Below are 72,089 nucleotides of genomic sequence, written 5' to 3'. Positions count from 1 at the left end.
AACTAATACCTGTGCTCAAGGATATAAAGGAAAATATCTTTGGTTATAAAAGAAAAACAAAAATTAAAGAACTAAAAAATACAATATAGGAAATTACAAAAGAAATCACTAGGTGAGCCTAACATAAGATTGGAGATGACAGAAAATTAAGAGTAGAAAATAGATCATCAAAAATAGTTATCCAATCTGAAGTTTAAAAAGAAATAAGACTGGGAAAAATAATGAACATAATACCAACGACTTATGAGGCAATATAAAAATAGTTGGCAAAGTTGTAATTGGAGACCAAGAAGAGAAGGAGGAATCAAACACTCAGGAAAACTATTTTAAGAGATAATGGCCAAGCATTTACCCTAGATTATTGAAAGATGCAAATTTACATAGCAAAGAGGATCAGAGAAGTACAATCAATAAGAGAGAAAATTACACCAACCACATTATAGGCAAATTTCTGAACTCCAAAAATAAAGACAGTATCTTACAAGAAGGTAGAAAAAAATAACCCAATGAATAAAGGACAAAGCAATGTGTATAACTGGCTGATTTCTGAACTCCATTATAGGCAAATTTCTGAACTCCAAAAATAAAGGCAGTATCTTACAAGAAGGTAGAAAAAAATAACCCAATGAATAAAGGACAAAGCAATGTGTATAACTGGCTGGTTTTTATTAAAAAGAAAGGAGATACCAGAAGACATTGGAATGATATATACAAACTCCTAGAAAGAAAAAAAACAAACAAATCCAAATCAAAACAAAACAATAAAACAATTTTATATTCAGCGAACATACACTTTAATATGTAGGTTAAATGAAAGACTTTCCCAATATAAAAGCATTTGCATAATATTCTAATAAAAAATATTAAAAGATGTACCTCGGGTCACCTGGGTGGCTCAGTGGTTTAGCATCTGCCTTTGGCTCAGGTCGTGGTACTGGGGTCCTGGAATCGAGTCCTGAATCAGGCTCCCCACAGGGAGCCTGCTTCTCCCTCTGCCTATGTCTCTGTGTCTCTCTCTCTGTCTCTCATGAATAAGTAAATAGAATCTTTAAAAATAAAAAAATTGAAAAAATAAAAGATATATACTTCAAATCAAAGAAAAATTATGTAAAATGATAGTTGGATTTTAAGGAAAGAATAAAGGAGAGAGGAAATATAAAATGAGTAAAAACAAAAGACTATGCTTTCATGTGTTTCTTAAAAATAAATATGACCAATTAAAGTGAAAATTATATGATTATCTTACGAGGTTTGTGAGGAACAGAGTTATAAAACATATGGTAACAGTGGCATGGAGAGTAGCAGAGGTAATAAACTATTACCATTATGTATTTTCCACATTTTACATGCAGTTGTACAGTATTAACTCTAAGTAAGCTGTAAGAAGTAACTAGTATAGATTATAATCCTAGAGCAACAAATAAAATAATGCAAATAGATAAATGATAAAATGCCAAGAGAGAAAAGGTAATTCTAAGTGTCTGAAAGTTCAAATAAAGAAAAGAAGAAAAAAGAAGCCAAAAAGAAATAGGACCAAAAAAAAAAAAAAAGAAAATTCTAGACATAATATAGCCAAAAGCATTGTAACTTTAAATGATAATGGACTAACTACTCTTATGAAAAGAAAAGAATGAAAAAAAAATAAAACTGTAAAATCTAAGTGCATGCTGTCTGCAAGGACATGTTTTAAACATAAAACACAGATAATGTGAAAATAAAAAGAGAATTACATCATGCAGTGGATAAATATAAAAACAATGAAATGGCTACATTACTATGGAATACAGAAGACTTCTGAAGAAAAAAATGTTATAAGAAATAAAGAGGGAAATTTATAAAAGGGTCAAAACATCATGAAGATATAGCAATCATAAACATGTGCCTAATAGCAGAGCTTCATAATAAAATAAGCAAAATTTACCAAATATAAAATAACAGACAAAGCCATTATCCTAGTTGAAGATTTTAATACACTTTTCTAAGCATTTGATAAAATTTGACCAAAAAGAAAAGAAAAAAGGAAAAAAACTCTGAAAACCCACAAATGATTTGTAGTACACTATTACTTGCTTTGACCAAACTGACATTTACAGAATACGCAACTGAGAACATTTTTTTCCCAAAAGCACAGGTAATACTCACCCAAACTTGACTATTATCTTAGTCCTAGAACAAATCAATAAATCCAAAAGTTTGAAACAATGTAGAGTATATATTCTGACCAAAATTAAAATAAAAATAAGTAACATAAGCTATCTAAGACAACCTCAAATAATTAGAAATTAAAATCATCCATGGATTGAGGATAAATCAAAAAGAAAATTAAAAAAAAAAAACACTTAAATGTTAAAGATGATAAAATTTGCATTATTACAAATATTCAGTGTTATTTCAAATAATCACTCACAGGCTTTCTTTAGACTTAAAATACTTGGAGTAGAAACAATGTGCACATTACTCTTAATAAAACCTAACATGTTTGAATCTTAGCTCATTTATCATTAATTGTTTTAATTATACCTGAGATATCACATGTGATAATTATATTGCACATATACACTATGTTGGTATGTATTGCAAGGATTGTAAGGTACAATCTTTGTGATCTGAACTCATCATTTCTCATAAATCTCAAATCTTTCTTTGCCTTCTTATTCAAAGAATAAAAAATTATGAGAATTTTTTAAGTAACACATTTTTTTGTATATTTCGTCAGATTTACATGTTTTAATTGTTTGAAGTACTTCATTTTATTTTACTGCAAATAGAAAGTCAGTTATATATTATTTTTATTTCATTGTTGTATGTACATTAAAATGGTTAAGGATGAAAATTTTTTGAAAAAAGTTATCATTATAAAAATCACTGGAGCAAATGAAGAGGTATACAATAAATACAGCATTTTATAAAGTTAGAAGACAAAGTTATATTTAGATTAAACCCTGGGTATTTTATTGACTTATCAGTTCAAATATTCTCCCATATGAAAGACTGCTTTATCTCTTCCATTTCACAGTTTCAACATAATCAGTTGTAGAGTGTGAGAAAGACCATAGCTTTGCCATGAAGTTCCTAAAATCTATTCTCACTGAGTATGTCTTGTAATCTATTATTTTCTTGTGCACTCAATTCATATGCTGAGAGTAATTACAGTGGTAAATGATAATGTTTCTATTACATGTAATTTCATTTGATACTTTGTTCCCTCTTATTGAGAAAAGTAAGACATAGTTTAGACAAAAAAGCTTCTCCATTCCATTTCATGTCTTATTAACAGGAATTTTAAGGAAAATTAAAAAATAATTCCTATTAATTGCACTGCTGTTGAAATATAAGTTATAAAAGACATCTCAATCTTATTTATATATATGACATATGTATGTATATATATGTGTATATATATTTTCAATCGGCGTAGCAGACAAATATGTTTACATAGCAATTATAAACATGTTTTGACATTATCAATACAGGTTGTGAGAAATGATCAGAAAGTGTCTTTAGAAGAAGTAATAAATAATGTACACATGGAAATATGAAAAATCAAGGCATTTTAGCAGATTGTATAAAGAAAATTGGATGAACCTGAAGGTGTAAAAATTATCAAAATAAAATAAACAGAATTTGCAAAGGACTAGAAGTAAATGGGAGCACAAACTTTTAGGGAAGAAAAAGTGATCTAGGATGAATATCATCTTTCCCAGATGTCACATTATGGAATGTCCATAATAAACAGAAAGGCTATATAGCTTATAGCCTTTAATTCAAACTTCTTTCACTGAGCATAATGCATTTGATATTCATCTATGTTGTTGCATGTATCATTAGTCCATTTATTTTAATGCCTAAGTAGTGGCCCATGGTGTGGATATAGCATAGATTTTATATATTTAATTTATGGAAATTTCACCTGTTTTCAGTTTTAAGCATTTATAGATTACCAAATGAACATGGCCACTATAAATACTGGCTTCTAAGCTTTTGTGTGAAGATGCTTTTCTTTCTCCTGGGTAAACACCTAGGTATGGGACTTTGGATCATTTAATAAGTATATATTTAAATTTATTAAGAAACATTTTCCAAGACGGCTATAATTTTTCCATTTCCACCAGCAATATATGAGTTACCACATCCTTATCAGCACTTTACAAGGTAAGGCTTTTTGGTTTTTGGGTTTGTTGTTGTTGGTTTTGTTTTTTTGGTTTTCTTTTGCTATTCTACTAGGTGTACTATGGTATCTCTCTAGGGCTGAATTCCTCTGATGGTAAGTGTAACAATCTTAGGCAAGTACAGGTAGAAGCATGGACTAGTTTGCTTGTTCTGCCTTTGTAGGAATGCAGAGAAAAAGAAGGATTTTATAATCATGAAGGAAAGAATATATGATTTATGAACAAAAGCATGAACTTAAACCTACATACTTGAGGAAAAAGAGACCTGCTTGGCAATACTGGCCTGTCCTTCATTCTTTTTTTTTTTTTTTTCATTCTTTTTTTTTCTTTTCTTTTTAAAAGATTTTATTTATTTGAGAGGGAGGTAGAGAGAGAGAGAGAGAGAGAGAGGGAGAATGAGTGGATGGGGGAAGGGCAAATGAAGAGAGCGAAGCTGGCTCCCCAATGAGCAAGGAGACCAGAACCTCTGAGCTCAATCCCAGGAGCCTAGGATCATGACCTGAGGTGAAGGCAGACACTTAACTAACTGACCACCCAGGCAGCTCCCTGGCCTATCCTCTATTCTGCTGATTGGTCAGGCTCAGCGTAGTAATCGATTTCCTTAGCCTTATCCAGCTGATTCCACGCTTTTACCAATCAGCACCTCTGGATTTTAAGACTGTACAGGTTTCAGAGAAATTGATTTAGTTTACTGTTTGACTTGCTCCTTTTGAAGGTCCTCATTGGGTATAGGGAAAATGTGAGTTGATAAAGGCAAAGGATTCAGTAAAAGACACCAAGTTTTGAGATAAATTCCTTGGCAATAGGAATTTCTTTAATTAACAATTTGGAATAAATTCTCATTAGTCTCCTGTTGGTTTGTATCAACATAGCTAAATAAGGAGACTGCTATTCAAGAGTCCATTCATTCAAATAAAAGACACTTTAGGGAGGACTTTCAGTGTGCTCTATGGTAGTAATTAGACTAAATAACATTTAAAAACACTCAAGGGGCTTAAAGTCTAGTGATATGTAGAAATATAACAGGTAATTGTAATGACATGTAGAAAATCTTAACACTAAGGTACTCACAAAGTGCTTTGAAAGTGTAATGAGGGCCAATTGATTCATCTTGAGATTCAAGAAAGAATTTTCTCAAGGACATTGCCTCTGAAATTGGGCTACAAGATGACTGAGAAAGTGTTAGCAAGACAATGAATCCTAAGAAATGTGAGAAAATAAAAAAAATACAAGAAGAATAACAGAGCTGTGTAATAGCATAGTGTGTGGAGAAAATATGGTAATTCTGAGTGTCAAGATTGTGTAGGGAAAGAGTTCTGGAATAAGATAAAGACATTTGGGAACATGAGCTCTTAGAGGTCCTTTTGTGAAAATTGAAGACTCATACTTTGATCTTAAAGATCAGTGATTTTCATATTTTTGTTCCTTTTCTCTGAAAATCTCATTAAATTTTTGGTCTTCCTTCCTAGAAAAATCAATATTTTTACTTACACACACATATGTATATGTATTTAACTAACTAACTATATATAGATGTAGATGTAGATATAGATATAGATATAGATATATAATATCTGGAACAACATCAGTTCAAACTATGTGGATTCATTTATATGCATATCTTTTATACCACTCTATTGTGAACATCTGTTCTTCCGTATGATTTGCTTAGTAACATTTTCTCCAGCTTACTTTATTGTAAGACTGTAGTACATAATACATGTAACATATAAAATATGTGTTCATTGTTAGCAATAAGGCCTCTAGTCAACAATAGGCTATTAATAAAGTTTTTGGGGAGTCAAAAGTTATATGCAGATTTTTTACTGTGAAAGGAGTTGTCACCCCCACCTGCTGTGTTGTTCAAGGGTCAACTGTGTATATAAACACATTTATGTTCACTTGAGGCCAGAGGTGGTGCAATTAAACTCACTCATAACCACCATCTCCAGCTCCCTATGTGGAGACAAGGGATTATCAGTGTTTTAAGCAGAAGACTGTTTCTGTCTACTGAATTGAGAAAGATTTAATGACTACAAAACTGTGGATGTGGAAAACATTATGAAGACAATAACAATAATTTAAATGACAAAAAAGAGCTGCCAATGCAAATTTTGCAGTAACCTTGAACTCAGCTTATTAGTTGAACATAAAAACATTATGTATGACATAAAAAAGTTATGGAAATTAACATTTAACTGAAAAATGAGAAACTAGGAAGTTCATATATATATATGTGTATATATATATATATATATATATACACACACATATTTTAGTTCAACTTGACAAACCAATCACATGATATATAATTCCAGCAAATGGTAGCAAGTAGATTTAAGGGTTTATATAATTTCTATAATTAAATTAAATATTTAAAAAAGCATTTATCGGGATCCCTGGGTGGCGCAGCGGTTTGGCGCGCCTGCCTTTGGCCCAGGGCGCGATCCTGGAGGCCCGGGATCGAATCCCATGTCGGGCTCCTGGTGCGTGGAGCCTGCTTCTCCCTCTGCCTGTGTCTTTGCCTCTCTCTATCTGTGTGTGACTATCATAAATAAACAAAAATTTAAAAAAAAAAAAAAATAAATAAAAAAAAATAAAAAAGCATTTATAAGTGTAATATATTAGATTTTTAAGCACCAATAAACAAAGCTTTCCCACATATAAATTTAATAAATTAAGCAAGTAAATATGGTTAATCTTATGCTTTCTAGACATGTCAGTGGTATTTAAAAATTTACAGTTCTCTTTTATTTTTAAACTCAAAATCTGAAACTCAATATTTTAATTTTTATCTGTAAGAGTAATTTATTTGATACTCTATTACACTTGAATTTCTTAGAGATGCTAAGTGATTAAAATATATAAATCCTGAAATATTTTCATGTTTTAATTATTATTATTTATATTTATCTTTAAATAATCCAGTGTTAAAGAAAATAATCCACTGAGGAAATTATTTTACAATCTTAAACAAAGTCTTACAGGGTAACTTTCTTGGTGGGCTGAGATTGTTTATAGTCCTGAGAATTTGATCAGGATACAAAATTTGGATCTATAGAATTTCAAGAAAATATTTCTAATGATTATAAAAGTCAAGCTGAGGCCTCTTTTATAGACACAACAGGAGCAGGGAGCCTGGGTAGCTCAGGCAGTTAAGAGTCTTCCTCTGGGGCAGCCCAGGTGGCCCAGCGGTTTTGGCCCAGGGTGTGATCCTGAAGACACTGGATCGAGTCCCACTTCAGGCTCCCTGCATGGAGCCTGCTTCTCTCTCTGCCTGTGTCTCTGACTCTCTCTCTCCCTCTCTCTCTCCTTTTCTCTCTCTGTCTCTCATGAATGAATAAATAAAATCTTAAAAAAAAAAAGTCTTCCTCTGGCTCAAGGTCCTGGGGTCCAGCCCTGCATCTGGCTTCCTGCTCAGCAAGGAGTCTGCTTCTCCCTCTCCTTCTACTCCACTTACTTGTGCTCTCTGTCAAATAAATTATTTTTTTAAAAAAAGAATGAACAGGAGGTACCAGCCCATGCTCTATCAGTATAGGATCCCCCAAACTCAAGTTCCTGGTGATCAAGTGCAAAAATTTCTAATGTTCATTTTTGTCCTGAGATTACCGCCCCTTATCCAGGTTGCTTTATCATTGTTTTGGATCCAATTATTGATTGCTTCTTTTGATTCTGAATTATATTTTTCCTACACAAGAGAATGTGACATATTATTAGATTCTATTTCTCATTTTGGCCCAAAAGGCACATTCTTAGATCATTCCTATAACAAAAATCTGATCTAGTAGCAGAATTGATAAAGCGAGTAAATATCTTCTTTTTTTAAAAAATAAAATCCACAGTCCCAATAGTTCTTGTTTGAAAAATAATGCAACATCGTTTACTGTGGAGTGGATAAAGGAGGATAAACAAGTTTTGATGATTTTCACTTTGGGTATTATGAGTTTGTAGTTCTCTGATATAAGATGTATTCATATTTTCATATGAGTATCTGAGGTACTTTGACATTGGAAATTTTGAGTTTGAGGAACTTGATGCAAATATATTTTGTAGTGTTTTGAGTTTGCAGTTCTATGTTTGAGACTTTTTGGAAAGATAAAGTTTGAACATGTACAAATCTAACCACAGGTGAGCTCAACATGATGTGCTAGGAAGGGTTAAAGAGATTGACATGTTCTAAGAATGTACTATTTGACAACACTATGGTTTAAAGGGAAATATCTAGGGGTGTCTGGGTGGCTCCTGGGTGGCTCAGTGGTTGAGTGTCTGCCTTAGGTTCAGGGTGTGATCCCAGAGTCCTGGGATTAAGTCCCACACTGGGATCCCTGCAGGGAGCCTACTTCTCTCTCTGCCTATGTCTCTGCCTCTCTTTCTGTGTCTTTCATGAATAGATAAATAAAATATTCTATAAATACATAAATACATAAATGGAAATATCTAAAGGCACCTGGGTAGCTCAGTTGGTTAAACGTTTGCCTTTGGCTCAGGTCATGATCCCAGTGTCCTGGGATCCAGGCCCCACGTTGGGCTCCCTGCTCAGCAGAGAATTTGCTTCTCCCTCTCCCTCTGTCTCTCCCACTCCCCCTGCTTGTGCTCTCTCTCACAAATAAAATCTTTTAAAAAAACAAAGGGAAATATCCAGAAAGCTATGAAATAGACATGGAAGCATCAAACAGACAAGTATATTCCATGGGATTACTATTGAGATAGTTAAATACCTCTGTGACTAAGAGAAAGTCTAAAAGATAAGCACAAGTCCTTACTACAGCCATGGTGTGTATACAAGTGAATACTTGTGTACACATGGATGCCCATGTTAAAATGGGCTATTTTCTTGCAGTCAGAGTGGAATCTAGAATTAATAGGAGGTAACACATACATGTCAGCAAATCCAAAATTTGTCTTCTATTAAATGCAATCATAGTAAAACCCTAAACCAGAGAGTTCTGAATCCTTACTGAATTGCATTGGAAATTATGACTTCATATCATATTTTTATCTTTGGGTGATGAAAATTTAGAAGCGGTTTTAAGAGTACTGACTCTGGGCTTGATGCAAATACCATTAAGGTTATAATTCTTCATATTGTTTAATATCATGTGTAGAATTTTATTTCAGGAAATAATTACATTATCTGGTTTTTAAGCATCCTTCCAATAAACAATAATAACAATGTAGCTCATTATATTCACTTTTTGCATTGGCTACTAGAGACCTTGGGGTTAAGTTTATTTTCTGCTTCTGTAGTTTTCCACAGACAGTATTTCCTGCTATAATTTTGCTCTTCTTTTTATTAAATCATGTCCCTTTATAATGATCCCTAGTTTATTAGACATGTGCTTTAATATGACCCTTTTATATGTTTAAATGGGCTTCTATAAACATTCTTATATAAATCTTCTATTGACTTTTAAAAAAACTTCTCTTGAAAAAATACCTTAAAGTGAAATTGCCAGGTCATAGGTAGGTAAACACCTAACTTTAAAAAACAAAAGGAAAAAAGTAAATTGTTTGCACTAATTTACCCTAGCTCCTAGCAGTATATGAATGAGAGTACTGGTTCTTACACACCCTCACCAAAATTTGATGTTGCTAAGTGTATTTAAATTTTAGCTCTTCTAGTGAATGTGGAGTTGAATCTATTACATTCCCTGCTGACTAATGATGAATAATGATGCTGAACACAGTTTCATACACTTTTGAGGCCTTTATATATTTTTCCTTGTGAGATATCTATTCATGTCTTTTGTTAACCTTTTATTACCTTAAATGTCTTGTTGTTGATTTGAAGGATTTCTTTACATATGTTGAATATATACCCTATCCAGGGTTATGAATATATTCTATATTTTCTCCTAGTAGCTTTATAGCTTTTGCCCATATTTAGATTACTTAGATAAATGAAGACTATATATTTGGACTATAAATCCTTATGCATTAATTTATGTATGGTATGAGATACTGTTTACAGCTTTTGTCTGGAATCCATTCTGGTTTGATCCCTCCAACTTTGTACTTTTTCATAATTGTTTTGCTTATTCTTTTCATTTCATTTTCTCTGTAAGATTAAGAATCAACTTTTTAATTGGTATGAAATAGTGTGTTGGGATTTTTATTGGAATTACATTATGCCCATAAATCAATTTGAAGACAACCATCTTAAATTCAATTATTAACGATGGTATTTCGTTTATTTATTTTTAATTTTTCATTTCCAATGTTTTTATAATTTTCAGTGGAAAATTTGTAAATATCATTCATCCTTATTGTTATATATTTCCTCTTTTCACAAATTGAATTTTTATTTTCCACGTTGGAGCTGCAACTATTTAGAAATAAAACAGATTTTTCTATGTTGAACTGGTATCTTATGACATTTTTAACCTATCTGTAATTCTACTGATTTAAAATTCCTTGAAATATTTCCAATGACCCAGGATATTAGCTATTTTGTTGAATGTTTTCTGCAGCTCTTGGGTATAGTGTTTAATAAATGTTGAATAGTAAGTCTGATAGACAATTTTTGTTCAAATCTTTTATATTCTTAGTGATTATTAAGTTAACTTATTTTAGGGAAGCCCAGGTGGCTCAGCAGTTTAGTGCCAACTTCAGCCCAGGGCCTGATCCTGGAGACCCAGGATCAAGTCCCACGTCAGGCTCCCTGCATGGAGCCTGCTTGTGTCTCTGCCTCTCTCTCTCTCTCTCTGTCTCTCATGAATGAATAAATAAAAATATTTTTTTAAAAGTTTACTTATTCTATTAATCACTGGAGCAGTGATGGCAAATCTCTGTGATTGCCGGTTTTTTTTTTTCTTCCTTTAATATTATATGATTTTGTTTTGTTTTTTTCAGAGACAGAGAGAGAGATAGAGGGAAGGAGTGTATACAAGCAAGCGGGGGAAAGAGAGAGAGAGAGAATCTTAAGCAGGCTCCATGCCCTCGCAAAGCCTGATTTGGAGCTCCATCTCATGACCCTGAAATCATGACTTGGGCTGAAATCAAGGAAATCAAGAGTCAGACAATCAACTAAGCTACCCAGGAGCCTTGTTTCATATACATTAAAACTCTCTCACTAGAAGAATTCATGTTAGGATTCTTACATTTTTCTTTATAAATTTTTCATTTTATCTTGATGAAATTCCACTTTTTAAATCTTAATTAGTTCTCCTTATCTTGATATCGATATTGTTCAATATTAATAGTCACTCACATTTTAAAATTTTTAATGTCTGCATGATTTATCTTTTCCCACTTTTTTACTTTCAATACTTAGAGTGTCCCTCTTATTTCTCTTATATAGGCAACATATAAGTAGTGTTTATATTTTAAAATAATTATTGAGCTATTTGGGTTTTGCGCTTTATTTCCTATTTGCCTCATCTTCTTTCCTTTCCTATCCTCCCTTTGACTTTTTAGAAATTCTTTTCTGATATTTAAATAAGTAGACTGATAGATATTTATAGCTGTACTATTCTATTTATTTCAAGGCTTTTTACCTATTTTTTTGGGTTTTATTGATGCTTTAATGATTACAATATGTATTTTCAAAAAAATCTCAATTTACAGAAAAAGAATGATATACTACTTTATTTGGCACACACAATAATGCATGAAAAAAGTTATAAAAAGTAGACAGAGGGAGAGATAAAGCTGTCTTATTTTCAAATTATGTCATTATGTATATGGAAAATCATTAGAACATAAATAAAAATTATGAAATTTAGTGATCCACATCTGTTTTTTTGCATATCTTGTTTGTATAATTAACATGGTGATTTATACATTGTATACATCTGTCTTCTTTTAAAGGGTGTTGAGATTTGTTCTGCCAGAGTTAAATTACTGCAGAACTTTTGTATCCCACAAGGCTTCATTTTATTTTTAGAGCAGGTATTCTTTCCTTTGTAACTTCATTCCTACAGTGTAACATTTATTTATTGTCCTTTCTCCTAAAGAGGCTCAATTGAATTTCTTGGATGAATTGTGAGGAGGGTTTCTCCATTCTGAATGGTCTAGAATTCCAGCATTTTTCTGAAATACCTGAGCATTTCATTTCTAAATCTCACAGCAACTGCTATCTTGTTATGTTGTGAATCTTGCTTTAAAAGTGTACAAGGGGCAGCCGCTGTGACTCAGTGGTTTAGCACCGACTTCAGCCCAGGGCATGATCCTGGAGATCCAGGATCGAGTCCCACGTCGGGCTCCCTGCATGGATCCTGCTTCTCCCTCTGCCTGTGTCTCTGCCTCTCTCTCTCATGAATGAATGAATGAATGAATGAATGAATGAATAAATAAATAAATAAATAAATAAATAAATAAATAAAAAATGTGCAAGGACCAGGACCAGCAGGGAAACCAATACAGAATGTCATCCCCCAATCTGACTCAGCTCTTTCCTCTCCAACATCTTGACCTAAGAATTTCTGCAAATTAAGCAGTCTCAAACTATAATTTTTGCCTTCTCAACTCAGACCACTGTAATATGCTTAGACCCCATTTTATCCTGACAAAGAGCCAGGTAAGCCTCTTTCTTGCTTTAGCATTTTCTGTTCTCTTGATGAGCACAGGTTGAAGGTAGATTTTTCGCATCTTGCAAATGAATTTTTAACTTAAAAAATTTGTTTCTGTCTTACCTAGTCCATGGGGGCAGGATCTGTGTTTATGTCCCTCAATAATTGTTCTCTATAACTTATAAAAATATATCATATGTAATACATACTGAGTATTTCTTAAGCATGTGCTTAAATAAAAAGATCATTCAAAATATTCCTGGCAATGAATATATACAAATATATGTATATTAAATATATATTTAAATTAATATAATACTGATAAGGTTTCCAGTAATTACAATATTTTTCTCTATTTTAATACAAAATGTATATAAAGCACAAAGAAACAAGGACTATTTAGCTAAAGTAAGTGAAATTAATCTTGATAAGTTGCTATTCAAGTGACTTATTCAAGATTCTAAATTTTTAAGATTAGAAGCTGAGGAACTCAGCAGATCAAAGTATAAGATATTATTTTAAAATATAAGATATTATAAAGGAAAATACTGAGAATCTGATCCTACAACTTCATGTGATAATATTTTTAATTGAATGTGTAACATTAATTTTTCTGGATAAGTCAAAATCTAGAGATTCCTCCCAATGAATGGAACATTATGTGTAATACAGAAGCGTGGAACACTGGAATAAAAACAAAGACTAGGGATCCCTGGGTGGTGCAGCGGTTTGGCACCTGCCTTTGGCCCAGGGCGTGATCCTGGAGACCCAGGATCGAATCCCACACTGGGCTCCCGGTGCATGGAGCCTGCTTCTCCCTCTGCCTGTGTCTCTGCCTCTCTCTCTCTCTCTGTGACTATCATAAATAAAAATTTAAAAAAAGAATAAAAAAAACAAAGGCTAACCAGGAAAACTTTGAGAATATCAATATATTTATATTAGTTAGGTTTCTTCAGAGAAACAGAATGAACAGAAAAAAAAACAAAAACAAAAAACAAGGAATTGGCTCATACAATTATGGAAGCAGAGAAATTCCACTCTCTGGTTTCTATAAACCTAAGACCCAAGGAAGCTGGTAGTATGCTAAGAAATCCTGAGAGCCACAGAGCCTACCATATAGATTCCAGTATGAGTGTGAAAGCCTGAAGAGAATCAGGAGTATTGAGGGCTGGAGAGCAACTATGTGGCAGCTCACTCAGATGGATAGAATTCAACTGGTCTCTGCATTTTTGCCTTTCTATTGGACACATACATGCACAAATAATGTTTTAACCAAATATCTGGGTATCTTATAGCCTGGTCAGGTCAAGTTGGCACATAAAATTAACAGTCACAGTATTTCTGTTTCTTGATATTTTGCCCCAAGATTATTTTATTAATCTTGTTTATTACCTTCTATAGTCATTCAAATGAATTGTCTATTATTACATTTTAGTTAGTATCCAAGATACTAGAGATATTGACACTGAGATAATGATTCTGACGTAGGAAGTCACCTCGTTATATATTAATTTATGATTGAATTCCTCAGTATGTTGTTTGAACTTTTTCATATATCCATGTCTAGGGTGAACTCTGGGAATCCACTATCCACCTGTGACACTGCCACCTGGTAAGAGATACTTAAATTAGGGATCCCTGGGTGGCTCAGCGGTTTGGCCCCTGCCTTCAGCCCAGGGCGTGATCCTGGAGACCTCGGACTGAGTCCCACATCAGGCTTCCTGCATGGAGCCTGCTTCTCCCTCTCTCTACCTGTGTCTCTGCCTCTTTCTCTGTATCTCTCATGAATAAATAAATAAAATCTTAAAAAAAAAAAAAGAGATACTCAAATAAATTGCATTATAACATCCTTAGGATAAAAGGAGTATGTCTCTCAGGATTGCTCTCCCTAGGGCTATCACTTCAGGATGGCCAAGCAATTTGAACCAGTTCCTTAACCAGGGACTAACAGGAATTTGATTTAAGGGGCATTCTGTGCTCTAGAAAAAGGTTCTAAGATGATGTCAGGACCCTGACTGAGATAGATTTCTGGGACTATTTCCAGTCCTGTTGGAGAACTGGAATATTTACTAATAAATCTTAGGATAATATGCTTTTTGTTTGTACTGGATCTACAGAGATATATTAAGCTAAAGTCATAAGGTTAGTGCACAAAAATTAGCCCTGTACATAGCCAAATGTTATAGTTGATTGTGAACAATAGAACTGATTCTAGGATCCATGTGCTAATGGAAACAAAATTCTTAATATCCTGCCAAATTTTAGTCAAAGAAACACAATGTTTTGGTATTTGATGTGATAAACTTATACTGAAGATGTAAGAAAAGAATTGGCTGAATCATTTAAAAAGATATTTATATCTTTTAAAGTACCAGATTAGAAAATATATATTACATGACATTACAACACATATATTTAGATTTATATATTCAAAATATATTTTTAAATCTAAATAATGGATGTAATATTTAAATATACTTCTCAAGTTTTAGATGCTAAATATTTAAGATTAGCAGAAAAATAATCCCTATGACTTATTAATATTATTTCATAGTTTTGGACAAAATTATCAGTAGATGCTATCTTTCCAGGGTTGAAATGATTTTGCATATAAATCATTTCTCAGTCCTAATAATATTTTATTTCTACACATATGATTGTCAGAAATATGTTTTAATATATATTGATGTCATTATTACCCCATGAGGAAAAAGACTATATGGGTACAAAACTTGGTACAAAAAAAGAGTTATTTTTTTTCAAATGTGTGACTAACAGCTACATCTAATTTATAAATATACATTTGCCACAAGATTTGTTACTTTGGGGAGTTTTTAATGTTCATTTCAAAAGACATCATAACTTGGAGTCAATTTAAAATATACTGTTTTTTTTTCATATTTTGATTCCTTACAAAATGTTCTCTCAATTTAAGGAACATATGGCTCATTTTTTCCCCTATCAACCTGCTGACTAAATAATGAAACATCCCAAAACATTTTAAAATGTATAGTTCCAATGGTATAAAAGAACAACAGCTTCAATAGAAAGCTGCATTTATAGACAGACACAGAACAGGTTAACTATCCCAGGTGTTATGAATAGCACATGGACAGAGCAAAGCATGGTACAAACAACTAAGGAGGAGGAAAATTGAAATAAAGGATGTGTCAATATGGTACAGAACAGAAGAGAACTTACTGTCTTACAGTTATAGGTTTAATTTCAAAGAATGCCTTCAGATTTACAAATTATATATTTCTTTTACCACTTCCTATCATGCTTTAATATGCTGTTCCTCAATAAACCATAATGAAATAGAGTCAAGTTAACAAAAAAAAAAAGCAGCAGTGTGGTTTATTCTTCGGATATTCCTTTTAAATAAAATATTGACTAGAAAAACTTTAATAATATTACTTAAACACTATGCATAAACTCTATCTTACACTTTTTTATTCATTAATTGTTATTTCTCCATTTGATATTAAAAAGTTCAGTTGTTTATTCACTTGTACTCCTGGCTTTACAAGGAAGTTGTAAGGATATGGTCTTCGCCTTCTAATGTAAAACTTATGATGATTCATTACACCCCAAATTAATTTTTTCTATAGTCATTTATCGTCATCAAGTTTCTATCCTGTGTCAGGTTAGTCGTGTCACGGCAATTGCTGCATCCTCCGTGGATTGACTTCTCAATGACAAGACATGCATTTTCTCAAGGTCACATTACTCTCCAGATATTTAAAACAGTGCCACTCTACCCAGCATGTATTTATATGCATAGAAATGATTTGGCTTGTTTTAAAATACACAGAGATGAGTGGGGAGAAAATAGGATATTTATATTTAAAAGTGTTTTGCCTAGCATAGAATTCTGAGTCCCATTTATAAGGGAACCATAAGATGCCCGAAAATGACAAGCTCATGTTTGCGGGGCAGGATTGTGGTGGGAAGCTTCCAGGCCTGGCGTGGCCTGGCAGCCATTCCTTATACTTCAGTGATGTCAGTGATGGAGGCTGCCAAGCCTTAGCCCCAAAGTACAGACCTAATAGTAATCCCTTTGGGCTCCCTTTTTCCCTCTGACACATACCTTCTCTACCTGTATAAAAAAGCAAACTATTTTCTATTTCATGAGCTAGCTTGGTCAAAAGAAAGAGCAATGCCTTTCTCGTACCAATAGCTTGGTCAAAGAAAGAGCAATGGTTATGAATGTAAACTACAAAATAAATATGGAACACGAGAGTATCACTTAAGCTGGAGTGAAGGGAACTAATGATGATATAACTAGTTAAAGTTATTACCAATAGCTTGGTCAAAAGAAAGAGCAATGGTTATGAACGTAAACTACAAAATAAATATGGAACACAAGAGTATCACTTAAGCTGGAGTGAAGGGAACTAATGATGATATAACTAGTTAAAGTTATTGAATAGAGCTCAACTAAAATGAAGAGATGAAACAATAACTAAAAGTCACCATAACTCGAAAATGATAAAGAGCCACTGTTCTTCAAGAGATGCTTTTTAAAGTGTGAGACTCACTTTTTTGCTTGTTTGTTTAAAGTGGTCTAGTTGGCTCAATTAGTTAAACATACATGAAAACAAAGAGTGTGTATAGAGTTTATTGGCTTGGTGGACTAGTTTGGCTCAAATTGTAATGCTTGTCAGTGGTTGCCTAAGGGAGACACTCCTGTAACAAGAAAAAGCACAGAAATAAGTAATCAAGATTTAATCTGGAGTTACAGTTTGCAAAGCACTGTTGCTGGGGACTGAATTGTGCCTCCCCCCTGCCAAATTCATATGTCAAATCCCTCACTCCAAATGTGAATATATTGGGAAATAGTGACTATAAGAATGTAATAAAAGGTACATGAGGTCATAAGGATGGGGTCTTAATCTGATAGGACTGTTGTCCTGATAAAAAGAGGAAGAGAACCAGAGATCTCTCTCCACATACACACAGATGAGAATATAGCAAAAAGATGGTTGTTTGCAAGCTAGAAAGAGAGGCCTCACCAGACACTGAAGCCTGATGGTGACCTTAATCTTTGACTTCCAGAACTCTGAGGAAATAAATTTCTGTTGTCGAAGCCATTCATTCTGAAAACCTGTCATAGCACCCTCTGGTAATATAACTGTCATATTTACTTTTTTTTGGCATAATAATGAACCAAAATGGTTAACTATTATGGTTATATCTATACTGGAGGTAAGGAAATTAACTGTCAGAAAGTTTGAAAGATTTGCCTCAAATCACCTAGGTAGTAAGTGATGGATTTATGATTCAAGATCAATTCTTTTTCATATAGAAAAGCTTTATATTTTACCAATAGGTCTAGTAAAACACCAAGAGTGGAAAGTAGCCATATTTAGGTGGCTCAATAATAAATTTTCATTTGTGAGAGAAAATATTTTGAAAGAAACTTTTCCTTGAAATTAGAGCAAAATAAAAATATCAAAATGCAGAGCTGTAATATAGTTAGTCTGTCAGTAGCTTAAAAATTTGGGTGGTAATGGAATGATATGAAAGTTATCACCGTGAGGATGATATATTTGAGCCTTATTTACTTCAATATGTTGAAACACTTTAAAAGGAAAATCCCTGCTTTATATCTTTTTGAAGCAATTTGCTAAACATGCTGCACCTACTTTGACCTGCAAAAATCTAACATATAAACTTCTGTAACATCTTCACACTTTCTGAAAGATATTTCCATATTGATTCATAAATCTGAAAGATGTCTGTATCAGTTCCAGTGTCATCTGAGTTCTCTCTTTTGGATACCTCTGCATTTTACATTTCCTCACACTTGGCTACTTACTGGGGGAACACTGTGGTTTTAAAATTCATGTTGGCAACATTTATATCTAATTAACCTCCATATGCTGGAGTTACTCCCAACAAATTATGTGGATATGTATCCTTATAGAGAATACAATTTCTCATAACTACGCTCCCACGAGTCCTATTTTTGAAGAAATCACTCAGTATAAGTAGCAGGGTAGTTAGGATAGAAACTGTTTAAAGAGCACACTTCTGTTACCATGGCAACTATAACTTCACTAGGCTCAACCCAGAGTTTATATGGAAGCAATATAATTCTGACATTGATTTTTTCCGGTTTGATTTTCTTTAAAAATTAAAGAAAACTGCTAAAGAACAAATTAATGAGAAAATATAACTTCTCTTTCTAATAGCCCCCAAATTAGAAGTTATCTTACATGCCACACCAACAAAACTAGTAGTATTTAATATTAATGGCTAGCTCATTTTTCTCTAATGGTACATATCCTTTAGTGCTTATATTTTGAAATTGTAAATTTAATATAAGTTAATTTTAATATAATAGAAACATGGGAAAAATATTAATCACAATTATGAGGAAATTACCCATTTGTCCCACACACAATCTCTTATGTCTTAAATGAGACTTAAAACAATACAGAGAGCAAATAAATTCATTTTAAAACACTATATTCATTGTTATGTTTCAAAATCTCTTATGCTTAGTAAGCTCCTGATTGATTTGGAAATATGTATTGGATGATTTCCAACAAACCAATAATACAAATTAATGATGTAATGGGTAATTCCTGGGACTAAGGACCTCATTTGTGAAGGAGATGGACAACTAAAAGCAAGAGAGGAGAAATATAAATATTTTGAGCCATTCTGAGGAAATGTTTAATAGTAAGGTAAATCTGTAACATAAGGTAAAATAATTCTACCAGAATTTTTCAGCATCAATTACACTAAAGTAGGGCAAAAGAAAAAAAAAAAAAGATGATGTTTCAGTTTTTTGCATACAATATTTTTTTAGGGTTTTAAATAAACCCTAGTTCACATCTGAATTACAATTAGATAATCCCATATAGCTTTTGATCAGAATTGTGAAAAATGCATCCACCTATCTTACACTCAGAAAGCCTGGTAATCGCATGCAAGTTCATGCAGTTAATCTGTGATAAATACTTTGGCATATGTTAGAAATGCTAAAAGAATAATTTATATCAGGCACAACATCTGTTTAAAAAAGAAGACTTGCTAATCAAATTCCATTTACTCTTTCTGTGCTCATTTTTCAGGATGGCAATGAGATGAACACCAGGCTACTGCACAGGTGTGCCATCTGCATTATAAAATCACATCTTGGCCAAAATTCATACACACAACTTTGATTTTATTCCCAGAAATGTTCTGGCACAAAACCATGAAAGGCAGGTGGATTTAACTTATGCGGGCACTTGAAGGGAAAAGGTCTTTCCTTAGTACTATTAGAGTGTTAGGTATGGATGTCCATTAGGCTTTTCATGCTAAGCAGGCTAAAGCTCTAGCCACTATACTCCTATAGCAACCAATACATGTTTTTGTACAAAACATATAAACCTGAAATAATCTCTGTCCTACCAGTTGCAAGCTTCCTGAGGACAACAACTCTTAAAATATTTAAATCCTGTCACAGTCTTTAGCATAGAGTGGGCACTGTATTTGTATGTGTGGCTGCAATGCATGTGACTGGGACAGCAATATCCTCTGAAGGAGAGACATAGCTATTCATTTTTGCATCTCATGTATTTACTCTGCAGGCACATACTATGCTTGAACTAAGCATCTCTGATTCCTGATGGACAAAAGATTTCTATGTGTCACCCCGATAGAGATTTTCATGGTAGAAAGAAATAATTCCAAGGTGTCATACATTTTCTCTTAACTATTATTTCCTGTAGTTCTTTAAAAACAAACATCAGGGGGACACCTATATGGCTCAGTGGTTAAGCATCTGCTTTTGACTCAGAGCATGATCGGGGGTCAAGGAGTAAGTCCCACATCTGGCTCCCCAAAGGGAGTCTGCTTCTCCCTCTTCCTATGTCCCTGCCTCTCTTTATGTGTCTCTCATGAATAAAAAAATAAATAAAATTTCAAAAAAAAAAAAAAAATCAGCAATGCTAAACTATCCCTTATAGGAAAATGGTGTGAAGGAAAAGCAAGTAGAATTTAGATCTCAGAGGTTCTGTTTCAAAAAATTTGTCTGATTTAGGATAAAGAAATTTTAAAAAATATTTGCAAATCTTGAAAGAAAAGATACTCAATGAGCCAACATACTTCTCAGTTCATAAAAAAAAAAAAAATTGGAACTGGAATGTACACCCAATAAATAAAGAGCTCATTGGGCATAGATTTTTAGGTTGTTTTAAATTTTCGAAGGACATGTAAAGAAGGCATAAACTACATCACTCTATAGTACCATACAATTGTTAAGATATTTTTGTATTATTTTCCCTCTGAAGCTGTTGACATGTAAATGAACTGAATTTTTAATAAAGACATTCAATATCATCAGATTCTAAAAATCAGGAAGAGAAATTTTTTTCACAATGAGTTATTCTTTGGAGCGTTTACTTACTAAAATAACATTTAAAATATTAATGAGGTAAACACCAAAATCACAAAAAAAAAAAAAAATCAAGGAAAGAGAAACTAGCAGTGTCAAGAATAGCTTAAGGAAACAAGACAAGTTAAAGTAACATGGTATCCTTGATGGGACTTGGAATGGAAAAGGGACAGTAGATAAAAAAAATAAGGAGATCTAAATGAACTGTGGACTTCAGTAAATTAAAAGGTATTATGTTTGGTTTATTAATTATAATAAATATGCCATATTTATTAATAGTAGAAACTGGATGTGCAGTAAGTGGAAACTTTGTGTGCTATCTTCTCAATATTTTTGTAAATATAAAGCTGTTTTTAAAAGTTATGTTTAATAAATATTAATGATAATATGATATCAGGACACATATTTTCCCTTTCTTCTTGAGCTTCAATGTAACTCCATCTGTCATTGGCCATGTCCTTAACTCATTTCACTGGAAAGTCCTAATATTTTGTATATTTGTTTCTGGATTGTACGGTAAGTTTTCCCTTTTCTGTGAATTTGTCATGAGAGTCCTTCTCAGACACAATCCCTAATCTGTAAAAATACTACATCATGCTATGATTATAAGTCATCAATCCCCTCCAAATATGATACTTCTGCAAAAAATAATAATTGGATAAAGAAGTCTTAAAACCACTTATGGAAATGAATTATAAAAAAAATTCCACAATAATAAAGAACAGCATTCCTAGTTACCAAACACACACACATCAAATAAATCAATGCATAAAATTTTTTTATTAACAGAAAGGATTCCATCTTAATTCAACTTGTATAATTAAAGCCAACAAGGTGTCATACCATGCCATGATTTCTTGGCATGTTAAAAAAGCCTCAAAGAAAAATATGAGCATATATAATATCTGTGATTCTAAGGTAATATTTGAGTATTCATCAGAAAGCAAGTTATAAGTTCCATATGGGAGAATAAGTTTATAGGAAAACAAATTTTAGAAGTAGCAGCAGCACTTAAGGGAGATGTTCTGAAATTAAGAGGGAACCATTTAGTGTGATTTTGTATTTGACTGAATGACAGTTTGTTTATTTTTCTTCCAAATGAGCAAACCAATGCAAGTAGGTGACAAGGGAGGCTCAGGGTGAAAGTAAGGGAAAAACTGTAATCCTCATCCATAAAATTTATTCTCAGTAAGGACGAAAGTGCGGGTGTTGGTAAGTGGGGGATAAGAAATTATACAACGTTGATAAAATCAGTATATGAACAATTTCAGAAGGGATTAAATGATTCCTGGTGAAAATACACTATACAGAAAGATGGTAATTAGAAATGGATTACTAAGAATCTGTATTTGAATTTGAAAATGATTGCCTAGATTTCTGACTTAGAAGAATAAATAGCAATACCATTAATTAGTATGGTCAATAGAGTAGGATGAGTAGATCTTGGGGAAATTGTCCTTAGTTAATGATGACTTTAAGTTATTTGTGTAATAGAGTTTCCCTATAGGTTGTTGAATATAAAATTGTATAGGTGACTACTTAAGTTTGGGATAGAGACATATTTTTATTGGTTATAATTCTTGGCAGTGTTATTTTAGGTAAGATTGAGAATTCCCAGGTAGACCAGGTTCTGTGAAAACTAAGAACAAAATACCTGTGAGTATCAATACTTAATATGTATGTGAGGAGCAGTAGTCAACAATCTTGTAGGAGTGGTCTGAAAACTGGGAGAAAAACTGGCATTAAGCAATATCATTAAAATTTATCAAGTGATGAGTGACAAAAAAAAAAAAAAAAGGAAGGATACAAGAGTATCTTGGGCAAATATAAAAAATAAAAAACAGACAGAACCAGAGGAAAACTAAGATGTGGCCATGACTTTTGCCCAATTGCAGGAAACTTGTTTCAGTAGCATGTCTAAGTACCAGCTACAATTTGTCCAGGTTCTGCTCTCTGCACTGTTGTGCAAAGATGAAAAGTAGAGTGTGAAAACATAAAGATAAATGGATATTTGGACTGCACACAGCTGAATGGAGCCTAGAGGCAGGAGATCCTAAAATATCCTGAGTCAGAGAAACCTCAACTAGAAGGTAATGTTTGCCATAAATCTTGGAAGGAGAACATATATTTACCTGGCAACAAGAACTGAAAGACAGTATTCCAGATGGAAGTAACATGTGTAAATTACACGTTTTTGTCAGTAAAAGCAGAAGGTGCTCTGTATGGCACTTGTGTAGGAGATACTTTATGTACTTGTCAAAATCCATAATACTGTACATCATAAAAAGTGAACTTCAACACGAGCAAACAAAACAAAACGAAACAAAACAACCAATCAGGATGTTGGAAATCTTGGGCTGGAATGGAATGCAGACTGTGCTAAATGAATCTGGGTTATAAATATATGATATAACTTCACAAAAGGTTTGGGGGAAAAAAAAGGGGATGACCTAAGTAACTGTGGATAACAACGTTTTGACTAGAAACCATAAGACAATTACAACTGTAAATAAACACTGCACTATAATCTGTACATTTGAGTCTCACAAGGGAATGGATTAAAAATTCTGAAAGAACATTACCTCTGTACCAGCGTTGAAAAGAAAAGGTAAAAACATATTAGGAAATTGAAACCAGATTTCTTGCTGTCAAAGAAAAAAAGTTACAAATAAGCAAAGACAGGCTAGAATAAATCACTGAACTAGAGTTGGCAACATTGAATGTTTAATCGGTAGAAGGGTAGATGAAAGGACAGAAAGACAGATGGGTAGATAGATAATTATAAATATGTAGATGTACATCCACTAGGCTACAAACACACATTTCCTATGATTGGGATTGCTGATTGGGCCTAGAAGCAGTAACATCCCAAGAGATCTTCATTTCTATATACTCTTCTCCAACAAATGGAACTATGCCTCCTTGGGGAAACTACTGATTATAGTGTAGGGGCAGGAATATGCAAGATGATCCTGGGTTATCTCATTGTGTCAGAGAATAAGGAAGTATCAAAAACCAAAAGAAAGTACATGTGTCAAAGGGACACAGGAACAAAGCTGAAAAAGCTCCTGAGAGGTAGATTTAGAAAAATCGGTGGTGGGGGTGATGAGGGGGGCCCGGGTGGTTCAGTCAGTTAGGCATCTGCCTTCAGCTAAGATCATGATATTGGGATCCTGGGATCAGCCCTGAGGGAGACTCCCCCATTCTCTCTTCCTCTGTGTTTGCTCTCTCTCTCCTCCAAATAAATAAAATCTTTAAAAGAAAAGAAAAATTTGAACAAAATGAATGATGTAGTATTGGATTTAACCAAAAATATATGTAAACAAGAACACACCAATATAAATGACTAAAAACAAGCAAACAAATAAGAAGAGACAAAGTTTCCTTTAAAAATTGCATGTAACATGTAGATACTGCCCTCTTCAGGAGGTGGATTTTAATCCTCCTACCCATTCCTGAGTATGGAATATTTCTAGTGATTATAGAAAGGGAAAAAATTGAAACTTCAGAATGAGCAGGCCGGGCAAACAATTTCTTAATCATGTGGTCAAGTTAAACACCACCAGTGATGGGTCATGTTGAAATCGCGTGCTCCATTCTATCACTGATACATCCCTTCACAGACAGGATGAGAAAGACATTTCACTTCTATAGTATTCTTCCTAAAATTCAATCGTCCCGGAATAGACATGAGGAAGACACAAGACACATCCCAATTGAGGAGCACTTATCAAAATACCTTACTGGTTCCCTTCCAAACTATCAAGGTCATGAAAGACAAGGGGAAACTGATAAACTGTCATAGTCCAGGGAAACTAAGGAGACACAGCTGATAAAATGCAAAGTGGGAATCTTAACTGAATCCTAGAACAGGAAATGCATATAGTGAAAAACTTGATGTCAAAATAAAACCTAAGTGTAGTCAAAAGGAAGGTGCCCGTGTTAGTCTCTCAGTTCAACACGAGTCCCATAGTTATGTTAGTGTTACTATTATGAGAAACTAGGTCCAGTGTATATGAAAACTCTGTTGTATCTTGGCAAATTTTCCATAAATATGAAAGTACTGCAAAATAAAAATTTTAAACATAGAAGAATAACCACAACTCTTCAAAACTCATTTTTGGTGCATCCATATCCTGTATATTATAAAAGATATAGGTATATGTAAAGGAACAAACGATTTTTAAAAAGAAATTATCTTTGATATAAAGAATTTTGGCACTAAGGTAATATCTCAAATTTGATTTTAGGTTCCATGCGGTTTTGCTGTCTTGGGTATTGTAGTTGCGGTTCTTACCCTTTGTAAGTATACACTCAACTATATGAGGATAAGCTTTTTTCAGGTGTTCTTGTTTGGCTTGTGTTCATGGCACATCTAAAAAGAGATAGATATCTATCTATCTGCATGATCTAGATTTTCTTGAACCCCATCATATCACTTTTGAGTAGTTTAAAGTGGTTCAGAACCTCCTTTCTGTTTCTTAGCCATAGGATTCTTGACAATTTTTTTTAAAGAATGGAAAGATTCCCCTTAATTCTTCAGCTAAAACATACCCACCCAAAGCATGCCCTTTGTGTGCATCTTATTGACCTCAGATAAAGGACACTAGTGCACTAAACCATAGAGCACAGAGTCTTTAGCCAGAAAGAAGGCAGAAATTGTGTACAATGTTCCACTGCAATAAAAGGCGGTCTAAAAAGAAAAATGAGTGTTTGCAGATGCAGAGCACACAGAAGTGCAGATTAACAGTAGCCCCAGGAGATTTCTTCACAGAGATAGGGAATATCCAGTGACAGCGCTGCCAGCCTCGTTTTCTAACCTGTTCAATCAGAGTTTGAGTTACTTAGACAGCGTATAAAAGTCTGGCTAGCAACTAGCAGGAAGGTACAACTTTTCTGAAAATTTTGTCGGTTTTTTAAATGCACTTTAAAGATTTTAACAACTTACTTGAATTCACTTTAATATTCATAATCAAACAAATCAACATTCATATGTTCTCTGAAGTCCATAGAATTGCAAATGGAATTTCTATGATGATTTAAAACTTCATTTTGTTTAGTTTTATCAAGCATGGTCTATCTTTTGAAAAAGAAATCACCATCACCATTTATCTTTTCTGTTGGTAAAGTGTTTCTAGATGGATGACTGTTATACTTTCCATCATAGCTGTGTACTTAAAAACAGCTCTCATCAATAAGTAAGAGTCACATTTGCCAACTGGCTACGTATCCATAGCAAAGCTAACGTTTCCTTAGATTCCTAATGAAGAATGGATTTTTCTAAATTTTATTTCTTAAAAATTGTTATCCACGTGCACATCTTTTCTCTTAAGCATAATAGAACATTTATAAAAGAAATGTGAATAAAATCATAAACTTTCATTTTCTTGTATCTTTCTCTAAGGTATAAATTTAGAGATGTGATTTAAAGACAGATTTTAATAATTTAGAATGCTGTTTCCTAATAAAATAATCAAGAAAAATCAATCTGATAGATTGCCATTTATTTTAAGTATAGTTCTGAGTTCCATCAAGGCATTAAATAGTTAGTGCTTATAAATTATTATGTTAATTGAGAAAAAATCATAGCAATTAATGACTCTTCTTATGGATTTCTAAATAGGCAAGCAAGATATTCCTGCTATTTAGGTCTGGATGAATCTTTGAATCAGATATTTTAGCTTTCTATAGCAGAATTTTTATACTTCCTAAGATGTTATTCAGTATTTTTAAATATCTTAACATGTTATAAATGTTTTGTATTTTGGAAACCTCAGATAGTAGTACAAATATCCAAACCAATAATTTTACTATAAAAATATTCCAAAGATAAAAAAAATCCTTTCATAGCTATATAACCTAGAAACTCTTCTATGTGTCCACTATGAGATTAATACATTTAAGAAAATGAACTATGGTTGCATGATCTTACAAATATATTCTAACTACAGTTTCATGATTTAGAAATATTTGTAAATATATAAATATATTCTTGATCTTACGAATATATTCTAGCCAGTCCTAGAACTTTCCATAGAGTATGAAGCCATATTTCTTTCTTTCTTTTCTTTCTTTCTTTCTTTCTTTCTTTCTTTCTTTCTTTCTTTCTTTCTTTCTTTCTTTCTTTCTTTCTTTTTCTTCGTTCTTTCTTTCTTTCTTTCTTTCTTTCTTTCTTTCTTTCTTTCTTTAAAGAGAGAGAGAGGGAGAGAGAGAGAGAGAGGTGGAGGGAGGAGCAGAGAGAGAGAGGGAGGGAGAGAATCTTAAGCAAGCTCCACACCCAGCACATAGCCCCACATAGAGCTCAACCTCACAACCCTGAGATCATGACTTTGAGCTGAAATTGAATCAGAAGCTTAACCAACTAAGCCCCCCAGGTGCCCCTGAAGCTTTTTATAATGAGTAAATATGAGCAAAACTAAATAATATGTTACTTATAAGATCCTCACATCAATAAAATTATTAAGGAGAAAAGAAACCGATAAACAAAATTTTAATCACTGTTTTTTTTTGTATGGGATGATGCAGGGATGGTAACCACAAGGGACATGGAAAAAAGAGAGAGACATCACCTCGATATTATTAATAATAGTGTTGGTGTGATTTTGTGTTCCCTAAGTGTTCAATTCTCTATGATGTTTCATGGCTTAGATATATATCCCGCATATATTCTTGAGTATTTCAAATATTTGTCAAAAAATGTATTTTTTAAAAAAGATTTTATTTATTTATTCTTGAGACGCAGAAAGAGAGAGGCAGAGACACAGGCAGAGGGAGAAGCAGGCTCCATGCAGGGAGCCCGATGTGGGACTCGATCCCAGGTCTCTAGGATCGTGCCCTGGCCCGAAGGTGGCGCTAAACCTCTGAGCCACCCAGGCTGCCCCCCAAAAAGCTATTTTTAAAAAGCTCTTATTGATTGGATTTTTTTATCCTAATTATTCAGCTATTAAATTAAAGGGCACTTGACCTCCAAATCATACACAAATGCTTTATATGATCTCCAAGTTTAAAATAGAAAAAATGTTGGGCAGCCCAGATTATACTTGAGCATAAAAATGAGTATTTATAAGGGGAAATATCATTCCTAAATGATCTCCTAATCAATTAAAATTTTAAAAAAGAATTATACTGTGAAGTAGAGCAGATGGTCAAAGTTTGTATAACATATTAAATTGGAATGATAATGGACAACTTTAAACTTGATACTGTACTTTTTTATATTGTCATTTGTTGCTTGTTCCGAATTTCCAGTGAGGTATGGTACTCACATATGAGGAATTTAATTACTATATCATTGATCATAGTATAACTGAAATTAACTATATTTATCTCATTAATATCTATGTGTGGCAAAACCTGAATTAATTTCAAACGTGAAGTATCAGGTATGGATAAAATGAGCTGATAACACCAATTTTCTCTTGCAGGATTTTTTTTTCTTGCAGGATTTTTTTTTCTTGCAGGAATTTTGAAGATTTACTTGTCTATTTTAGCTTTAAACATATAAAAGACCATTCCAGCTACCTAGCAGTTGTCATTACACAAGAGACACTAGTCATCTAACTTTGTATTTCAAAATATTTAACAAGAATCACAAAGAACGCCAAAAGATTGGAGGCCTCCAATATGTGAAATGAATCTTTATAAAAAATGTTATTCTGGGGATCCCTGGGTGGCGCAGCGGTTTGGCGCCTGCCTTTGGTCCAGGGCACGATCCTGGAGACCCGGGATCGAATCCCACATCAGGCTCCCAGTGCATGGAGCCTGCTTCTCCCTCTGCCTGTGCCTCTGCCTCTCTCTCTCTCTCTCTCTGTGACTATTGTAAATAAATAAAAATTAAAAAAAAAAAAGGATAAAAGGATAAAAATGTTATTCTGGGTTATTACAAGGATTAAATAAATCCAGAAATGTCACTAAATATCCTGGAACTCCAAATCATTAGTTTCCTGTTGTTTATTAAGTAATGTAGAATTACTAGAATGAGAAATATTAATCAGATAACAGGATGGTGGCTTTGTTTTGTTTTGATGGTGATGACAATTTGCTGGGAAAATGGCCATAGAAACGACAACTAAGAGAAGGAGGAAGTGACAGTGAATAGCTGTTAATAATTTAAATGATATGGGGGAATAAGAAAGTAAATGTTAAAATATATATTTAAGGTTTGAGATTCATTGATTTGGAGCTTTATTTAAGAAAATTACAAGATATAAAAAGAAAATACAAAAGCCAAAGGAAAGCTTTATAGGAAATGGTGATAATTAGAAGAGAAACTTAGCTAAGAGTATCTTAGTTTATATAGCCTGAAAAACAGCATGGGTCTTGGCACTACAGACGAAGTCCCATCATCAGTTGAACATTAATAATAAGTGAAAATGTGGCAATAGGTAAGTTAACAAAGAAGGAAAGTATAGAAGAGTTATACAAAATTAAGTAAAAGCAATACATTCTGGTTTGTAGATGGTCAAAAGAAGTGGAGAAGAAATAAGGATTAAAATGAAACAAAACAAAAAACAGAAAGAAGGAACCTAGACCCTTGAAACAATGGATATGACAATATAAGAAGATACAGGTCCTAAGTGCAAACATATGGTGCTCCCTTTATGGCAGCTTCACTCAGACCCGGATTCACTAGAGATTAAAAGATTGTTTACTTAAAGAGATGGTATCTTAACTAAAAAAAAAAAAAAAAAACAAAAACCGTGAATGTTTCAGGAATAATGTTAATAATCAGTTGTATATGTACACAACAATTTATCAATTTATCCATTAAAAGATACTTAGGTTATTTCTGTATCTTGGCTATTATGAATAATGCTGCCATGGACACAGGAGTATAGATATGTCTTTGAGATCCTGATTTTGATTCTTTTGGATATATACTCAGAAGTGGCATTTTTGTATGGTATGGTAGTATGGTAGTTCTAGGTAGGTGGTTTTTTTTTTTTTTTTTTGGAACCTCCATACTGTTTTCCATAGTGGCTACAGCATTTTACAGTCCCACCAACAGTGGGCATGAATTCCAGTGTCTCCACAGCCCCATCAATATTTATGTTTTGATTTTTTATTTTGTTTATATCTAATACATGAAACATTATTTGAATAAACAAAGAAAATTATGAAAAAAGACTGATGGTAAAGAAGAATCTGTCAATTGACAGACATGCCAAGAAAATAGGAACTTAATGGTACACTTATATCTAGGAGCCTAGGAACCTAGGAGCTCAATGATGTTCCTCAAGAAAGCATTTATGATTTGGCGTAGGGGCAGGGAAGAGGGGAGAGCGCAGAATGTATCAAGGACTCTGCATACAGCTGGGACACTAAGAGAGCAAATACAGAGTACTCTTTCAAGAAACTTGTTAAAGAAAAAGAAAAAATAAAAATATGAGTATGGGAGCTAATATTGGTCTTATTTTTAGGTACAAGTGAATATTGCTTTAGATATTTAATATATTTCATATATATATAACTCTATATTCCCAGTTTCTTTCTTCCATATTAAATTTAAACTCTCAAATAACCAAAGCAATATCTATTTATTTTTTAACTTTCTGAAAGGTTGAAATCAGCTGTATTTAATAACAAAATAGCACACACTGCAGAAACACTGTTTAAAGTAACATAAGTCAGTAATTCTGACAGTGTTTCTCTGCACAAGGTAAGGTTACACAAGGACACAAGTTAAATAATTAGTGATTTCACAAAGTCCTAAGTGATGACCCTCTCAAAAGGTATTAAGTGTAAGTGGTGTAGAGCAGAGTCTGAGTTTGGCTAGACTAGATACCAGTACCCTGTGGTTCCCCTGACACTTTGGAGGTAACCTATATGTAAGCCATATTACATTTACTATAAACAATATAGAAAAATTACATACAAATTACATTTTTTTTTTAAACATTCCAGTTGTTAGACTCGGGCTATTTTTTAGAAAGCCTGAAACAAACAAGTGTGTGTGTGTGTGTGTGTGTGTGTGTGTGAAGGGAAGGAGACTGTGGTGCATGAGTTGGTGCCACATGTACCAAGGCCACCTGGCATATGCTTTCTTCATAGCTATGCATCATGGATAAGGGGTGAACACATGACTTGCAATATACCTTAAAAGAGTTGTGCAAAACTTTTGAATGACCATGAAGTGCAGACGTTATAGAATAAATTTAAAAATTAATTTAAAAATACTTCTTACTTTCATTAATTTGCTACTTCTAGAAAAATGTTACCTTCAATTTGTGAAGCTTCTGTCTGATTTTCCCCCCTAGACTCCATTAACTTAATCAAATTGTAGCATGGTGCTTGCCAACCTCATTATCATGTATTATGTAGTTGTCTTTTAAATTCATTAGATAGAGACCTTCCATTTAAAGCACATTAGTTCCTCCACTCCTCTGAAACCTTTAGCCAGAGGTGAAAATTTATAAGGTCTAATGCAGTATCCAAAAAGAAAGACATTTGATTTGGGATTTTGTACTGGAGTAATAGCTGAAACGGTTTTACCCATGAAATTAAAGAAGCTTATCTTTCAGAGTCCCTCACTTATCCCTGTGTCTAATTTTACATTTTGAATTTTCATTCTGTAATATAAAGCAGCATTGCTCAACAGGAGCACTATTAGCAATTTTGGTTGGATAATTCTGTTTTGTGGGGAGCTAGTCTGTGCATTATAGGTTACTTAGCATCATTCATATACTCTACCCACTAGATTCCGGTAACTCTGACAATGAAATAATGTCCAGATAGCTCCAAAATCCCCAGGCAAGGGACTGGGGAGGATGGTCCCCTTTCGAGAATCCCATACTTAAAGATCCCTCCTCTCAAATTGTATGTTTCAACTACACAAAATCTACATCTAGTTTGGACAACAATTAGTCAAAGAAGCATCAAATAAGTTATAATATTACTCTAGTTATAAACCAGATACTATGTGTGGTTGAGTTTTTAAAATTCATATATCTTTGTAACTTTTAACTAGCAAAATCTCTTAGAAGCTTGAGTTGTCTAACTTGTAAGTGACAGGCTTGCCCACTTGTCAGTGACACAACTTTAAATACAGTCCCTTTAACCATGTAGCACCCATTACACAGAAAACATCATTAAAATTACTGTGGATTGAATTCAGGCTACATAGGCCATTCGTGTGTTAGCTGCAATAAGAGTAGAGCATTTTGGGATCCCTGGGTGGCGCAGCGGTTTGGCGCCTGCCTTTGGCCCAGGGCACGATCCTGGAGACCCGGGATCGAATCCCACATCAGGCTCCCGGTGCATGGAGCCTGCTTCTCCCTCTGCCTGTGTCTCTGCCTCTCTCTCTCTCTCTGTGACTATCATAAATAAATAAAAATTAAAAAAAAAAAAATGCCACTTAGCCTGTGGTATTTAAAAAAAAAAAAAAAAAAGAGTAGAGCATTTTAACTACAAATGGACTTCTATAATTGAACTGAAATGTAAACTACTAGTTTATTCCTGTTTTGCAACAAATTCTTTTTTTCCACAAACTGAAAACTTGATAAAGAAATGTAAAACTTTGAACCTAATAGTACATTGTTATCAATGTATTCAGTAGCAATATAAGAAGGTTATTTTCCGTTCTTGGAGAATTCATTATTACCTAGAATTCATAAAACAACTGTATATATGGAACTACTACTTCCAAGAAAAATTGTGTTGATTAAAAGGTCCTTCTATGCATAAAGATTCCTTGATTAAAAAAAAAAAAAAGATTCCTTGATTTAAAACATCTTGATATTTGTAGTATTATTTTTTCTTTCTAAAAAAAAAATGGCCATTTGGAGATGGGATAAATGGCATGAGGTAAAAATGTAAAGCACATAAGGATAAAATAACTAAATTATTTGCTTCTGAAATCAATGTCAATCCAAGTTAGAGATCCTCATTTTTGTTACTATCTCTAAAAACAGTCAATAAAGTACCATTGTTAAACAAGTATATGACTTTAAATATATTTGCTCTTTAGCATAACTGTGTAACAGTGACTGTAAATAAATATATCTGTTAAATACACATTATTTCTTTTAGATTTTGATTTCTCTATCAATAATTCCTAGAGTCCTCTTTAACCCAAAGGATCTATAAGTCTTCTTAGGTAGCTATTTTGGGATAATACATTGAATCTTAATGTCATTGCTTAAGAAAGGAAACATCACCACCAATTCTGATTAATGCTATTGTATTAACATCATCAGGTAGAGTGAAACGATTCCTTAGATGCCTCTTAATAAATACATTTCTTGATGTCAAAGAAGATATTAAGGGTGCCATTAACAATACTCAAAGGTAAGAAAAAGTGTTTTCCATTACACTAGAGACACTAAGTATCAAGACAACAATTAGTAAAAAAAAGTGTGGGGCTTCTAGATGGCGCAACCAGTTAAGCATTCGCCCTTGGCTCAAGTCATGATCTCAGGGTCCTGGGATCAAGCCCCATGTCAGGCCCCTTGCTCAGCAGAGTCTGCTCTTCCTTCTCCCTCTGCCCCTCTCCCAGCTTGTGCTCTCTCTCTCTCTCTCCCTATCTCTCTCAAATAAATAAATAAATTCTTAAAAAAAAAAAAAAGGAAAAAGGTTGTGTGTGTGTCTTTATGTGTGTTGTAAGAGAGAAAGGGAGAGAGACACAGAGAGGGACAGAGATAGAAAACCAGAGACAGGGAGAAAAAAGGCATAGGGTGATCCCCCTCTAGAATCCTGGAAGCTATGACATTCCAGAGAAAAGAGTTTTTTTTTTTTTTTTTTAATGATTTATTTATTTATTTATTAATGAGAGAGAGAGAGAGACATAGGCAGAGGAAGAAGCAGGCTCCATGCCGGGAGCCCCACGCGGGACTCGATCCCAGGACTCCAGGATCACACCAAAGGCAGGCACCAAACCACTAAGTTACCCAGGGATCCCCAAGAAAAGAGTTTTTAAGTGTTCATAAATACTTCTCTAAGACGAGGAATTATCTGGTTTTTATTCCTCAGCTTCCCAAAATACAGAGATGTAGTAGTCTAGAGATGTAAACATAGTTTATAATTATCTGCTTTGGTAAAAATTAGCTTTCTGGGACATAGTGTTTAGTGAAATGGAGAGAAAAAATTCTACCTAATTATTGTAGTTCACAAGTGTTTAACTAGTATATAATTAATTGACTAATTGGTACATCTCTGAATCTGATGTAACTTTGCTCTAAATAATCTAGAGAATGATTCCTTAGAACCAGGCATCATTGAGGCACCTGGATGGCTTGGTCAGTTAATTGGCTGACTCTTATTTCAGCTCAGGTCATGATCTCAGGGTCATGAAACTGAGCCCCAAGTAGGGCTCCACACTCAGTGGAGAGTCTGTTTGAGATTCTTTCTCTTCTCTCCCTCTGCCCCTCTCCCCAACCCCACTTGCACGAACATGTGTGCTCTCTCTAAAACAAAACAAAACACTTTCCACATGCTCTGCAACACCACAAAGATAAAAAAAAGTACATTCATTTTCAGCAATAATAATAATAAAGGTTCATACTTACTGGTAAGTCTGCTTAACACTAGGCTTTGTGCTTTCCATGAGATCTCCTGTCTCTTTTAATCTTTCCAACAAACTAGTGAAGTAGGAACTGTTAGGTACATTGTACTGATTGGAAAACTTCAGTTTAAAGAAATGGATTTACTAAAGTTCAAGGTTCTACTATAGGCAAAGTAGCGTGTTTCAAGTGTAGGGTACTTGCAAGTACTAGGGTACTGTGACTGACTTCTCCATCATTACTATGTGTTAATATGGTATTGAATTACTAATGAGCTTAATCGAAGGGAACCATCAAAAAAATGTATTCAAGCTTACATTAGCCATTGTGTCAACAGCTTTTCCAGACGTTCAACCATGCCAATAATTTCTTCCTTCCAGACTTTGCAGCCAAAAGCAGAAGTGCCTAAAATCATGTGTAAAAAGCTGTTTTACAAACCTGGACCAGAGGATTTTCCAAGTTATTGTATAGGATTCTAAGAAAGTCTTGTGCAGAAATACCAATCATTGAGCAATTGGCCCCACTGAACTTTAATATATCCGAAGCAGATAGGAAACACTGAAAAGACAGTGTAAGATAATTGACCATTTTTTTTTAACTTCACCCAATGAGGAAACTGATTTAAAAGCACATCCCAATCAAATACTGTCTCTTCACATTAAAAGGTGAATACTAAAAAAAAACAAAAAAAAAAAACAAAAAAACAAAAAAAAACAAACAAAAAAAACCAAAAAAACAAAACAAAAAATAAATAAATAAAAGGTGAATACTTCACATTTTATTAATTCACCTCTGTCGAAAGTACCAGCAACTTGAAAAGACAAATGGCCCAGGATCATCAAAATCTCAGAACATAAAGATACACCCAAATGGTTGCACACAAAAAACACTTCAAATTTGCGAAGACCTTAATTGTTCTCATCACAAAAGAGAAATGGTAATTATATGACATGAAGTGTTAGCTAATGCTATGGTGGTAATCATATTGCAGAATGTAAAATGTACCAAATCAACACAGTATACACCTTGAACTTACACAATGTTATATGTCTATTACGTCTCAGTAATAATAATAATAATAATAATAATAAACATAGGGATCTCTGGGTGGCTCAGCAGTTTAGTGCCTGCCCGGGCATGATCCTGGAGTCCCGGAATTAAATCCCACATCGGGCTCCTTACACAGAGCCTGGCTCTCCCTCTGTCTGTCTGTCTCTCTCTCTTCCTCTCTCTGTGTCCTTCATGAATAAATCAAACCTTTAAAAAAATAAAAATAATAAACATAAATATTTTCAGACAAGAAGACTGCCTTGACTTAGCCTAATTTTTTTCTATACAAGTCACTCACTATACAAGTCACTTACTTTTAATTCAAACTTGTTTAATCTAAGTAAAATCTGTGTAAAGTAGATATTTTCTTTATTACATATACATAAAAACCGTAGTTTAAGGATATCAAAATACTTTGTCAAAACTTGTTTTGATGTCATCTTCTATTTTTATTATCTTTTCTAGTCTACCTAATTTCTAACATGGCCATCTAGGCAATGGATATTAATATAATCTATTCTTTAACAATGTAAATTGAAACATGTAATTTCACAGTTGAATATGATTAAGAGGTCATATAAACTGGATGGATAATAAAATGATTAGATCATCTGAATACTAAATTAAGATCTCTACAATCCATAAGCTAGATCTTAAAGATATACACAATGTGTCAAAATGGCTATACAGAAGAAAAAAATGACTTATTTATTTTATACTGTTTCAAAAATCGACACTTAGAACAATACATAAGTTCAATGGGAAAACAGTTTGGAAGACTTTTCTAGCAGCTAAAATGAAATTACTTATGAGACGTTTAGATTACAAGATGGTAGGTGTTCAAGCAAATGGACAATGCCTTGGAAGAAAGATAAGATGTACAGTCAACTTTAATGTCTAAGTTTCTTCTACTGATAATATTTTCACTTATATTCAGCTCAGAGGTTCTTTAAATTGCTTTGTCATTATTCCAATGCAATAAAATGTAAGCTAATGTAATACTCACATTCTAGAAAAGCCAATACTAAGAATGTTCTATATACAAGAGTATTAGAATACAAATCATCCCTGGTATCAAGCAATCTAGTTAGAATGTTAACTTTTCTATGCAAATAACACCAGAGATTAATTGAATCTTTGGCATGGAATACTTTTAATTCCTGATTCTTCACCTAGATTAATGTTTCTGAATTTCTAAATCAGGTGTTACTTTACAAAGACTTCTATTAATCCTGGCTGAACTTCTCACTTCCTCAGTTAGGCAACTTCATTATATTATTTGCTTCCATGTTTTAACCTTATCTACATCTAATGTGCTACATGGAAAAGAAAATAAAAAGTCATTTCTTATTGTTCTTTATTTTTAGCTGCCTAGCTAGTTCAGTATTTTGTAAGTACTGGGGATCTAAAAAGTATTTATTTTATAAAAGAAGAAATTAATGATTGCATGAATTAAATTTATTTGATGTTATTATGTAATATATAAATTACATAGAAATATGATAAAGGGTTAGGATTTCATAAAGATACCTGATAAATTAATAATCTACTAACATAAATGAAGAAATTATCCATTTTTGGAAATGATGTAGGAAGAAATTAGATTGGGAGACAGAAAATTTGGACTTGCATCCTTTTTTTATCACTTAAGAATGGTGGATCCTTGTTTCCTTCAGCTTTAAAGTGAACTTATATTATATCTACATGTTATCCATAAATGCCCTTTAAATTTGCATTGTACATTGCCCTCAGGCACTGAAAATACCTGCTTAAACTTTTAACAAACAGTTAAGGTCTCTCTGATTACAAAGGAAGCATGACATTTGTAGAGTGAAGATGCTATTTTAAGAGGTCCCATATACTAAAAAAATATTTTTACAGTGTGTTAAGTTCCAGAAAATAAGGTATTTTATTAATTCATTTTAATAATAATAAAAATAATACTGGTATTAGCAAATGAAGTGCATTAGGATAAATTTACTTAAAAGATAATAGAAGTTTCTTTTTTTAAATTTTTCACCTATATGCTATAAACATTAATTCAAAATATATGTGAATATACACATTTGTATATACAATAGCCAATGTAAAACCAAACTAAAGTGGAGTCACTTAAGTCAAGGACAAAATGGAGACAGTCCACACAGGTGAATAAAAGAAACTCAACCTAGCCTTACAGGAATTTATAGCTCATCTCAGAATTTAGCAGAGGACATCAGCCAATTGCCAAACACCAAGTTAGTTCATGCTATCTCTGGACTCCTTAGTTACCTTGACTGAGCTACCTTGATCTAAATAACAAAGAATACCACTAGCAACCAATCAGCTGAAAAAGCCAAATAACTTCGACACTTATTCCAGCAAAACCCTTAGTCTGTGAGCGACACAGAACTGATTGCTCTTACAGCCTTGAGTTTTCCAGCTTGCAGGTTGAAAGCTTTGCAATGAAGTCATCTTTCTGCCATATTTTATTCAATATGCAAAGATTAATTTTTGACTCTATATAAACATCATGGGGATCCCTGGGTGGCGCAGCGGTTTGGCGCCTGCCTTTGGCCCAGGGCGCAATCCTGGAGACCTGGGATCGAATCCCACATCGGGTTCCCGGTGCATGGAGCCTGCTTCTCCCTCTGCCTGTGTCTCTGCCTCTCTCTCTCTCTGTGACTATCATGAATAAATAAATAAAATCTTAAAAAAAAAAAAATAAACATCATAAGAGGTTCAAACAAGCTGTTCTAGCCTAGCGGGCTAAAGCCTTCCTTAATACTGATTTATAAGACTGTAGTGCTCTTAAAGACCAAAACACAGTAATATTTTTTAAATGACTTATCGGTTTACCTATCAGCACAAGAATAGTGAATAACAAACATTTTTAATACTGTATAAGTGTGTGAAAATTTTGTATTCCCATATATTACGGAGCAGATATAAACATTCAAGGGAGAGGGTAATATTTATAACAAAGGAGAAAGTTGAGAAAATAAGGATTAGAATTTGAGTCAACCTCAGGAGCTTTACCTTAGTATATTTCAGAATATAGGTGCTTTAGTTCATATCTTTGACTTTGCAGCTTACCAAAGCACAGCTAAAGGAAAAATATGTTCCATGTGAAAGGAATACATTTCCATTTACAAAATTCTAAATTTATAGGTAAGTTCAAAGACTGAGCTCATAAATCAGCACATGGTTTTAGTTTCAGAAGGTAATTTCAAAATGTCTTTAACTGTCTTAAATAAACTTCTTGATTCAAACCATCCAAAGGTAAATTGTATTTCCCAAAGGCTAAAATTAAAGTGTATAATATGTCTAAGCAAGATCATGTATTTAGATTGACTTGTAGATATTTAACAATTATATAAAGTGATAATTGAGTGAATTGATTCTGCAGAAACAACACAACCCCTTAGATCCAAATCTTCATTTTATTATTGCATTTAGATATAACAAATGATGAATTCCTTCTTCAATGACCTTAAAATGGTAGTAATAATATTCAAATATTATTTGAACTGCAAATGTAAGATCATACAATAAGGTTCTTAAAAGCCAAGTTTTTCAGAAATTGTTGTGGTTACCCTACATAGGCAAGGCATAGATTCTGCACCCCACATTGGTTCATCATTGAAATGATGACAACACACACACACACAAGGAGGAAAAGGGAAAGGTTATTACTCACCTAAGAAGGCTTTCTCAGGAGAGGAGGAAAGACTTCCTACTAGAAGGTCTCAATGTGGCTTAAGAACAGGAAAAGGAAGATAAGTTGGAGTTTTCGTGTGGTTAGGGGGCAGGAATGAGATGAATGTTCCTCCATGCTGGTGAAGTGGAACATCCTCCTCCATGCCGTCCTCTCCATTTTTACCCATCTACTCCTTTACTGATTTCATGAGTTCCTGTTATTTTTCCTTTATTTAAAAAAAAAATCTCAAAATTTTTGCTACATTTTTCATGTTTTTTGTTTTGTTTTGTTTTGTTTTCATTTAATATAGCCTAAAATCACCCCATATCAGTTCACAGTTTATTCGGCCATAATTTATTGAATCAATTTCATAAATGGTCAAGTAAGGTTTTTTTCTCTTTATTTTGCCATAATAGATAATGGCACAATTGACATCATATATAAAGTTTTAAAGACTTTTTTTGAGAGTCTGAGTGAATGTAAGATAGTATGAAAGGCAGAAAGGTCAGAGGGAGAAGTAGACTCCCCGCCCAGCTGGGAACCCGATGTGGGGCTTGATCCTGGGATCCCAGGGTCATGACCTGAGCAGAAGGCAAAGATGTAAGCAACTGAACCACTCAGGCACCCCATCGTACATATTCTTGTAGTATTAGAGGTAAATCATCTGGATAAGTTTTCAGAAGTAAGATTAGCTGGGTCAAAGACGAAGTGCGTAGATACTAACGATAAAGTTCTAATACCCCTCCAATAAAGGCTATCAATCTGCATTGCCACAAGCAATGCTTCGGAATGCCTATTTTCCCATAGCATTGCTAATCAAGGGTACTGTCAAGCTTTGGATTTGTTGCCAAACTAATAAGTCAATAATTCATATTTGTGATTTATCTTAATCTACATAATGCAATGGCTTTATGCATTCTATGAATATTAAAAATTTTAAACTTAAACTCATTCTAGGAAAATATGCTTATATATGTATTGCTCCCTTAGAACAAAGGTTACATAAAAGCTTCAGGCCACTTGGTGTTTAATTTGTCATGAAAATTACTTTTAACATGATCTATTTCTTCAGAGAAGTCTTACAAGCAATATAATATACCTCATGTTCTGTAGATAATTAGTATATGATGGTCAATAACTGAGTATATGGTTTGTTAGACAATGCAGCTGTATGTAACACAATGAAAAAAATGTATACATGTATGTGTTAAAGGGAAATTTGTCCCTTTTTTCTTCCTGCTGGGTTATTTCAGCTGCCAGCATTGATCTTCTGCCTCAGGGATCCCACTTCTCAGGCTTTGGACCTGGTCTGAATTATACCACTGTTTCCCCTGGGTCTTCAGTTCACAGATGGTTAATTATAGGACTTCTCACTCTTCATAACTGTGTGAGACAATTCCTTAAAATAATTTTTTTCTTATACATATATTCTGTTTGTCCTATTTCTCTGGGGAACTCTGACTAATATAGCTTCTTAAGACTGTAGCCACCAGGAAATTCTCATTTTCAAGCTAACCCAATAGTTTATTCTCTATGAGTTCATCAAAATTACCATTTAAGTGTTCCTCTAACATTATAACCCCAACAGCTTCTACTCCAGGCAGTCAGAGCTTGCAACTCTCTCTCTGAATGCTCCAAATCTAGAAAGTCAGATTTTAGGGTAGTGGTTTGCCCTGCAACCTCAGTTCTCTGAGAGGTCTAAGAAAAATATTTATTTTCAGTTTATCCAGCTCTTCAATTTTAAGGATGAAAGTGGTGACTTCCATGATCTTTACAAATTAGAGGTGAAGTTGAAGTTCTCTAATTTTTCTTAATAAATTCTTAAATTATAGCTTCATACAAAATCCAAAATACATACAGATTATGAAGGTGTATCTCACTGATAATTACAAAGTAATTACATTTGTGTAAATGGGACTTAAAGTTATAGGATTTGAACAGTCCCTCATAAGTATCCCTATTGCCCCTTCTCAATTATTAGTCCATCCTTTTTCTTCAAGGTAACTATTATACTCACTACATTATACTTCCACAACCTCATAGAGTGTTGCTTATTTTGGTAATGTAGATAAGTGACATCATTCACCATTTATTATTTTGTGTCTAGCTCTTACATTCAATCACTTCTTTTGAGATTTATACATAAGATACCACAATCAAATAATTCTTACTACTCAATGGCAATTCATTCCCTCATCCCAGTTTTTAATCATATATATTTTGGCATTATTTAGGATTATGATTGTTAAGTTAGTTACATGAATATTTTATTTTAGTGGATAGTGTCAATCAGCTTTCCAAAGTAGTGGCACAAATTTACACATTTGAATACATTTCATTGTACGTGTTACATGAATTTAAAACAATAAACTTCCTTTGGTGTAGAAGGAAGAAAAGATCATATGTAAGATAAGTTAATTTGAAAAAAAAGATGGTATTTTGTTATAATTATCATAAGTTAAGTTCATTAAAAATCATAATTTTTTTAAAAAGTTTTACCAAATCCAGTTTCACATCTCTTACGGATGATCTGTCATTTAAGAATAGATACCCATCTGCTATTATGCCTACATGAAGATGGCTCGGATGTTTTGAAAATTACATGGTGATTTTTAAGTCATTTACACATTCCCTATCATTCAACCTCAATTATTCATCCTTGCTTTGGAATCATTATGCATACAATGCATACCTCTTTTACTTTACTATAGCAAATTTATTTTTTTTTAAGTTTCCTATTTGTTTTGTTAGGTTTGAACTGCTATTCTAAGCACTATCATAGGGGCTTTACTTACTCTGGCATGCCTGTAAGTTGAGGTTACCTTTTAAAGTTAAATATTCACACGACAGGAGATTCATATATTTATGTGCATGTAAGTGCACATGTGACATGGAACAAGCAAGCTGAGCCCATGGATGTAGGTGCTTCAGGCCTCCTGGGCTGGGCTCTGTCACTGCTTCTATGCTTCCTGTACTCTGGGAGGCCACCTGAAAGGACCACGCTTCCTGCATACCACCAGCTGCAGGCCTGGGCAATGTGGAGGCTGCACCACAGGGCCTCTGGCCCTATCCCTCTCAGCCCTTGGCACAAGGCTCCATGCAGTCTGTAGCTGAAAGTGATGGGCATGTATAGCAGGAAACTTCTCTGGGCAAATACAGCTTGAGGATGGCCTCTGCTGGCCTCTTCTAGCCTCTGAGGACCCAGAGCTCCTTGGACAGACAAACCCAGCTCACATCTATATTCCAGGGTCTTTTGGTTTAGTCCTAGAGGCAGATGGGCTCTACAGTGGGCAAGGAAGCTAATAGAGCAGCAGAAGAAGCTGTTGCCCCCTTTCCCCAGGTCTGGGCAGGGCTGGATCTGGTATCCAGTGTCCAGAAGGCTACTGCACAATCTTTTATATAGGTGATTTCAGTATCCCTGGTTCATTTCTGTTATGATGCCACGCAGATACTTTTTTGGCAGGCTGGCAGGGGCTGCAGTTATGTTCTATCCCCTTACAAAGGTAGAGCCTTGAAAGGCCAGTCTCTTCCTGGGTGGGGACCTCATTGTTGGTGCTTCAAGCTGGCTCTGCACCCCCCTCCCAGCCCTCCATGGAGATGAAATAGGTATGAGTGTATTGGGATCTGTGAGAAATAAAGGAATTGTATCCCCAAATTCAGAAGGCAATATACTTTCCTGAGGCCACTTATTCAGATGTTAATCTGTTTCTGAAACTTCCTCAAAGACGCATCCATAAATAATATGTAATTGAGCACCCTGGGGCCAGTCAAGTTGACACACAAAATTAACCATCACCTAGATCCTCCCTATGGCATTAGATCCCCTTCAGGAATCTCACTTAAAATGAAGAGCTTTCCACCAACTATAGATTCCTTTTACCTTCCTATATCAACTAAAGTGTAAAAAAGCTATGTCACTGCAAAAAAGACTTGGGAAGGTCAAACCTCAGAGACATAGGCCAGCAAAAGACTGACATTTAATCATAAGATTCTTCTCCCACACATCTTACTATGACACCAGCAGGGACAAAGTACAGTCAATTGTCTGGTAACACAAGTGTTCAGTTCGTGATAATTTATCGGCCAACACTTCGCATGTGTGTAACTTTCTGTATGGAAAATATATATATATATATATATATATATATATATATATATATATTTGGATTCTGTATTTGTTTCTTTACTACTTCTTAAAATTTATTGGAAACCTCAAAATCAAGACTCATGGAGACTGTGTGATTGTTGACAGATATGCACAGAATGGTGAAGAATTTTAGTTTCCTGACACACATGTCTAAGCTGAAGTGGAACAAGGAGATATTCTGTCTTTTGCTCATTCTGTAAATATGCCCTTTTTGTAGATTCAGTGCTACTCTTTAGGAAATGTTTATCTTGGCTTTGGTGATTTTGCTCTTTAAAATAGCCCCCAGGTTAAGTGCTAAAATGGGGTCTAATGTTTCTAAATGGATGAAGGTTATGACTTACCTTTCCAAAAAAAAAAAAAACATGTGTGTTAAATCAGCTTCATTAGGGCGGCATGAGTTACAGTGCTGTTGGTTGTGAATTCAATGTTAATGAATCACAATATGATATCTCCATAAAAAAAAAGAAGAAAGATTTCACCAATCTGTGCATGAAGCTACTCTAGAAAATGTTCAAGTAACATCTACAGTGTGTGATAAAACTATTAAAAATTGGAAAAGTGGCTAAATTTTTGAATTCATGAAAAAAACAACAACAATAAAAAAGCATAGTGGGTATCAGTCTTATGAGGATGAAAGCCAAAGAAACTTAGGGTCATGCTATCCAGGCTCAGGAAAATGCTAACCCCTTCTCAGCTAGTGTTGGCTAGCTCACACTTTTCAAAAGCCAATTGTGGCATAAAAATGTTAAACGTACAGGTGAGGGAGTTTCTGCAGATCAGAAAAAATCATGTAAAAATATTTATTTGTTAAATGTTATACAGGAAAACGGTTACATAAACAAGTAGGTTTTCAGTATTGTAAAACTGGCTTGTCTTTAAGGATCTTGGCAAATGGACCAACATAACCAAATACCATTTCAGTTGGTGAAGATGTTCTGATCAGAAACTCACAGGAACCTAGCCCTGTATGTCCCAGCAGTAATAGTTCAACATTAATTAATTCAGCATTCCTGGTGACTTTTACAGAACATAGACTATGGTGGATAAGAATTGGTTATAAAATAACTGGATTATAGCTGAAGAACATATAAGACACAAATTATCTCTAGGGAGGTGTGCTCAAGAAAGCATAGGCAAAAAGAAAAAAATGAGGACATTAGAGGAATTTGATATCTCTGGCACCTATAGATAGAGCAAACATTAAGTATAGCCCAGGTTCTAAACATATTAACATAAATCCTTACACTAAACAAACGGAGAATACCGAGTTATATTTAAGTGAGAAATAGAAAGAAAATATACTTGAAAAATAGCTAAAATTTTTCAAATTTTGAGGGAAAATATCAAATCTCACACCCAAAAAACTTAACAAACCTATTAGCAAACATGGAGTTAAGACAAAAGAAAAACACCAAAGTATAACATAAACATATTCCTGAAAAATAGTGATAAAGAGAAAAATCTTAAATCTTATTAGGTATCAAAAATCTCAATGATCCCCAAGCAGAAGAAACATGAATAGAACAAACTCCAAGAAATATGATAATCTGATTTCTGAAAAACAGTGATAAAAAGTATTAACAGCAGCCACAGAAAAAATGACACATCACATACAGGAAATCCAAAACATAATTATAGCCAATTTCTTGTCAAACACTATGCATGCCAGAAGATAATGAAGTGACTCTTTGAAGTCACACAAAACAAATAAGCAACCAAAAACCCTAAAATTCTGTGTCAGATAAACTGTTTTTTAAGAATGAAGGCAAAATAAAATTTTTACTAACGAAAAGAAAAAAAATGTAAAGAGTATTCATCACCAGCAGATCTACCATATAAGACATGTTAAAGGAAGTTGCTCATATAGAAACTCCATTTTAGAAAGAAGCTTATAAACCTGTACAGCCCATGATTCTAAAATAGGAAAATAGGCCTACTAATGAAATCGTGTACTGAATACCCCAGAGAACTGATATTATCCTCAGAAGCAAACTACTACTGTGGAGGCTGAGAAAATTAAGGCCATTCCACTTTGAGTTCAGTGTTATCACAAGTGCAGCCATCCCAGGCCCCTGTGAATAAGAGCTCAACTTTACCTTACTTCAGTTACAGGAAGAAAACAGCTTACAGCTTAACGTCCTAGAAAGCCCCTATTAGAATGAGAACAGAGCCCAAGCCAGTGGCAGGAAGCCCCTATTAGAATAAGAACAGAGTTCAACGCCCTTGAAAGCCCCATATCAAAATGTAAACAGAACTTGAGAAATTCCTCCAGCCCTTCTGAAGATCCCCTAGACCAGCCTATAAAAACTAAGCTGAAACCCACCTCGGGGTCCAAGTCCCTGCTCTGCTGTGTCGGGTACACTTGGACCCAAGCTCAAGCTTGTAAATAAACACTCGTGTGTTTGCATTGGTGTCGGCTCCTTGGTGGTTTCTCGGATTCGCAATCTTGGGCACAACAACTACAAAATGTAGTGGGTCAAAACAGCAGTCTTTTTTTTTTTTTCTTTCAGTGTTCTTGGGATCTGTGGATAAGGGATTTGGATAGGGCATATCAGAGGTTGATTGTCTTTGCTTCACAATGTCTGGTACATCAGCTTGTAGGACTTGCAGACCAGAGGTACCACAGTGGCTGAAGGTTGATATTAACAGAAACTCCTTCACTCAGAAATCTGGCACCTGAAATGGAATGGCCTGAAGAGCACCTCTAGTTGGCTAACTGATTTGTTCTGGTTCCTCACATCATGGTGGTCTTAGGATATTCAGACTTCTTATCTGGAAGCTCAGGGCTCCCAATCTAAATACTCCAGTGCCCACAGAGAAACTCATTGGCTTCATGATCTATCCTCTAAAGACACACAGCATCACTTCTTCCATAGCCTGTTACAGTCATGGCAGTTAAGAGTCTGCCCATGCTCATTAGGATGGGACACTGATCCTACTTGTCACTGGCAAGAATGTCAAAGAATTTACTGCCATTTTTTAAAAGATTTTATTTATTTATTTATGAATAAAGAGACAGAGACAGGCAGAGACACAGGCAGAGGGAGAAGCAGGCTCCATGCAGGGAACCTGATGTGGGACTCGACCTAGGCCGAAGGCAGGCGCTAAACTGCTGAGCCACCCAGGGATCCCTACTGCCATTTTTTAAAGCATACACACCTACCTGTACCTTCTGATTATTCATCACTCTCTATCACTATCTTTTTCCTTTTCTGGGGCCACAAGGTCTGTAGTTCACTGCTCCTCTCTGAATATCTGCTTCAACTCTCCATCTTTTTCCTCAACCAGCTTCCCTTTCTTCTTGGATACAACTCAAATGACTAACAGTGGTCATTCTACATCTTAACATAGGGCATGCTACCACCTACAATAAGAGAAATTATCCCTTTATGACTTTTCAAAAGGGTATATGAGAGGTGAGGCATCATTTTAAAATAAGATCACTTCAAATTCATGAGTTAATGACCAGCACTGAATTAGATAGGACCAGGAAAGGATTGGAGGAGATGGAGCGTCTGCGGGGGGGGGGGGGTTGTCTTATGTTTTTATGTTTCCCTAGTGGAATTCTTCTTGGAATGCCTATTACTACACTGTACAGTAAGGATTTACCAATGTCATTGAACTATTGGTTTATGAGATCATATCACTAGAAAATAGACCTGCTATAACAAAAGTTTAACCAGTTCAAGTTACGGACCATCTACTTAAACTAGCATTAAATATACAAAATGAGAGTCAAATTATCTATATGATTTTCTCTTTGCATAATGTCAGGGTTGTAGATATTTGGATAATCTATGAACACAGCAATATATCTGAGGTAAGATTAATTCAGGACTATTTTTCTGATCTTTGAAAGAAAAATGAAGGATCCAATTTCATGCTTTTCTATTACAATAAAACCAATCTCTTAACAAGGAAGGGAAAAAGAGCTTTATCTTAAAAAGGATTTTAAGTGATCTTTTTCAAAACTCCAAGTTGAGAATAAATTAGAGGAAATTCTCCTTTCTTGATGAAATGATATAATAAAAACCTTACTCTCAAAAAATTTAATTAAAATATATCAAACATTTACCATACAGTCATTTCTACTTTCCAGATTAAAAGTCACAAAAATTCTAGGAGGCAGCTGGCATTATTTCCTTTTTCCAGTTAATATTACTGAGACTTAATGGTTTATTTAAGTAACTTAACTAGTATAGTATATCAATAAAAATAGAAGAAAAAAATAGATTTAAGTCTGTCGTATTCCAATGGAGGTATAAAACAATGTGTGATAATAGACATTTCACCACACTGGTAGATGAGAGGCTTAAAGCTTAATTATACTTTTATTTGGACAAAGAGATGCAGATTTTCTTATATTAAGATTTTAAGGAGATCAATTAGATTGCATAAAAATAAGAATAATGAAATTCAAGCAGTGTAAGTAACACACTGGGTATACACATCATAAACCATTTCAACCATAATACAACACTCATCTTCTTACTTTGTCATAATATTTCATTCATCATCTTACTTTGTCATAATATTTCATTCATTACATCTCTTTTAACAATCACCACATTAACTTATTTATGATCTATATAAATCTCTCCTACTCCTCTCCTCCAATGAAAAATGACTTCCTAGAGCACTAATTCATGATGCTACCCAACAGTGTATTTACAGTAACTTGCCATGTACTCCTCAAATCAAGTATCATAGTGGCATTATTTTTATGAGTCGGCACATTCAAGAAGATGTAGGTCAATTTTACTAGTCTTTTACTTCCTAGAGCACTTATGAGTATTTCTGGACACAGAAGCTTTTCAATGCAAAATGATGCTTTGGGAATATTTTTTTAAGCTTGTATTTATTTATTCATGAGAGACAGAGAGAGAGAGAGAGAGAGGCAGAGACATAGGCAGAGGGCAAATATCAGGCTCCATGCAGGGAGCCTGATGTGGGACTTGATCCCGGGACTCCAGGATCACACCCTGAGCCGAAGGCAGATGCTCAGCTGCTGAGCCACCCAGGCATCCCTGCTTTGGGAATATGAAGCAATCTTAAGTTTCTGGTTTAACTTGTAAAAACTACCTAAAATACAATATTTATTAATTTCTGGAAACAAAACAAACAAACAAAACAATTACCCCAAGAGTAAAATATTATGTCCTTGATTGTATTAAATTTTGATATTATTTAAAGGTCTTATATAGACAAAATATGCTTTAATGTGCCTTTTGTTTTCTTTAAAATGCATTCAGTTTAATCACTGTAACATTATTATTAATTATAAGAAATTAGGAATAATAATAGAAAGTGTTTTGCCAGTGTTTTTAACTTAAAGATTGCACTGAGCACAAGTTGTGAGCTACTTTCATCTACTGCCAACAATATATCACAACCACTACTAAAATTCTTTGCAACAAATTGGTTTTATGTTTCAGAAAGACTGGCCCTATTAATAGATTTTGACCAAGATTATTCTAAGTATCTCATTAGAATTATTCAGCCCACCTCACTAAGGTCTTACCAAACAATTCACTCTGAATTGCTACATACATGCTTCTCAACACTACCAAAAAATTAATTAAACATGTTAAAACTGACATATGTTATAGATTTTAATCATTACCCTCAATTGGGAAAAAAAGATGTAGACTTTTTTTCCTAATTAAAGAAAAAAGTTTGTTGGGAAAATATTAAGAAATATATGACCACTTTAAGTATGTTGGGATTAGTGAAGTAGATCTATCATTTAAAAAATGTATATATCTTTTGGACTAATCAAACATCTACAATGTTCAAGATTCTTTAGTTAAACACACAGACATACACATACACACACACACACACAAATTTTGAGAATATATTCAGTAGTGGGTGTTTTGTAACACAGATAACAACACTTCCTTTAAAATTCACAGGAATCAAGGACTATCTAATGTTTTGTGAGAATACCACATCCCAGCTAATCTCTGAGAGACTTGGGAACTCTGGTAGCTTTATAGCTGTTTAAATCATCACCAAATCATCACTCTGTTCTGCTCAGTTTGAGTGGTATCTTCTTCCTGCTTCTATTTACATATGGAACTCAGTCACCTTGCTTGGATTCTTTGAAATTAAATATGTGAAAGGTGAATAAGTACATCCTTTACTTTGCAAAATATCATAAATAGTCAAGGTTTTGTTCTGTGGAAACATTACTAAAATCATGGATGATGGGAATTTCAATTATAACACAATGGAAAACATAAAATAAAATTGGCTGTTTTGGCAGCTCACAGTTCTTTCCATTCTATTTCCATCCTCTTACTACATGCCTATCAAACACACCACCTCCTTCCAGCTCATTACCACCATCATAACACTTCCATTTATCAACACCACCAGTGCCATTTCCCCTAAGAAAATTTATTTAAAAAAACAATAAATTAAATAGAAATGAAGAGAAAGTTTCCTATTTTGTAAGCAAAGTAACTCAGTTCTCATGGGAATGTTTTTTCTCCACCTTCAGCTTTCATACATTGCATGGGTCCAATTGTTTCAATGCCTAAATAGGTTAGCACGTGTTTTCCTAACTCAGTAATGGTCCTGCCACTAATAGGTGATGACTTTTAAGATACTTTACATGTATTTTTCTCAAGTATATGTGATAAAGAGTACATCTTATATGTGACCACATTAATGATAAATTATGTATATTGTTCCTACAGGGATTTATAAAGAAAGTATTAGTCATCTAACTCATTTAAAATACAACTGAATTTAATCTCTGCTATTAGAGGTTACATAGGATGCCTACTTTATTGGATTCTCCTGGGTTTACTGAATCTTCAAATATTTTATTTTATTTTTTAAAAGATTTATGTATTTATTCATAAGAGACACAGGCAGAGGGAGAAGCAGGCTCCATGCAGGAGCCCGATGTGGGAATCAATCCCAGATCCCGGGATCACGACCTGGGCCAAAGGCAGCTGCCCAACCGCTGAGCCACTCAAGCGTCCGGAATCAGCAAATATTTTTTTTTTTTAAAGATTTTATTTATTCTTTAGAGAGACAGAGAGAGAGAGAGAGAGAGAGAGGCAGAGACATAGACAGACGTAGAAGCAGGCTCCATGCAGGTAGCCTGATGTGGGACTTGATCCCGGGTCTCCAGGATCAGGCCCTGGGGTGAAGGCGGCACTAAACCACTGAGCCACCAGGGCTGCCCAGCAAATATTTTAATTAAGAATTCTCGTGTATAGAAATATATCCATAGACACTTAGGTGAAAGACTATTTCTTATTCACCAAATAATATTTCAAAGAAGAAAGAAATGGCTTAAAGTCCTCTTCATGGGACAAAGAAAGGGAAGTGTATGTTTTAACACTGAAATCAAAAGGGTATTCTCTATTGAATAAGAAGGGGTATACGAGACATATTCTTTCTTGCATTTTAGCACAGCATCTTTCTTACAAAACATCTTTGACTACCTGGGATTTATGCAGCACAATAGCTTTTTTATGACACTTATGTTAATCTTTTTCCCCTTTCCATTACCTGAACATATCACTATGTTTTCTTGTTGAAATAATTTGGGCAAGTAATTTGCAAATTTCCTCTGACAGCCCTTAAGGTACAATAAATTTCTTAAATCAGTAGGAGCACTTGAAATGTGTTTTCAATATCCCTGCTGCAAATGAAACTAACGAGCTACAAATGTGCAAGTGCACAGAAAATCAGAAAGAATGAACTTTTCACTTATACAGAATTGAATGTTTCCTTAATTATTTGTAACCCAGGGCCATAAGGAAGTTTTTCTTTTTAGAATTAGATCTTACACCAGGAGTTTTGGTTTGTCTGCCTAACTATATTTAATGAATTTAGATGAAAAACAAAACAAAACAATAAACTTACATCATTCCTTTTAAATAAGTTTTAAGATATTTCTCATAAATAGTATTACATTAACATGTAAAACTTAAGTTTACTGGGCACCCATGAAGAGAATAACAAGTCTCTGTCTAGTCTAGATGGTACTCCATATCCTGTAAATTTTTAGAATTCTGTTTCTGATATATCTTACAATTTTTGATCTTTAAAAAAATATTACATTCTTTCCGAATTTTGACAATTGTACTTTTGCCCTTGGAGCAGTATGCTGCAGTGATGAAACTGTAGGTTCTGAAATCAGACAGCTGGGGTATAAATCTTTTCTTTTCCACTTACTAATCTGGGCAAGTAACAGTCTTTTTAAGATTTATGAATCAGGTTTAGGATTGGCAACACATAAAAGAAAACCATTATAAATTTAAAAAGAATTCCTAAATGCATAAATAGCTATTTTTCTTACATATAGTTTAATTATAGTGGGCAGAGGTCTTGAATCACTAGGATGATTTCATTAAGTCATCAGGAAACCAGGTACCTTCTCTCTATCACTACTGCCATCCTCAAGTTTCCATCTTCAGGGCTACATGATAGCTGCTTAAGCTCCAGCAATTATGTCTTTATTTCGGGAGCATAAAGATGGAAAAAAGGGGAAAACAAATATTACTACCTAGCCCAGCAGCTTATCTCCTTTGGGAACCTTTATAAGATTCCCAGCTTTTGGTTACATTTTATTGGCTCAAACTTATTCATGTGGCCATTCTCAGCTACTATTCCATTTACCATCACTGACTAACCACCTCAAACTAAGTAGAATAAAAGAACAATGATTTTATGTTGATAGTTTTCATGAGTTAGGAATATAGAAAGGGCATTGGAAGAATGACTTGTCTTTGCTCCATTATGTTTGTTGCCTCAACTAAGCAGAATCAAAAACTAGGAGCAACTTGATGACCACAGGCTGGTATAACCTGAAGGGATCTCACTGACATGTCTGGAAGCTGGTAATCACTGATGACTGAGATTTTATCTAGGACATCTACTTCTGTCATCTCCATGCAGTCCTCGGGCTTCCTTAGAAAATGGGCTGTATCCTAAGATGAATCATTTAACATAAAACTAGAAGAAGCTGTATATTCTTTTCTAATCTAGATTTGGTTATCACAGCATCAACTGAATGCAACCTTTTCCTGTATGCATACCAAAACCTACTTTCCCACATTAAAGAGGAACAGAATTAGACTTCACTCTAAGTGGGGTCGTGGCAAATTTCTAGAAAACTATATATTGTAGGAGATAATATTTCTCAGTTTTGGAAAATTGAATCTCCTGCCTTTACACCTATGTCTCAGAAAAATCGAGTCCTCTATCTGAGTGCATTTTACCTCTGCAAAAGTTATGGTTTATCCCAAAGAAAATGCAAATACTAATTCAAGAAAATATACATACTCTTATGTTTACTGCAGCATTGTTTACAATAGCCAAGACCTGGAAGCAACCCAAAGGGTCACTGATAGATGAATGGATAAGGAAGATGTCACACACACACACACACACACAAACATATATACACACAATGGAATCTTATTCAGTCATAAAAATAATGAAATCATGCCATTTGTAACAACATGGATGGCTAAGTGAAATAAGTCAGAGAAAGACAAATAACCATATGATTTCACTTAAACGTGGAATGTAAAAAACCGACCAAACAAATACACAAAAATATAAAACCCACACATACTCCTAAATATAGAGAACAAAGTTGTGGTTGCCAGAGGGAGGGAGGTGGAGGCAGCCAAAATAGATAAAGGGGATTAAGAGGTAGAAGCTTCCAGTCATAAAACAAGTAAGTCACAATGATGAAAAGTACAGCATAGGGAATATAGCCAATAATACTGTAATAACGTTGTATGGTAACAGATGGTAACTACACTTATCCTGGTGAGCAATGAGTAATGTACAGAATTGTTGAATCAATATGTTGTGCACCTGAAACTAATATAATATTGTATGTCGATTATACTTCATTACTAAATTTTAAAAATTGTGGTTTGGCTCCTTCTTAGAAAGAAGGGGAGAAAAGATACTCAACAGTCTTTGAGTAACCTCCGCTTACCCATTTGTAACATAAGTAATTGAATCCATCTCTAATAGTTACTATCAGCAATAAGTGAAAAAATGCCAACTGCCATTTGGGGGGTATTGCAGAGTAAGATGGTAACTAAGAGGGTCCCCACAGCCTAATAGTTTATGACACATGAATACCACGGGCCTTTTTGTTATATATTGGACTCATACTGCCATGGATATCTTCCAATGTATTATCACAATCCAATGATTCTCAACCTTTTCATATCACAGTTCCCACAGAAAATAATAATATCATATAGAAACTGGTGTGTCAAAGGTTGTTCACAGGCTGAGATGCCAGAACACAAAGAGCTCTGGGTCACTCGGTCCCAAACCAGCTCACTTGTCTGCTGAGGAAATCAATACCTCTACACATCTTTAACACAATCTCTACCATTATCAATCCTTCTTGGGCCAAGAACCTCTATTCTACAAACTGTTTGAGATAGCTTTCCCTTTTACTTCCATGGGTAATTGAGTATCAATCAAAGATACAAAGATTAACTGCAATTTATGTTATCTGTTATAAAATTATTTCCTGATAATGACAAGTGAAAAGAATCTAAGTTGAGGTTTGAGCAAGAAGCTTCAGCAAAAAGAAGATGCCCGGAGCCAAATGCACTAGTTCTGTTATAGGGATGTGGGATGAGTACATCTTGCTAATAACTACAGTTTTCCCATATCTTGCTGAGGAGCTATGCTTCCTGACTGCATTCTTGGGATAGAGCCCATGTTGAGTTCCAAATGGGGCCACAATGACTGGCACCAATGGACGTCTAATATAGGGATGCCTGACTGTCAAAACTGGAGGTGGCAGGATTTGTGCTTATTAATATTTCATATTTACTTGTTCCTTTAAATCCTATCTATGACATTCTTTTTCATGCCTTTATATGGACCACTTACTCTTTTACTTTGCATTGCTTTCTATTCATAATACAATTATGAATTCTTCCTTTGTCTTTCAAGCTACTTGATTACTCACTCTCTATGCTTAATACTTTCCGTAAGTTTCTATTTTTTCATCATCTTTAGCAGAATTGAATATTCTTCAATAATAGAGCAGACAAACATTGCACTTCAGTAATATAATTATTTGAGACTATGGCTACATTTAATAAAAGTGACCACAGGCACCATGAGGATTCTGAACTTTAGACTGCACACCCCATTTTAAAATAAATCTTGATCCTTGCCTTTGAAATCCAGTGTTTCACTTGCCATTGAAATTCCATGAAACTACTTCTCAGTATCTAGTGATAAGGGTAAGTAATGTACCTACTACAAGGACACTCCTCTGGTTCTTTGACAAATACTGCCTTTAACAAATTTTACTTGCCCTTTTGTAAAGTTTGGATGAGGATTCAGGCATACTCTCAGGTAATTAGTCTCCAGATCTGGATTGCCAGGAGCTCTTGGCAGAACACTAATGTTCAAGAAGACACTTCAGGAGATATACACATCTATTTTTCCCCAGGGAAAATTCATTTATTCATGCACATTTATTGACTTCTCCTATGACCCAGGCACTATCAAAGGTAATGGGCACAGAATGGTATCAAAATTCCTGTTCTTGAACATGCAGAGGCAGCCTGAAATGTGCCTCTCATATCTCACTCAGAATTCCATTTGCGAAGAATAAAATTGACTGCCAGCTATAGCTGTTGGATGCTGAAATCTGTCACTGCTTTTGTGACATTTGAGGCCATGCTTTCTGTGAGAATGTCCCTGCCAATAACTAAGTGCAGCTGGGATGCTCAGATGGGCCCATTCCCAGGAGGTGTGGTACAGACTTGATGAGACATTTTGGTCAAGGACTCTACCACAACCCTTCCAAATTCTCTTAAGTCGACCTAGTAGTCTAAAAGATGTTTCCTTCCTTCCTTCCTTCCTTCCTTCCTTCCTTCCTTCCTTCCTTCCTTCCTTCCTTCTTTACTCAGAGTCAAGTGGCATCAAGGTTTGACAACTTTTCAGACTCCCCCAGCTCCCTCCTATTTTCCAAGTTTTATCCCTTATGGATCTCCTGCATGACTAATTCTTTTTGTCTCTTTCTCAGAGGAAGCCGACTAATCCAAAGAACATCAGAAGAGAAACAAAATGAAATACCTAGTATGTTAGATTTTTATCAGTGCTGAGGAGAAAAGAATAAAGCAGGAGAATAGAGATAGGCAGTACAAAGTAAGGGGAATGGCTGTGTTATAGTACTTGGGCAGTGCAAGTCAGAGACTTCAGGACATGAAACATGTCCTGAAGTACATGGATATTTGGATATTTGGGGAGGACTGCATTTCCCGACCTGAGACCTTAAACTTGGAAAAATTGCTGTCCCAGCTCAAACTGGGAGCCACATCTAGAAATGCAGCAACAACAATTTTTTCCCTTGTTCACGAAGAAATTTATTTTGTTCATAGCAACACATGGTGGAGAAGTACCATGGAGTAATATGTATTAAATCTAAACAGAAACACTAGCTCACATAGCCTCTGATAAAAGGAAGAAAGTAAAATCTGGCAGAGGATTATGGCATTCTATAAGACAATATTATAAATTTTCACCTTGGTACTATGAATAGAATTAGAGAACTTCATTGAGAGACCATGGCAATTTATGGTAAATAAAGTTACTGCAAATGGTTTAGTGTATGCCTCACAGATAGACCAGCATGCTCTCAAATGGAGGAGTTGGTTCATGGTTACTAAAATATGCAAGCATAGGATTTCCCTTTAAGTCAGAGGCAGACTATCATATCGAAGCCTGAATCTGTCATGCAGATAAATTATTTAATACCCTTCCTTCTCATTTTTCTCATTGTAATAAAAATGGGTTTTATTTTAAATGATTACATGTTGTATACAAAGAATTTAGAAATATACCTGGCATGTTATAAAAGCTAAACATATATTGCTATTATTATCTAAACCAAGTAAATCTTAACAATTGTACACAGGATATATATCTGCATTTCTAAAAGTCCTGAGAACTATTGCTCATTGAAGAGATATGGTAAGAGAGAATGCGACAGGTTCTTTAGTTGAACCTAATAACAAAACTTGATTCAAACATTGACAAAAAGTTATAATTTTACACAATGACTTACAGTTGGCCAAAACTTTCAGTATTACTTTATTGTATATTTATTTTACTTTGCTTTTACTTATTTTTTTAAACATAAGACTTTGTAATCATATTGATCTAAGTTTTGCATGGATGACCTTAGGTGTGCCAGACAGTTCATTAAGGTATTTTATACTAACTACTTCAGTAATGGGTGAAAAGAAACAATAAAAATCTAGCATTTTAATTTATCATGATTCACTTCTTGGAAAGTTACTTTCATTAAGTCTTCAAGTAGAACACCTTTTATTTTATTTTTTTTGTTTGTTTGTTTTTTATATACTAATTTTATTTTATTTTATTTTATTTATTATTTTTTATATTGGTGTTCAATTTACTAACATACAGAATAACCCCCAGTGCCCGTCACCCATTCACTCCCACCCCCCGCCCTCCTCCCCTTCCAACACCCCTAGTTCGTTTCCCAGAGTTAGCAGTCTTTACGTTCTGTCTCCCTTTCTGATATTTCCCACACATTTCTTCCCCCTTCCCTTATATTCCCTTTCACTATTATTTATATTCCCCAAATGAATGAGAACATATAATGTTTGTCCTTCTCCGACTGGCTTACTTCACTCAGCATGATACCCTCCAGTTCCATCCACGTTGAAGCAAATGGTGGGTATTTGTCATTTCTAATAGCTGAGTAATATTCCATTGTATACATAAACCACATCTTCTTTATCCATTCATCTTTCGTTGGACACCGAGGCTCCTTCCACAGTTTGGCTATCGTGGCCATTGCTGCTAGAAACATTGGGGTGCAGGTGTCCCGGCGTTTCACTGCATCTGTATCTTTGGGGTAAATCCCCAGCAGTGCAATTGCTGGGTCGTAGGGCAGGTCTATTTTTAACTCTTTGAGGAACCTCCACACAGTTTTCCAGAGTGGCTGCACCAGTTCACATTCCCACCAACAGTGTATGAGGGTTCCCTTTTCTCCACATCCTCTCCAACATTTGTTGTTTCCTGCCTTGTTAATTTTCCCCATTCTCACTGGTGTGAGGTGGTATCTCATTGTGGTTTTGATTTGTATTTCCCTGATGGCAAGTGATGCAGAGCATTTTCTCATGTGCATGTTGGCCATGTCTATGTCTTCCTCTGTGAGATTTCTGTTCATGTCTTTTGCCCATTTCATGATTGGATTGTTTGTTTCTTTGGTGTTGAGTTTAATAAGTTCTTTATAGATCTTGGAAACTAGCCCTTTATCTGATATGTCATTTGCAAATATCTTCTCCCATTCTGTAGGTTGTCTTTGAGTTTTGTTGACTGTATCCTTTGCTGTGCAAAAGCTTCTTATCTTGATGAAGTCCCAATAGTTCATTTTTGCTTTTGTTTCTTTTGCCTTCGTGGATGTATCTTGCAAGAAGTTACTATGGCCGAGTTCAAAAAGGGTGTTGCCTGTGTTCTTCTCTAGGATTTTGATGGAATCTTGTCTCACATTTAGATCTTTCATCCATTTTGAGTTTATCTTTGTGTATGGTGAAAGAGAGTGGTCTAGTTTCATTCTTCTGCATGTGGATGTCCAATTTTCCCAGCACCATTTATTGAAGAGACTGTCTTTCTTCCAATGGATAGTCTTTCCTCCTTTATCGAATATTAGTTGCCCATAAAGTTCAGGGTCCACTTCTGGATTCTCTATTCTGTTCCACTGATCTATGTGTCTGTTTTTGTGCCAGTACCACACTGTCTTGATGACCACAGCTTTGTAGTACAACCTGAAATCTGGCATTGTGATGCCCCCAGATATGGTTTTCTTTTTTAAAATTCCCCTGGCTATTTGGGGTCTTTTCTGATTCCACACAAATCTTAAAATAATTTGTTCTAACTCTCTGAAGAAAGTCCATGGTATTTTGATAGGGATTGCATTAAACGTGTAAATTGCCCTGGGTAACATTGACATTTTCACAATATTAATTCTGCCAATCCATGAGCATGGAATATTTTTCCATCTCTTTGTGTCTTCCTCAATTTCTTTCAGAAGTGTTCTATAGTTTTGAGGGTATAGATCCTTTACATCTTTGGTTAGGTTTATTCCTAGGTATCTTATGCTTTTGGGTGCAATTGTAAATGGGATTGACTCCTTAATTTCTCTTTCTTCAGTCTCATTGTTAGTGTATAGAAATGCCACTGACTTCTGGGCATTGATTTTGTATCCTGCCACGCTACCGAATTGCTGTATGAGTTCTAGCAATCTTGGGGTGGAGACTTTTGGGTTTTCTATGTAGAGTATCATGTCATCGGCGAAGAGGGAGAGTTTGACTTCTTCTTTGCCAATTTGAATGCCTTTAATATCTTTTTGTTGTCTGATTGCTGAGGCTAGGACTTCCAGTACTATGTTGAACAGCAGTGGTGAGAGTGGACATCCCTGTCTTGTTCCTGATCTTAGGGGAAAGGCTCCCAGTGCTTCCCCATTGAGAATGATATTTGCTGTGGGCTTTTCATAGATGGCTTTTAAGATGTCGAGGAATGTTCCCTCTATCCCTACACTCTGAAGAGTTTTGATCAGGAATGGATGCTGTATTTTGTCAAATGCTTTCTCTGCATCCAATGAAAGGATCATATGGTTCTTGGTTTTTCTCTTGCTGATATGATGAATCACATTGATTGTTTTACGGGTGTTGAACCAGCCTTGTGTCCCAGGGATAAATCCTACTTGGTCATGGTGAATAATTTTTTTAATGTACTGTTGGATCCTATTGGCCAGTATCTTGTTGAGATTTTTTGCATCCATGTTCATCAGGGATATTGGTCTGTAATTCTCCTTTTTGGTGGGGTCTTTGTCTGGTTTTGGAATTAAGGTGATGCTGGCCTCATAGAACGAATTTGGAAGTACTCCATCTCTTTCTATCTTTCCAAACAGCTTTAGGAGAATAGGTATGATTTCTTCTTTAAACGTTTGATAGAATTCCCCTGGGAAGCCATCTGGCCCTGGACTCTTGTGTCTTGGGAGGTTTTTGATGACTGCTTCAATTTCCTCCCTGGTTATTGGCCTGTTCAGGTTTTCTATTTCTTCCTGTTCCAGTTTTGGTAGTTTGTGGCTTTCCAGGAATGCGTCCATTTCTTCTAGATTGCCTAATTTATTGGCGTATAGCTGTTCATAATATGTTTTTAAAATCGTTTGTATTTCCTTGGTGTTGGTAGTGATCTCTCCTTTCTCATTCATGATTTTATCAATTTGAGTCTTCTCTCTCTTCTTTTTAATAAGGCTGGCTAATGGTTTATCTATCTTGTTAATTCTTTCAAAGAACCAACTCCTGGTTTTGTTGATCTGTTCCACAGTTCTTCTGGTCTCGATTTCATTGAGTTCTGCTCGAATCTTTATTAACTCCCTTCTTCTCTTGGGTGTAGGATCTATTTGCTGTTTTTTCTCTAGCTCCTTTATGTGTAAGGTTAGCTTTTGTATTTGAGTTCTTTCCAGTTTTTGAATGGATGCTTGTATTGCGATGTATTTCCCCCTTAGGACTGCTTTTGCTGCATCCCAAAGATTTTGAACGGTTGTATCTTCATTCTCATTAGTTTCCATGAATCTTTTTAATTCTTCCTTAATTTCCTGGTTGACCCTTTTATCTTTTAGCAGGATGGTCCTTAACCTCCACGTGTTTGAGGTCCTTCCAAACTTCTTGTTGTGATTTAGTTCTAATTTCAAGGCATTATGGTCTGAGAATATGCAGGGGACAATCCCAATCTTTTGGTATCGGTTCAGACCCGATTTGTGACCCAATATGTGGTCTATTCTGGAGAAAGTTCCATGTGCGCTTGAGAAGAATGTGTATTCAGTTGAGTTTGGATGTAAAGTTCTGTAGATATCTGTGAAATCCATCTGGTCCAGTGTATCATTTAAAGCTCTCGTTTCTTTGGAGATGTTGTGCTTAGAAGACCTATCGAGTATAGAAAGAGCTAGATTGAAGTCACCAAGTATAAGTGTATTATTATCTAAGTATTTCTTCACTTTGGTTAATAATTGATTTATATATTTGGCAGCTCCCACATTCGGGGCATATATATTGCGGATTGTTAAGTCCTCTTGTTGAATAGATCCTTTAAGTATGAGATAGTGTCCCTCTTCATCTCTCACTACAGTCTTTGGGGTAAATTTTAGTTTATCTGATATAAGGATGGCTACCCCTGCTTTCTTTTGAGGACCATTCGAATGGTAAATGGTTCTCCAACCTTTTATTTTCAGGCTGTAGGTGTCCTTCTGTCTAAAATGAGTCTCTTGTAGACAGCAAATAGATGGGTCCTGCTTTTTTATCCAGTCTGAAACCCTGCGCCTTTTGATGGGGTCATTAAGCCCGTTCACATTCAGAGTTACTATTGAGAGATATGAGTTTAGTGTCATCATGATATCTATTCAGTCTTTGTTTTTGTGGACTGTTCCACTGAACTTCTTCTTAAAGGGGGATTTTAAGAGTCCCCCTTAAAATTTCTTGCAGAGCTGGTTTGGAGGTCACATATTCTTTCAGTTCCTGCCTGTCTTGGAAGCTCTTTATCTCTCCTTCCATTTTGAATGAAAGCCTTGCTGGATAAAGTATTCTTGGTTGCATGTTCTTTTCATTTAGGACCCTGAATATATCCTGCCAGCCCTTTCTGGCCTGCCAGGTCTCTGTGGAGAGGTCTGCTGTTACCCTAATACTCCTCCCCATAAAAGTCAGGGATTTCTTGTCTCTTGCTGCTTTAAGGATCTTCTCTTTATCTTTGGAATTTGCAAGCTTCACAATTAAATGTCGAGGTGTTGAACGGTTTTTATTGATTTTAGGGGGGGATCTCTCTATTTCCTGGATCTGAATGCCTGTTTCCCTTCCCAGATTAGGAAAGTTTTCAGCTAGAATTTGTTCAAATACATATTCTGGCCCTCTGTCCCTTTCGGCGCCCTCGGGAACCCCAATTAAACGTAGGTTTTTCTTCCTCAGGCTGTCGTTTATTTCCCTTAATCTATCTTCATGGTCTTTTAATTGTTTGTCTCTTTTTCCCTAGTTTCCCTCTTTGCTATCAACTTGTCTTCTAGGTCACTCACTCGTTCTTCCACCTCGTTAACCCTCGTCGTTAGGACTTCTAGTTTGGATTGCATCTCATTCAATTGATTTTTAATTTCTGCCTGATTAGCTCTAAATTCTGCAGTCATGAAGTCTCTTGAGTCCTTTATACTTTTTTCTAGAGCCACCAGTAGCTGTATAATAGTGCTTCTGAATTGGCTTTCTGACATTGAATTGTAATCCAGATTTTGTAACTCTGTGGGAGAGAGGACTGTTTCTGATTCTTTCTTTTGAGGTGAGGTTTTCCTTCTAGTCATTTTGCTCAGTGCAGAGTGGCCAAAAGCAAGTTGTATTGGGAAAAAGAGAAAAAGAGAGGAGAGAAAGAAGGAAAGAAAAGAGAAAGAGAAAAAAAAGGGAAGAAAAAGAAAAAAAAAAAAACGAAAAAAAAAAAAAAGAAGAAGAAAAAGAGAAAGAAAAAGAAAGGAGAAAAAAAAGGGGGTGGGGGAAGGAAACAAATCAAAAAGCAAAACAAAAACAAAAACAAACAAAAAAAGAACCACCGGGGAGTATCTTCTGATTCTGTGTACTTTAAGTCCCTTGGCTTCTCCTGGAAGTTGTCCGTCTAGCTGGTGTTCTGGGGGAGGGGCCTGTTGTGCTGATATTCAGGTGTTAGCAGTTGGGGGAGCTGCTGTGCCCCTGCCTGGTGCAGGGCTCAGTGGGGGTTGTTTACCCCGTGAGGCCGCAGGAGGAACAGCCCCAGTGGCGGGGCAGCTCTGGAAACCTGGATTCAGCTCCGGCAGGAACTCCGTCTGCAGGGCCTGGAGGCTCCGGGGCGGGGCCGCTGATCTGCTCAGCTGGGGCAGGAGCGTCCTCGCTGTCCTGGGCCCTCCCGGCCTCTGCCTGTCCCGGGGGAGGCCGGATCCTGGGCTGTGTCCCGGCGCCCTGTGCTCCGGAGCCTGCGCTGGTGGATTCGCGCTCCCGGGCCCCGCAGCCCCCTCCGCAGAGCCGCCGCCCGAGCCCCTCCGAGCTGCTCCTGGAACCGCGCAGCCCCCTCGGCACGGAGCCTCTTCCTCTGCCCGAGCCCCCCCGAGCTGCTCCGGGTCCCGCCGTGCGCGCTGCAGCCCTTAGGGAGCTCGGCGCACTCTCCCGGGGCGCAGGTGTCTGTTAGTGTCCCCGGAGCCCGAGGGCATCCCCGCCCTCCCGGGTCCTGCTCCAGCTCCCCGCGAGCCCCTTTCCCCCGGGAAGGTCGGTGCAGCTCCTGCTCCTCCGGGACGGGGCTCTCCTGTCCTGGGGACACTCGCCCCGGCCTCAGCCCGGCTCCTCGCGGGGCCCCTCCCCCTTGGAGGCCTTTGTTCCTTTATTTCTTTTTCCCCGTCTTCCTACCTTGATAGAAGCGCGAACTCTTCTCACTGTTGCATTCCAGCTGGTCTCTCTTTAATTCTCAGGCCGAATTCATAGATTTTCAGGATGACTGGAAGGTTTTCTAGGTAATTTGGTGGAGACAGGTGATTTGGGGACCCTGCTCTTCCGCCATCTTGCTCCTCCCCCCAGAACAACTTTTAAAAACACATATAAATAAGAAAGGGGATTTTAAAATGGAAAAACTGTAAGTTACAGAAGTATCTTTTGACTGCAAGATTACCTTGAGTATATATTTATAACTTAAGAAGTCAAAATAATTTTGATCATATATTTCCACTATTAATTTGAAGGACTAAGGAAGTAAAATGTATCTTTATTTTATCCTTTACAACATCCATGCCATATCATTGAACAAGTTTTAAGAAAAAGAGCCACCACAATATAACTTAGCCTTTACTTGTAAATCTTCAGTTCAACCCAATTACATGCATAGCTGACCTGCCTATCTTGCCAATTATATATATATAACAGTTTTGCAATTTTGTGATTTAGTTGTTAAATATAGTAGTATAAACTGTGAAGCCAAATTATTATTTCAAGCACTCTGAAAACTAAAAAACTCTTATGATGCATATTACAAAAGGAAAGTAAAAAACAATGACTCCTAAGTGTTTCAGGATCTCCAGACTACTTTCTTTCATATAATATACCTGACATGCTATAGCTGAGTCATAGATTAAAAAATATTTTATATTATGTTTTTAAAAGTGACATTATGATATATTCCTATGTCATTAAAATTTTCTCTTTTTTTAAAGATTTTATTTATTAATTCATGAGAGACACAGAGAGAGGGGCAGAGACATTGGAAGAGGGAGAGGTAGGCTCCCTGTGAGAAATCTGACGTGGGACTCAATTCTAGGACTGTAGGATCTTGATCTGAGCCAAACACAGAGGCTCAACCACTGAGTCACCCAGGTGCCCCATTAAAATTTTCTTAAACAAAGACTCCACCCAGATATTTTTTAAAAATCAAAAAGAAGTTTGTGTATTTGGAGAATATGTTCCCCATACAAGAAGTTCAAAACTATATTTATGGAGTTAATAATGGTAGATAACAGTGGCCTAAATTACTCTGAACCCTTCTTTCTCTTAAAAAATTGGCACTATTTTTTAAAGATTTATTTATGTATTTATTTATGAGAGAGAGAGAGAGAGAGAGGCAGAGACAAAGGAGGAGGGAGAAGTAGGCTCCATGCCAGGAGCCCGACATGCGGGACTTGATCCCGGGATTCCAGGATCGTGCCCTGGGCCAAAGGCAGGCGCTAAACTGCCGAGCCACCAAGGGATTCCCTTGCACTATTTTTTAAACATTATAAAAATGTATAAACATTGGTTTAAAATGGATCTGGTAAGATATGAAACTAAAATTCCTAGAATATAGGGAAAAAAGCCCCTTGACATACATCTTGGCAAATATTTTTGGGGGTATAACACCAAAAACACAAGCAACAAAGACTAAATAAAGAAATAAATGGTACCACATCAAACAGCAGCAAATAAGCTCTGTGCAGCAAAGTAAACAATCAGCAAAATGAAAAGGCAACTCAATGAATGGGAGAAAATATTTGCAAATCTTACATGTGATAAAGGATTAATATCCAAAATATAAAGAACTCATATAAAGAACTCATATAAATAACTAACAACAATTAAACCCTTAAATAATTCACTTCAAAATGAGCAGAGAAACTGAGTAGACATTTTCCCAAAGACATCCAAATGGCCAACCAACAGTTGTATATTTATTTTACTTTGCTTTTAATTTTTTTAAAGATAAGACTTTGTAATCATATTGATCTATTAAAAATATACTAAACATCATTAATCCTGAGGGGAATGCAAATTAAAATCACAATGAGATGTTATGTCACACCTATTAGAATGGCTATAAGTAAAAGGACAATAGATAACAAATGTTTGCAAGGATAAGGAGAAAAGGGAACTCTTGTGCACTGTTGGTGGGAATGTAAACTGGTAAAGCCACTGTGTAAAACAGTATGGAGGTTCTTCACAGAGTTAAAAATAAAACTACTATGTGATATAGCAATATTATCTCTGGGTATAGATCTAAAAGAAATGAAAATAAGATATTGAAGAAGAGGGACGCCTAGGTGGCTCAGCAGGTGAGTGCTTGCCTTCAGCCCAGGGCATGATCTTGGTGTCCCAGGATTGAATCCCACATCAGGCTCCTCGCAAGGAGTCTCTCTCTCTGCCTCTCTCTCTCTCTGTCTCTCATGAATAAATAAAATCTTTAAAAAAAAAATATTGAAGAGATATCTGCATGCCCGTATTTATTACAGCATTATAGCCAAGATGGAACAAAACAAAGTGAGTGTCAATAGTTGAATGGATATAGATGTATATATACAGTAGTCCCCCCAACCAGAATTTCACTTTGTGCGGTTACAGTCAACTGCAGTTCAGAAGCAGATCATCTTCCATCTGATGTATCATCAGAAGGTTAATAGTAGCCTAATGCCACATCACAAGGACTGTGTCATTCATCTTGCTTCATCTTATCACTTAGGCATTTTATCATCTCACATCACCACAAAAGGAAGGGTGAATACAGTACAATAAGATATTTGGGAGAGAGAGAGAGAGAAGACCACACCCATATAACTTTTATTATAGTTATATTGGTAAAATTGTTCTATTTTATTGTGGTTATTGTTGTTACCTGTTTACAGTACCTAATTCATAAATAAAACTTTATTGTATGTACATATGTATAGAAAATAACACAGTATATATAGAATTCGAAACTATCTGTGGTTTTTGGTATCCACTGGGAGTTTTGGAACATATTCAAAACAGATAAGGGAGGGAAATCACTGTATACAATGGAATATTATTCAATCATGATAAAGAATGAAATCTTCTCATTTGTGACAACATGGATAGACCTTGAGGACATCATGCCAGAGAAAGACAAATACTGTAAGGTATCACTTATATGTGGAATCTAAAAAAAAACACACTCCTAGAAAAAGAGAGTAGAATAGTTTGGGGTGAGGGAAATAGGGAGGTGCTGGTCAAAGAGGACAAACTCCCAGTTAGAAGATGAATAAATTCTGGGGATCTAATGCACAGCAATGTAATTATAGGTAACAATACCATATTATATATTTGTAAGTTGCTAAGAGTGTAGATCTTAAATGTTCTCACCACAGAAAGCAATGGTAATTATGTGACCTGATGAAGGTATTAGCATTGCCACTAAGGTGGCAATCATATTGGAATATAAAAGTGTATCAAATCAATTATGTTGTAAATCTTAAGTTTACACAATGTTATATGTCAATTTTATCTCAATAAAGTTGAGGAAAAAATTGCCTAGAGCAAAAGACCCCAAATAGCCAATTCAACAATGAAGGAGAAGAATAAAGTTGGAGGCCTGAGACTATCTGACTTCCAGACTCACTTACTATAAAGCTCTATTAACCAAGACAGTATAGTACTGGTGAAAACATAAATTCATCAATGGAACAGAACAAAGAGCTCAGAAATAGACCCACACACATTTAGTCAACTAATCTTTGAAAAGGAGCAAAGGCAATACGACTGAGAAGAGTCATTTCAAAAAATGGTGCTAGACTGTTGGGGATTTACCCCAAAGATACAAATGCAATGAAATGCCCGGACACCTGCACCCCGATGTTTATAGCAGCAATGGCCACGATAGCCAAACTGTGGAAGGAGCCTCGGTGTCCAACGAAAGATGAATGGATAAAGAAGATGTGGTTTATGTATACAATGGAATATTACTCAGCTATTAGAAATGACAAATACCCACCATTTGCTTCAACGTGGATGGAACTGGAGGGTATTATGCTGAGTGAAGTAAGTCAGTTGGAGAAGGACAAACATTATATGTTCTCATTCATTTGGGGAATATAAATAATAGTGAAAGGGAATATAAGGGAAGGGAGAAGAAATGTGTGGGAAATATCAGAAAGGGAGACAGAACGTAAAGACTGCTAACTCTGGGAAACGAACTAGGGGTGGTAGAAGGGGAGGAGGGCAGGGGGTGGGAGTGAATGGGTGACGGGCACTGGGTGTTATTCTGTATGTTAGTAAATTGAACACCAATAAAAAAAAAATAAAAAAAAATGGTGCTAGAACTGGATCTACAAGCAAAGGAATGATCTAGACACGGCCCTTACATGTTCCACAAATATTAATCTGAAATAGGTCTCAGTTGTAAACATAAAACATAAAACTCTAGAACTCCTAAAGATGACATAGAAAATTAAATGAAAAAAATAAATAAATGACCTCAAGTGTGATGATGACTTTTTTCATGTAATCCCAAAGGCATGATCCCTGACAGAAATAATTGATAGGCTGGACTTCATTAAAATCAAAACTTCTGCTCTGGGAAAGACACTGTCAAGAGAAAGTGAAGATAAGCCATACACTGGGAAAAATATATGCAAAAGACATACTTGATAAAGGAATTTTATCCAAAATATCCAAGGAAATCTTAAAACTCAACAACAGGAAGATGAGCAGCCTGGTTAAAAAAAAAAAAAAAATGCTAAAAACCCTGAAAAGATATCTCACAAAAGACCTACAGCTGGCAGGCAAATAAGCTTAAGAAAAGATGTTCCATACCATTTGTCATCAGATAAATGCAAATTAACACAACAATGAGATACCTCTACAGAGCTGTTAGAATAATCAAAATCTGTACCATTCACAACACCAAATGCTGGTGAGGATGTGGAACAACAGTAACTCCCATTCATCACTACTGGCATGCAAAATGGGACAGCCTCTTTGGAAGACAGTTGGTGGTTTCTTACAAAACCAAACATAATCTTACCATATCATTCAGCAATCACACCCCTGGATATTTATCCACAGGAATTGAAAATTTACGTTCACATGAAGACCTGCAAGCAAATATTTACCTAATCGCTGAAACTGGGAAGCAACCAAGATGTCCTTTAGCAAGTAAATACACAGAGATAAATAAAATGCTACATCCAGACAGCAGACATTATTCACTGCTCAAAAGACATGAAGTACCAAGCCATAAAAAGACATAGAGGAAGCTTAAAAGCATATTACTAAATGAAAGATGCCACTTTGAACATGCTGTATAATTCCAGCTACAGGACATTCTGGAAAAGACAAAACTATGGGTACAGTAAAAAGCTCAGTGGTTGCCAAAGAAGCCCGGGCAGGGGTCACAAAGAATTTCTGGGGTAGTGAAATTCTTCTTTATGATACTATAATGGTAGATAAATGTCATTACACATTTGTCAAGACCCATAGAATGTATAACACTGAGAGTGACCCTAATGTGAACTATGGACTTGTGCCGATAGCACATCAAGGCAGCCCCATCAACTGTACAAATGTATCACTGTAGTTCAGGATGTTGATAGAGGGGGAAGTTGTGCAGACATGGGGTCAGGGCATATATAGGAACTCCCTATACTTTCTGCTCAATTTTGCTGTGAACCTAAAACTGCTCTGAAAAACAAATTCTACTAAAAATTATCTGAATCAGGAACTGAAATGTTCTACATGAGTAGAACTATGCAGTCTCATAATTATGTTCCAGTTTACTTGTAAAAATGACCGTATCAACTAAGGCAAAAACCTAGGACTTGGAAACTCTTTTTTTTTTTTTTTTCCTCTCTTTCTCTCTCTCTCTGTGTCTCTCATGAATAAATAAATAAAATCTTTTAGGACTTGGAAACTCTTAATCAAACCTGTGGCAAGGCCGATGAAAAACAAGGGGAAAGAAGAGTTCCATTATATCAGGTATATAAAAATGGGACACTTGAACACATATCTTAGAAAATCATTCTTATAAGGGCATATTTTGTGGTGACACACCCTACCTTACCTTTAATAAGCCACACCCCTAGAGAGTCTCCTCCCCTTAAGTACTAGCACAACCTATGACTTCCTTGTAACCAGAAAAATACAGAAAAAGTAAAAGGATGTGGCTGATGTAATTAAAGTCTCAAATCTGTTGATTTGAGCTAATCAAAAGATTATCTTGGATAGACCTGATTTATAACAAGTTAAAGTTCTTAAAGAATACTGGGGACTTTCCCTGAGGTGGGAGATTTTCTCTCTACTGCCATTGAAGAAGCAAGCTCCCCTAAGTTCTTTATCAACTGGGAAATGGATTTTGCCAACAACCCAAGGAAGCTTGAAACCTAATCTTTTTTTCCCAGCCCCTAATGAGAATACACCTCTGCAGACTGCTTGACTGCAGCATGTGGGTGCCTTAAGCAGAGAACTCCCGTTAGCTATACCCAGATTCTTCACCAATGGAAACAGAGATAAAAATGTCTGACGTTTTTACCAGTAAATGTCTGCTAAGTTTCTAGGCAGAAACAGAAAGGCAGTACAATTACCCAAGAGTTACAGGAGTGATTTAAGAATAACAAGGAATAGTCTTTTACCAATCAAATCAATAGTCAAAACTTTCCCTCTGAAAACATAGGTGTTCCACAAATTATTAAATTTTATTTATAGAAAAATATCAGGGACAGAGATAAGCCTATGTATTATACAAATAATTTGGACAAAGTAAAAACTGAAAGCTGTTAAACTCATTACCTACTATCACTTGCCGTAGGAATGCAAGAATGGGCTGGTATTTAAAAATTATCATTGTAAATCACCACATTAGCAGATTAAAGATAAAAAGAAAAACTCAGAGTAGACCCATGAGAAGACAACTAATACAAATGTAGCAATTATGACAAGTCCTACAACTTGATAAACCTCTCTGCCAAGAATCAAAGTGACATCATACTGAAGGGGGGAAATGTAGTCAATTCTTTTACTCTGAGCAAAATGCCAGCTTGCTCACTAATACAGCTTATCATCAATACTAGAATTCCCCGCAGGTCTCATCGATGAGGAGAGCCCAGAAGCAGCTGCTCTTCGGAAGCTTGAGGAAGAAACTGGCTGTAAAGATGATGTCGCAGAGTGTTCTCCAGCTGTGTGTATGGATCCAGGCTTCACAAACTGTACCACATACATCGTGACAGTAACTATTAACAGAGATGATGCTGAAAATGTGAGACCTAAACCAAAGCCAGGAGACAGAGAATTTGTCGAAGTAATTTCCTTACCAAAGAATGACCTGCTGAAGGGACTTGATGCTCTGATAGCTGAAAAATATCTCTGACAGTGGACACCAGGGTCTATTCCTGTGCTCTGGCACTGAAACGTGCAAACACGAAGCTGTTGGAAGTGCCTTTCCTGAAGTTTTAAGGCCAAAGGACAGTAGCCATGTTCTTATAATCAAGACCACCAGGCCTCCTTCACTAAGATTTTGTATTCAGCTTAGCTGAAATGTAGATTTGAAATTAGCTTTTTCCTTTTTTCATTAAATAAAAGCCAACGCAGAATACAAAAAAAAAAACACAACAAACAAACAAAAAAAAAACTGGCTTGTCACCAACAAAGTACTAAAAGTCCTCGCCAAGGAAATAAAACCAAAGTTAAGGAACAAAAAGTAAAAAATTAAAAAAAAAAAAAAGATGATTTTTCTTTAGAATTAAATAATGATGCTGAAAATCCAAGAAGATCAATAATCACTCCTCTACAGCTAAGATGTACTCAGCAGAGTAATTGTATCATATATAAAAACAATAGCATTCAAAAAATCAACAATAGCAAAGAGTTTGTATATAAAAAACAAGAAATCATTTAGTATGACAGATAACTTATTTATATGATCCTACAAAAACTTTTCAAAATAAAGGGGAAGTTTGCTAAGCCTCATTGCATATCAAAATTTGACTCTTAAAAATGTTTAAATCTCTGTGATGTCAAAAGCATAATGAGTAATGTTAAAAAATAAAGAACTGGGGAATCAGTCACATATAAGACAACAAGCAGCTAATTTAAATACAAAATTAAAAAAACAATCATATATCGAAAAGAAAAAGACAAACAAGAACAACTTACAACAAAAAAGCAGAATTAGCATAAGCGGGAAAACCAGAGGCTTATGAATACATGAATTAACTACAACTGTGATGACAGTTTATTCTATTCAGTTAGTAAATATTAGGTACTCTCAATCCCATGTGTTGGCCAGCATGTGAGAAAAATGGAAAAGAAGTAATAATAATCTGCTGGTGGGATCATAAATTTTCTAAATATTTAAGAGATAATTTCCTGAAGACCTGGTATGATTTAAATTGCTCATTGCCTACATCCATGAAGAATGCTGGAGGGAAACAAAGATTCAATGCCGCATTGTTTGAAAACCAAATGTGGATAGAATTCTCATTAGAAACGGAGGAGAACAGAGTAGAAAATACACATAAATGATAATTCCATAATCTATTTGTATATACAGATTATATATATTATATATTCAGTATATATACTATTCTACTTTTATAATTTTCTGTATAATTTACATGTTTCCTAATGTACTTATAAGTGAATATTAATAGTGAAGGTCTTGTATAAAGGTAATTAGCCATATACATAAGTGATAATCTGCAAAATTTAGTAATACATAAGTAAATAAGTAAAATAATCTGCAAATGGAATACTGAATGGCTTGATAAAGCCTCAAGTCCCCAAATCCTCAGGTAAAGAAAAGAAACATGATTTTCCTTTCAAAAAACAAGTTAACAGGTTTAAGAAAATAGGAATATATATGTATTTGTTATTACAGAATAGGAAGTAATGGTGAGAACATCCTGAGAACAAAAATAAAGAAAATATAAGTTAGATTTGCTTAGGAAGTGTGGAGGAAGAAAAGCTCAAGTTGAATTTTAAAAGACATTAGTAAAATCCTATCACTCAAGACCAATGATTGTAATGAGAACCAGGCTCCCAATGAAACCTAGGAAACTAATTTTCAGGTACACAAAAATAGAAGTAGATACTTCAGAGAAATAAAAGCATTCATTTATCATGTGCCTGGACAGGTGATAGGGCCTTCACACAACTTTCCTAAAAAAATCATGTTCACAGATAGTATCTCATATCAAGATAAAGAAATTTGGCTCAGATGAGTTAAAATGGTCGAATAAGAAACTCCTGACGGCCAGAAACATAAGCCTTTCCTCACTCTGAAATTTCTCTCTTAAGAACTAAACCTCATAAACATTGTAAGAGAATCGCTTCATGGAAGGCAAT

General features: G+C 35.1%; 1 pseudogene; it reads left to right on the top strand.

Moving 5' to 3' along the window:
• The first annotated feature begins 16,582 nt into the window (after positions 1–16,582).
• Positions 16,583–70,214, top strand: LOC140621402 (ADP-sugar pyrophosphatase pseudogene; annotated as a pseudogene).
• Positions 70,215–72,089: the final 1,875 nt, after the last annotated feature.

Source organism: Canis lupus, chromosome 30 (genome assembly GCF_048164855.1).
Source record: "Canis lupus baileyi chromosome 30, mCanLup2.hap1, whole genome shotgun sequence".
NCBI classification, from domain to species: domain Eukaryota; kingdom Metazoa; phylum Chordata; class Mammalia; order Carnivora; family Canidae; genus Canis; species Canis lupus.
Note: the sequence above shows the minus strand (reverse complement) of the source record. Positions and strands in the feature narration are given on the sequence as shown.